Source organism: Takifugu flavidus, chromosome 19 (assembly GCF_003711565.1).
Source record: "Takifugu flavidus isolate HTHZ2018 chromosome 19, ASM371156v2, whole genome shotgun sequence".
NCBI lineage: Eukaryota > Metazoa > Chordata > Actinopteri > Tetraodontiformes > Tetraodontidae > Takifugu > Takifugu flavidus.
The window spans coordinates 5,034,936-5,105,649 of record NC_079538.1 but is presented as its reverse complement, the minus strand read 5'-3'; the positions used below and the strand labels follow the sequence as shown (position 1 = coordinate 5,105,649).

The 70,714-nt window shown below is 49.5% G+C and overlaps 2 protein-coding genes and 1 long non-coding RNA gene across 5 annotated transcripts; 2 read left to right on the top strand and 1 right to left on the bottom strand.

Moving 5' to 3' along the window:
* Positions 1 to 16,629: 16,629 nt before the first annotated feature.
* LOC130516103 (uncharacterized) lies at positions 16,630 to 18,815 on the top strand. Of its 2 annotated transcripts, XM_057016907.1 has the most exons (9): positions 16,630 to 16,833; positions 16,935 to 16,974; positions 17,054 to 17,087; positions 17,163 to 17,201; positions 17,334 to 17,357; positions 17,436 to 17,607; positions 17,685 to 17,791; positions 17,899 to 18,073; positions 18,474 to 18,815. In XM_057016907.1, exons 2-9 carry the CDS (start codon positions 16,963 to 16,965, stop codon positions 18,628 to 18,630), a joined length of 720 nt encoding a protein of 239 aa, XP_056872887.1. In that variant the 5' UTR covers positions 16,630 to 16,833; positions 16,935 to 16,962; the 3' UTR covers positions 18,631 to 18,815. The 2 variants fall into 2 exon arrangements, with proteins under 2 accessions (XP_056872887.1, XP_056872888.1); XM_057016908.1 differs by lacking the exon at positions 16,630 to 16,833 and having other exon boundaries at positions 16,910 to 16,974.
* A 3,477-nt stretch (positions 18,816 to 22,292) lies between these two features.
* Positions 22,293 to 26,957, bottom strand: LOC130515751 (uncharacterized). The gene is made up of 2 exons (XR_008947250.1): positions 26,818 to 26,957; positions 22,293 to 23,733 (listed from the first exon to the last, which is right to left on the bottom strand). It is a non-coding gene; the product is annotated as an uncharacterized LOC130515751 (long non-coding RNA).
* LOC130515749 (glutamate receptor ionotropic, kainate 2-like) lies at positions 26,850 to 70,363 on the top strand. 2 transcript variants are annotated; one of them, XM_057016217.1, is made up of 16 exons: positions 26,850 to 27,386; positions 40,586 to 40,753; positions 41,511 to 41,774; positions 43,779 to 43,960; positions 45,315 to 45,368; positions 46,540 to 46,713; positions 57,338 to 57,481; positions 58,109 to 58,216; positions 58,331 to 58,444; positions 58,551 to 58,757; positions 59,218 to 59,441; positions 62,495 to 62,613; positions 63,565 to 63,782; positions 64,546 to 64,771; positions 67,784 to 68,034; positions 69,592 to 70,363. In XM_057016217.1, the coding sequence occupies exons 1-16, from the start codon at positions 27,260 to 27,262 to the stop codon at positions 69,754 to 69,756; spliced, it is 2,745 nt and encodes a 914-aa protein (XP_056872197.1). In that variant the 5' UTR covers positions 26,850 to 27,259; the 3' UTR covers positions 69,757 to 70,363. The 2 variants fall into 2 exon arrangements, with proteins under 2 accessions (XP_056872197.1, XP_056872198.1); XM_057016218.1 differs by having other exon boundaries at positions 26,852 to 27,386; positions 41,511 to 41,768.
* The last annotated feature ends 351 nt before the right edge of the window (positions 70,364 to 70,714 follow it).

Sequence of the window (70,714 nt, the reverse complement as noted above, 5' to 3'; positions counted from 1 at the left end):
AACACGAGCTGGAGAGTTTAGAGAGACATAAAAGCAGCTCCTTTTAATGTAATATTGATTTACAAACGGCATGTTAAAACACCTCCCAGTCACGGATCATTACTTTCAACACCCTAACGAATTGCACTGGGCGCTAAACTGGAGCCAGCGCGCATGAGGCACCGGGCGAGTCGGGATCCCAGCGTGCAGGTTTAGAGTGTCCTGTCTAGACAGTAGCAGCAGAAGGTCGAAGCCCGACTGAAGCCGGGAAATCCAGGCAATCTTGATAAAAGTTGAATTAAAACTTCTCATATCAGGATGTTTTATTGTTTTATGTTAGGATTGCAGACCGGGCGAAGAATGTTGCATTGCGAAGTGTTTATTGGCGCCCTGCTAGGATTTAAATGTGCTGATATTAAGTTGCAATGAGCAAGTCAAAGAAATAAAACACAGAACAGCAGAATACTGATGTGATATGCGATAAATCAGCAACAGCGATATTTTCTAAAGCCTCTACATCCAACTCAATATAGCAAAAATATAGCATAAATTATAAATCATTATTCGTTCCTCCTCATAGAAAACCTGATTTGCTTCTGTTTTATATAAATTCAGTTATTTTTTGGTTGTTTTGTTGAAGCACCAGAAAGCCCGTATACTTGAGTAAATATATAAAAATCCAAGCTCGGGGCTAAAATAGAGAAATTTTTTACACTACCTACTTTACAAGAAGATTCAGTTGTTGTTCAATCTATACATTTTTTTATGTGTGTTTAGCTGATTTATGTGTTACCGCCAGCAGCATTAGATTTAGAAAAGAGAAAACCAGGCAAATCACACAGCCTGCACAACCTACAAGGTGCCACAGAAAATATGGCTCCCATTTCCATTTGAACTCACCTACTGATAAACGCTTCCACATGCGCCTTTACTTCCAGAGCAAAGTTGGTCTTAAGGTTAAATTCATGATTTGTTTTGCGGCTTGTGCTTTCACGGCATATATTATGTGTGTTTTTTTCCCTTTCTTTTTTTTTTCCACATAAATTACTGGCGGTAACGCCATCATTTATGCTTTGTTTTCCTGTGGAAACACAACATTTACATTTCATGAGCCCATTAACCTTTTTTTTTTTGTTGTTGGCCGCTGCTGTTGCGCCGCGGCGTGGACTTGTCACTGGGCTGATTTACTGGACCAGTCATTTCCATGCAGGCTGGTGGCTGAAATTCTGTCCCTGTTCCAATGAATATTTACATGGCAGTTAACAGGTGGCGAGAAGTTTAATGGTGGTAATTGCTGTGAGGCGCGTGTTGCAGGAGAGGAGGTGTAAGACATGTGTTTGTAGGGGCTGTCCCACTTGTGTGATGATGCATCCCAGGGGATGCATGAATACTGGTGTGGTGTGTGTGTGTGTTCTGGCACATGCTATATAGTGAGGACCAGAGTACATGTTTCACTTATGAAAGAAGGACCTTTTGGAAAGTGAGGACATTTTGGCTGGTCCGATTTTTAATGCACCGTTTGAAGGTTCAGGCTTGGTGTGAAGGTTAGAAGAGGATTTAGGTTAGGGTGAGGTTTTTAGTTTTGATGGTTAGGCCTGGGATTAGGGGCTCGGGAACTCATTCTTTTTATGAGAGGAAGGCTGAGTACCCGGGAAAACTTGAGGAGAACATTTACACTTCAAATAGGAAGGTTGGAGGATGACTACACCCTGAAACCAACGGCGTTAACCACTGGACCCAGCAGACCACCCTGATTTTAATACATGAATTTGTTCATTTCCTGTTGTCTTAAGGTCACATCTAAGATCATTTAAAATGTCTCAAGTTGAAGAATCATTAACATCTTTGGAGGTGGCAAAAACAAGATAGAAATATAAAGCCCCTGACTTCGCACCAGGTTCATGCTCCTTTTTTCTGCGGAGGGTTTATTGTCTGTCTGACAACCATGCAAATGCCGAAGCACTGGAATGTTCCACAAACCCAAACAGATGGAAACGGCAGGCCCCTCCCATTCACTCTCAAGGAACATGACATCACCACATATGGTCCCTGTGATTGATCAGTCATTAGAGAGTGATGACCGAGGAGGGGGGGGTGAATGGGGGGAGCACAGGCTCTGGGCTGTAATATTTTCCACAGGAGAACTGCAACGTGTTAGCCTTGTTCTCAGTGTTGTCGCTCGTCTGTGCTGAAATGAGACTTATTAATCACAGATTAATTTTGTCTTCATGCAGATCTGATAGTTCAGCCAGCATTTTTGATTTAATGCATGCGTTCCAGCTCTGTGTGCACGAGTTAAGCTCAGCGCTGTGGTGGCGCATGCAAGCTAACTCTGTGATCCCACCCCTATCCAGCATAGCTAAGGTCACCCGCTTCCTTCCTGCTGCTACCACAACAAAGTTCCTCCAATCTTGATGATTAAGTTTCCACATTAAAAGCAGAGTCGCCCTTGAATCTATGTATAATGACCCAGAGAGGATTCTGCCAATAAAACCACCGTACCTCTAGGTTATTTGCTAATAAGGACAGATGGAAACTCTCACTGGTCAATAATTTGATAAATCAGCATTCAGAGAGTCAAACTCCATCCAACGAGAAGCTAAAAGTGAGTTCAGAGAGTGTGCGAGCAGGAGAGACGTAGAGGCGACGGGAGCGTAGCAGCGGGATGGATACGTCATTCCAGACTCAGAACAGAAGCTGGGAGCTTGTCTTCTCCCGCTGTGAGTCTGGCAGATTGCTATGGAGCTTGTCATTGCAGCCTGCGGGGTGCCCGGCGACTACATGGCATTCAGCAGGGGAGGCGAATAAATCACTGGAACACACACGAGCCCGACCGGCCTCCAGGAGCAACCGACGGAACCGACATCCACGCCGCAGCTAAAGTGGCAACATATCTTTGACTGAAAGAACGATTATTTATGCCATAGAGGCTAACTGTCAGCTTAAAGAGTTGAGAGAGTGGGCCGTTGATGGCACCGGTATAAATGGAATATTCAGCGCTCGGTCGTTGTTGCACATTTATACGGGAGCTGCTTATGCGTGTTCATGTTTGGCTGAGCCACGCCGCTCAACAGGCCTCAGCTTGGGGCATAATTTGGGGCGCTGAAGGAAAAGCCCAGTTAAAACCCACCTCCGGCCCGCTTTCGATCCATTTTTATAGAAATTACCTTGAAGACTTGACAAAGCCGGACTTGTGCCGCGCAAACGGGGAGTGAACTCGGGTTTTCCGTGAGCGGGGAAGTGTTTTCCTTCAGCCAAGAAACACTTTTGGACACGTACAAGCCTCACCAAAGTTTAATGACATATTTGATTTTCCCATTTTTAAGCCACCGAAGGTCAAAGAAACCCCCTTTTATCTTTTCGCCACGTTATCGGTGCGTCCAAATGATTGACCTGTGGAACGGCTTCGTTCCGCCTCATAAATTATCCACTGTCCCGTGGATCAAGTTTCACAAATGTCCCTCAGTGCCCGGCGGCCACCCATAAGGAGGCAGAAACAGGAAGGTTCTCTATGCCCCAGCTGCCGAGGGGCCCAGAGACTAACCGAGACCTCTTTACAAAGACTTTTATGGCTAAAACAGAGCGGACGATGGTTTTTTTTTAAAGCTAAACAGGGCTGGAGTGTCAGCACACCAAGTCTGATTCCATCCGCAGAGCTGACACCCTGGGACAGAGTTATTCTCAGTGTTTTACACCAAAGTGACTTTAAGTGCCTCCAAACTCTGATTCTTGAAAATCAACATTTTTGACATAAACCAAGTGTGAGATGACGGTAATGATGGAAAGGAAGAGGCAACTGGAAGAAGACTTGCATCTAAATGATGTTGTAATCATTTGCTGTGCTCAGGAAGCTGATCCCACTCCGACTGAAGAGGATTGTTCAGGCGACACTACACTCGAACAGGTCATTAGTTTTGATCATTTACACTCATTTTAAGCCAGATTTCCTGGAAAATCCATTATCGTTCCTTTCTGTCCCGCTTATTTGCAATTCCCGGCGTGACTTCTGTTTGTCCCTAGTTTAGTTTCCTCTTGACTCTGTGGCCAAGTGCAATTGTTTTCGTTCATATCTGGAGTTTTGGAATCCTTGTGCACAAGAGGGCACGTTCACCAAGACGCCGTCAACAACTGTGCAAATGGAGATGTGGACGAGAGGACAAACGCAAACTCGAGAATTGTTTATCGTTTCAATCCCAAATCGCAGCCTGTGCAAAAATGAAAATGAGCGCCATTCTCAGGAAATGGGGACATTTGCTGATGTCCAGAGGAACCGAGACATCGGTTGATTGGAGACTCTAAATGCCCCCCCCCCCCCCCCCCATACCTTCAATAGTGATCAACTTTAATGAAGAGAAGCCGTCTTAATCGCAGATGTAATGACGAGTTTGGAGGCCGGCAACAACAAACCCACCATTCGGTCACGACCTGGGGAACACGGGATTATGGGATGTGTGGAGATGAGATGACCTGTCACAAACACTTTATACAGAAGGAGTTCAAGGACCGGACCTGCAGCAGCCTCTTCACATTTCTTTTCCTACACATCTCAACCAGCTGATGCAGTAAGGACATATTATTTTGACCAGGATGCACAGGTAGACAACTCCCCCCCCCCCCCCCCCCCCCCGCCCCCCCCCCACACACACACACACTCCGTGAAAGGGTCATATTTTCCATTTGCATTCTACAGATGTTGGAATATTACAGCAGGCCTTGTCCAAATCCTGTCCAAAACATCAATGCAAACTAAAAATCACAATATTTTGTTCAGTCCTAAAAGCCCACCCGCAATCGTCTCCAGTATTCCCGACAACAGCGACGCTCCTGCTTCCAGGTCCAGACGCAGCGCCAGGAAAGGTGCCTCCGTGCCAGCTGTGTAAATTGTTAATTTTGAATCAGTAAACACAAACCTGAATCATCCGCTGAGGCAAATATGATAATTGTTTGTGGATTATGGAGATCTGTCTGGCGTCTCGGCAGAGGCTGTGAGTAAATGGGAAGAAAGCTCAGCTCAAACAAATGCACTCGGCCGGCCTGTCGGGCAGGAGAAGGCTCGCGGCGCGGGTTGGCACCATCCCCAGGGACGAATCCAGTATGGGCTCAGGAGAGCTTCTGCTGGGGACACTGGTTCAATCATGAAGACACGTAACTGGAAGCAACTGGAGTCTGACTAGAGCCTGACAGCTAAAAACCAATTTTGAAGCGTATGGTCACACACCAGCCAGCCGGGCCGATTAAGAGCTGAAGAAGTGTTTTATTTTCTGATATACGAATGTAGATTTTGCAAAGATAGAAACTGAAAATGTCTTATCACCATCATCCTGTGTGAGCATCCTGGTGTTTGTCCTCTGGAACGTGTCAACTGTCCTGTTAGCTCCCACACCAGGATGGCTAATGCTAAGACTGCAGGCGCTACCATGTCCAGCATGGCAAGACCACACACTGGAAGTTTGCATCTCACGTCACTATTTACATACGTACCTCCAAATGAAATCCAATAACTGGACTGAAACATGTAATCCTGGGTTGATCCAGTCAGATCAGCTTACTGTGATAATCTAATCAGATCTTTATGCTCATGTAAATGGACTCATTGTCCCAATCAGTCCTCAAGGACTGACCAGGCTTATTTAACTAAACTACAACTCCATTTTTTTAAACCAATGTCATTAAAACAATGCTTCTCAACCAAGTCTCCTTTATAAATCCATTTTTTTAAAATAAGAATTGTTCCTTTTTACTACATGGAATTTTAGATTTGAGTAGCAGCCAAAGGTGGGATGAGATGCTAACATCAGTGTATTCATATCAAAATACTCATATTTCACAATTTCTCTCTGTTTCTCTCTGTTTCTCTTATGGATGAGACATTTCAGCTGCCTAGATCACAACAAGCGTGGTTGCCGTTGGATACCAACCTGCCCTACAGTCACACCGCTCTGGGGCGCACCTGTGTGTGACTGGCTGCCTGATGCTAACGTGTCATTTTAAGCCTGCTAACATTTCCCAGCTCAGCATCTCCTGACCTTTAACTGTGGGCTTTAAGCCCGATTCCTTATCAGAAAGAAAACGAAAAGCCGGGTTGTTGTTTACCGGTATTCCCGGTATTCCAGACACTGGGCTCCACCAACACAAAAAGCCCCCAAAGAGAGTGTGAACTGACCGTTTTGTGAACGGTTTGTGCGTCTGGAAACGTGTGAGTTGAGCTTCTTTTGCTATGGATGCGAGGCTGCGTCTCCCTGTGTGAGGCTGTGGTCTTCAAGGATGGGTGGTCCGTCTGCGGTGGAAATCAGACGTGTGTGTGTGAGCTGCTTTGTGTCAGGGGAGAGGCTCCTTTGTTCTCTTAATCAGGGAGGTGGGACCGACAGATTAAGCCTTTAGAAGTGCGGCCGACCACCATGAGGGCACACCACAAGGGAGAATGTCCTTGGAAGGTGGGGATACGTGTGTGTATGTGTGTAGCAGTAGTTTTGGTGCATGTGTGTGAGATAATTTAAAAAAAAAAGAGAGAAAAAGTGATACGGTGAGAGCAGGGGGAAGCCAGCGTGGGTATTTGTAGCGATTTGCATGCAAATTAAGCCGAGTTAGTGAGAATCTGATGCAGGTCAGCAGGTCAATAGTTCTTATCCATCTGTCCTTCTGATGGCATGCCTCCCAGGTCAGGCTGATTCTCTGTGAGGGAGCTAATCTCAGCCCATGTTCACTGAGCCGCTACACCCTCCTCTGATCTGCTCCTTAAAAGCCCCTTTACACACACACACACACACACACACACATTCAAAACAGGCCTGAGCAGACCCAGGAACAGACAGATGGACATGAAAAGCATCAGAGTCCAGATCAATCACACAATTCAAAGCCCAAATGTTTCTATTTGTCAAAGTTTGATTCAGGGCACGAAGGGGGGTGGGTTTGGGGGTGGGGGGGGAACGCACACACTGACTTGAACACTTGAAACTCTCCCAAAGTTGGTGATGAAGGAACTCCAACTGGCGTCTCCGTTCGCTCTCTCTCTCTCTCTTTTCCTCGGTTACGCTGTGCAATTTGCAGAGCTGTTGGGAGAAGGACAAGTGCACCATCTGCGATGTGGTCCTTCATCACCGACCTCCTCCTCCTCTCACGGGGGACGCAGGGATGCCGCTAATATTGAATATTGATGCCGACACATTTGCCGCATTGTGTCTGTTCGCTGGAATATTAATTCTCGACATATGCTGCCGAAGCAATCCAGAAATATTTGCATTGGCACTTTTTTTAAAAAGGCGGTTTTATTTATTCACCAGCGTCGCCGAAAACATTGGCGTCGATTACCCAAATCTCTCCCTTCTCACCGCTCCTCCATCTGTCATGGCGACTGTTTGAGCAAACAAACACACACGAGGGTCCGCGGCGCGCCAGACAGCGCGACGTGCGATTGTTTGCTTTGCTTGCTCCCGTGCGGGAGAAAGTTTTCTTAAGCGCCACACAAAGGTCCGGAGCTCAATGCGGAGCCCGTAAAACAAATATTTAGCCTCCCTCCTCCGGGGCCTTCCTGCTCCTTCTTGAGCACAGAAGAGGATGGACTCGCTTTTATTTATAAGTGTCGGGTGACTTACGTGCACACAGTCAGCTCCAGCCAGCGGCGCCGCCTCTGCTGAACGCACATCGGTGGTAACGCCACTTTCTCCAATGAAATTTACAGTCAGTTGAACAAATGTGTAAATTAAGAAGCTAAATGAGTTAAAGGGATCTTTATCGAACATATTTGTTTTGTTCTGCTATAAATACAGTAGCTTTAGCGTAATTAGCAGTTAACTTCTAATGACCCTAATGTGAGGGATCAGCTGATCCAGGGTCCCCCCCCCCCCACACACACACACACACACAACTGTAATCAAACATGCAGCTTATCAACGGCATGACAGTGACCTGCTATGGGTCCTGGAATATAGTGGCTGATCCCAGCTAGGATGCTTGAGGGACCCCGAGCTTGAGTCATTCTTTCGGCATCGGTTTCATCTTTAAGGGCTGTAATCAGCAGGCAGGACACAAGCAAATGTGTATCCACCAAACCGCCACACGGCCGCAGTCTCCACTTGTCTCCTTGGCTTCCCAGACACACAAATACACAAATAGGCAGATATCAGCATCTTCCCATGCAGGCCTTCGACTCAGCCTCTCCCAAATTCATAGTGTCCCCCTCTGTCGCTCCCCCCACCTGCAATATGCACATGTTTAACTGCAGGGTCAGAGAGACAGGAACTGGGCAGAAATGCCTCCTTCCTGGAGGAGACGGGCACAGCAGGGGGGCTCTGCCAATCATGCTCTGGGACAGAGACGTTTTCGGATACACGCCGTCACACATCAGAGATGGACAATAAAGCTGGAGGGCCGAGCGAGGGGGCGCTCACAGGAAGTGGCCGAGGTGTGAGGAGTGGGATGGAGAGATACGCGCCGTTAATTGGGGAAAGGAAATAGCTGCACGGTTTAGCGACCTCCGTTGAAAGCCGAGCCTGGCCACGGAATTCTAAACGCTCCAGGAAGACCAGACAACAAGCAGAAGCTAATGTTTAACAGGCAATGAGCACGGAGAAGGAAGACGTGTGGCTCTGACGCAGCGCTCCTTTGTCTTAGTTCCGCACCGAGGCGGTCACCAGTGGGGCTCTAGCGCCCTCTGCTGCTCCGGGTATGACAGTTCGGAAATTTTCAGCATTTATTTGTAGAGTTAATTTTCATCGATGATAAAAATAAATAGTCCCAGTAAGTCTGTTTAAAACTCACTTAAATGGTAGAAAAATCCACCTCACCTGTTCTGACCTGCGTGTGTTTGTGAGATGAATGCTGCATTTAACCTTCGATTGCAATGAACAAGGTTGATTATCTGGTTTAAATAGAACTTGTGGGTCAGTAACCTGCATCTGTAGCTATCAGCAGAGTTTGTAATGTTCCTTCTGTTGCTGCATCAGAAAAAAAAAACAGGCTCAGCTGGATTCCAGAGGCGACGGGGTGTGTTTATGGGATGCGCCCTTCAACCTAAGGTGTCCCAGTGGTGCAGAGAAATTGTCCTTCGGTGTTCTTTTTACTTCCTAGCAGGTGGCTTCACGATGAATCTTGAGCCCTGAGAAAGACAGAAAGAGAGGACGCTTCCTGCTGGGCTCCTGAGCTCTCCGCAGGGTCGTGCTGGGAAAGAGCGAGTGGCTCCCTTCGCCACTAGGTGTCAGCTCATCGATGCTGGAGAAGAGCTCGGCTCAGATTTACTGCTTCAGCCTTGACGGACGTGTGGCGACGCTCTCTGGCATCGTCATCAAGCTCCGGTCACCTATCCGAGCTTCTACTGCTCGCTGTTCACTTCAGGTGTGGGTTTAGAAGTGTTTCAGTCCTGTACTGAACAAGACGGTAATTTAATACTATTGCGTGATGAGAACAGCAGCTTATTCCTCCAAAGGTCCAAAGATTTGGAGACGGACACGCAGGAAAAGACCCGGCAAACCTGTTAATTCAAAACAAAAAAACAGATCTGTAGCTTTTCTCATATTTGACCAACTGATAGAATCATTATTAACTCGCAAATCAAAGAACCGAATAAAAGCTTATCGCTTCCCCCTTTCTAACAAGCCTAATCACCGTTTCACAGAAAAACTTACAAACGTGCGGACAGCGATCGATGCTCAAGCAGCACGTGCATTTACGCGCACACGTGCAAACATGTGCATGCAAACATGTACATCATAAAAAAGGATCAGGGAGAAGGAAAGAACCAACGCTGCCATTGTGTGTGTGACCCAGTCACATTCTTGTTCTTCAAATACAGCACGTGCTAAACTACCACAGCCCCGCTCTCATTCATAATTAAAAGAACAAAACATGCTTTCATCTCTTCAGTGTTTCCTGTTGTTGGGTACAAGACATCTGGGTGTTCTCTGGCATACTTCCTCCTTTTCCCCGGGAGCCAGTGCCCGTCAGAGCGCTTTTAGGCGAAGAGGCCGCTAAGGAAGAGCTGTCAGCGGATGCGGCTGTTTCCAGCGCTCATTAAAGGCCTGTCTGCCGCGTGCCAGGCTCAGGGAGACAGAGCCGGAGAGGGAAAGGAGCATCAGAAAGGAATTCCATCCATCATGTTCTTCCATGACATTAATATCTGTCACACATCTCTGACAGAGCTGTACTAGAGCCCCGGAGTGAGACGTCCTCGTATCACCGAGCGGCTGCACAATCCGAGAGGGCGCGTGCGTGCGTGCGTGTGCGTGCGTGCGTGCGTGTCCCCCCTTCCCCACCACCACCAGCTGAATAAATGCAGCATTTTCAGCAGACACGCCTCCCCAGGCTGCGGGGCCGGTGGTGGGTGATCCCCGACGGCCCGTTCAGGTAGCGGCCCCTCACTCAGCATATTATGGGATTAAAGGTGAAGCTCCGTGCTCACCCGGAACACTCCCGTAACGAGCCTGCTCATTTTCTCTGCACGTCCACAGAGGGGGGAGTTGGGGGGGGGGGGATTATCGCTACTGCGTGACTGTGCAGCTCCCCCTCCCCTCCCGTTCCCCATCCCTTGCCTCGTGGGCGTTGTGCGTCTTGCCCAAGGACACATCAGCAGTGGGAAACTTGGATAAAAGACTTGTTTGTTTTAGCACTAGTGCTGCAGTCAAGCAAGGGGGGGGGGGGGGGGGGGGGTAAAGGAGTTCTTTATTTAGCACCTCCATTAGAGGCATTTATTTATCGTGAGTGTAAAGAAATAAAGTGAGAACACTTGAAGCAGGTTTCGGGTTTCTGCCTGATGATTCTGGAACAATCAAGCGCGTCCCACATTTGCTCTCAAGAACCTGGAGACTCTTCTCTTTAAAAGTAAAACTCCATTTAGGTGAGTTTTGTTTGTTAAAACTGGGACGACGGACGTTTTTCTACCTCCAGGTCGATAAATGAGGCACCCTTTTACACTCCCGGTAATTCTCACCTGATTGAAATCAGGCATTCAGGAACGCAATTCCCGTTGACATTAGGGGGTTATTACAAGCCTTATTCTCTCTGTGCCCCCCCCCCCCCCGCAATTTGCGTCTCAGCTCTTTGTGTCTCTCCCCGTGAACCAAAACGCAGACTCAGCTGTTCTGACCTGAATGAGCCACTAAAACTGTGCGGGCGGAGACCCGTTCGACTGGACGGAGTGTGAGGTACCATGAGGAGTTCTGGATATTCCTGGAGTTCTCTGCACCCCCCCACCCCCACCCCCACCCCATCTCCAAAGCAACGCAACGCAACAGCGCTCTGACAGGCCTCTCCTTGGACTTCTCCTGCAAGCCATTTGTCAGCAGGCGAGCACCCAACCATCAACCCCCCCCCCCCCCCGGCGCAAGGATTCAGATTTGCACTTGGCCGGAGAAGGAACGAGCCGAGACGCCGCGAGGATGTTGGGAAATGAGAAATAATACACGGGCGAGCTGCGCAAACATGATCCCCCATCACAGCGAAACAGTCGGGCGCGCTCTGACAGCAGATTGCTTCTGGGTATAAATGAAAACACACGCAGGAACATCCTTCCTGCCCGGCGCTGTATCAATTACATCCGCGCAGAACGCCGCAAAGTGATGAAGCAGCACCAATTTGATCGGTCGCCATATGCTGCTCCATATTTCTTGTTCAGCTTGTGTGAGATTAGTGCGCCGCGCAGCTTGTTTTCCATAAGTCTCGTCTTCCAAGGTGATTAATCATCATTGCAGATGCAACGCGAGTGGAGGAAACGGCCCTCCTGGATCCTCCCGAGTGTGCCGGTGTTTGCTTGTTTGCCTTAAAACTCCTGCGGCAACGCGGCTTCGCGCCCGTCCTGCCGCAGGGCGCTGAAGTCTGCCGCTGCTCCCGGAGGTGAGGAGCGTTTTTATAGATGAGATAGGAGATACGGGTTCTAATTAGACCACTGGCTCTCTCCACGGGCCTCCTGTCACTTGCGAGCGCCTGGACCTTCTCTTTAATTACTCGCTGAGAAAAGAGGACGCCAAGTGAAAATAGCAGGCGCGCGTCCGCGTGAGACGCGCCGGCTGAGTTCTGCTGTGGGGCCGCGAGGGTTCGGACCACAGCACTGGGACACGCCATCCATCAGACCCTTTGGGGAATAATGAGCAGATTATGCAGGGATGCTAAGATTAGGACTCATCCCAAAATAATTATCCATCAGATTGTGCTGCTTTTGCCCCCCCCCCCTTAACGTCTACGCTGCCCTTGAGACAAAGTCATCATCGATTCAAGAAGCCATTTGTGCTGCACTCCGACTGGTTGTTTGCCAGGGAAGCTAAACACAATCACATTAGCCTCAGTTGTATTTGTTGCTAATTAGCGACATTAAGGAGGTCGCACGTGGAGATTTAGCAGTCAGCGGCTTGCAGAGGTGCTAGCATACGACGAGAGGACGATAGGCTAACAGCAACTTGGTGGTTTTAGACCAAGAGCAACCAGACAACAGTGAAGTCTTTGGCTTGTTGGTGGGTTGCAACCCTCCACGGTAACCATGGAAACAGAAGCCCCTGTGGTGGGCTCTCCTTGAATCCCGGCGGCCAGTTTTTGATTGAATGGCTGTCAGGGTGTAAGACAGATGGTGATGTATACAGGCTGTACAGTAAGTGGCAGACGGAGCAGACGAGGAGCAGTCAACCTACTTCTGAGTAGGAGCAACGTGAATTAAAATCCAGAAGGGTTTTTCCTTTACTTCATGAATTCATGCGTTAGCGGCGGTATAAATAGGACAACACGGCAGATGTTTCAATCAATCAATCTTTATTTATATAGCGTCTTATACAATCAAAATTGTTTCAAGGCGCTTTGCAGAATCCCAGGGCCTGACCCCAGACAAGCAACAGTGGCAAGGAAAAACTCCCCTTTAACAGGAAGAAACCTTGAGCAGGACCAGGCTCATGTAGGGGGACCCTCCTGCTGATGGCCGGTGGGTAGAGAGGAGAGGGGAGAAGGGGGAGGACAGGTAGAGGATAGGATAGGTAGGAGAGGAGAGGAGAGGGGTAGAGGAGAGGAGAAGGAGAAGGAGGAGGAGGGGAAAGAGGAGAGGAAAGGAGAGGAGGAGGGAGAGGAAAAGGAGAAGGAGAAGGAGGGGGAGAGGAGAGGAGAGGAGAGGGAGGAGAGGAGAGGAGAGGAGAGGAGAGGAGAGGAGGGAGGAAACCATGACCCAGTGGAGTGACAGAGGCCTGTCAGGTGATCATGTTTCTGGACCCCGGCAGCCTTGGCCTATAACAGCATAACTAAGATGTGACCTAATGATTAGACGACCCCCTAAGTGTGATAATCTGTCTGTCTATGATAGTAATTGGAACTACTGAATTAGTAACAATACGCTTTTTCAAAGAGGTAGGTTTTAAGTCTGATCTTAAAAGTAGCGATGGAGTCAGCCTCCCGTACCTGGACAGGGAGCTGGTTCCATAGCAGGGGGGCCTGGTAGCTAAATGCTCGGGAGTTTGGGACTGCGTGTGCGGCAGAGGTGGACATAAAGATAGCAGTTTATATTCACCGTTGTCTTACCTGTCATACTTGCTCTCACACTGGGTGGCGCTGCAGCGGGAGGCCGCTGACGCTAACGCTAATCGCCGCCGCCGAAAGAAGAAAGCGACCAAACTTTTGTCCTCCAGGCAATTAGCCATCGCACTGTCTGTGAAATAACAGGCGCTGTGGCATTTAGCTTCCATAGGGTCGAATCCAAGAGTCCTGTCAGATGAACTTTTTAAATTGAACCGGTGGTGACCCTGGGGAGGGGAGCCCCCCCCCCAGCCCCACCATGATCTCAGATCGGTACTGTTAAAAACGAACGGTGGGAACGGCACTAGCCAATCGCATAAGTGGCTCGTAAACGCCGGGTTTATTTTTACGACCCGATCGGGGGTGACAGGTCACGGATGAGATGAGGCCATCTGTGAGTAATGAAGAAAAACGCACGTATTTAAGGACTTTGTTAACTTACACAATGAAAGCAGACTGATGAGTGAGCTGGGCTGGAACACAACGCTCCAGATCAGGTCAGGATTGTTTTCCGCCTTTGTTCCGTGGAAGTCACACAGCCTTTGAACACCAATGAGCCTATTACATTAGATTGGGAAGTCATTATGTCCCCATTCTTTCGCGGCAATCATGTGAGCGACGCCGTGCGCGCCTTTGATCAATATCTAAGATTGCCCCACGCCCTCGTAATGGTGGAAGCCGCTACGCCTTGCTGGGCACCACACCCACCACGCAGGTGTGTGTGAACCTTCAAGGAACACACCTAAGTCTACATTTCTCTTCTGTTGTTCTTCTTACCCACCTTCCGATCGTGAAGATGAAGTCTGTGCACTTACAGCGTGCGCATTGATTGCCCCCCCCTTGGGAACCATCACTCTGCCTCTTTTATTGAGCGCTTCTCCGACTCATCGATGAACATTAACAGCTAATTCTGATTAGTTGGAAGGTGAAAAATAATCCGAGGAAGAAGCAGGAAGTGTGCCTTCTTGAGTCAGGGGTACTAAGCAGGAGGTCCTCCTAGATGTAGCTAAACAAGAACATGTGCGTGCTCGACACACACACACACACACACACACACCACACACACACACAACACACACACACCACACAAAAAGAGTGCTTTCTGTTGGGGCTCCATCTGTGAAAATGGGCTTGATGGTAAACAGAGAGTCTGCAGTCAGCTCCTTCACAGCGGGAGGATGCAGACGCCAGCCATCTCCATGGAGACCAAGGAGAGAGTGAGAGTGTTTCGGGGCAAAGGGACGGCGGGTTTGGCGGGGAGGGGTTGTTTGGGTGGGATGATAAATGAGTCTACACCCTGCTGTCATTTGTACTTTGGCATCCAGTCCAAAGCACAATTTAGTGTAAAATATTACATCGGCCTCTCCAGACGACAAAGTTTAATGCTGATGTATGAATAGACAGAAAGTGTCCCCAGCTGCTATCGAACAGAGGGAGGTAACTATTCTGCTCAAAGGCCACTTAATACACGTGCACACCATCACCGCGGCGGGCCCACGTCGGGTACAAGGTGGCAAGGCTCCTGTTCTAACGTCAGATCTGTCTGATCGGGCGTATGGGAGAAAGTGTCAAGGCCCAAAACATATAGGGAGAGAGAGAGAGAGGAGAGAGAGAGAGAGAGAGAGAGAGAGCAAAAGAGAGAGAGAGAGAGAGGAGAGCATCAGCTGCCATCGACTGGCTCGCAGGACATCAGCAGCAATTGAAGCTTCCTTATTTTGATCAAGGACACACGGAATCGGCACAGTCGCCTGGTTATTGTGGCAGGGCGGCGTTGCTGTTATTTGATGTGCAACACTGAGAAAAAAAAGACGTAAATATGCAGAGAAAACAGAGTTCTCCGGAGATGGAACAGACGCCGCAACATTCAGAGGGGAGCGATGTACAGAATCAATTTCTTTTTCAGCAGCTGTTAGTGTGATTCTGTGAGTCACTTACAGCACTCCAGTTTTATTACACCCACCCACACACACACACACCACACACACCACACACACACCACACAAAAAGGAGTGCTTTCTGTTGGGGCTCCATCTGTGAAAATGGGCTTGATGGTAAACAGAGAGTCTGCAGTCAGCTCCTTCACAGCGGGAGGATGCAGACGCCAGCCATCTCCATGGAGACCAAGGAGAGAGTGAGAGTGTTTCGGGGCAAAGGGACGGCGGGTTTGGCGGGGAGGGGTTGTTTGGGTGGGATGATAAATGAGTCTACACCCTGCTGTCATTTGTACTTTGGCATCCAGTCCAAAGCACAATTTAGTGTAAAATATTACATCGGCCTCTCCAGACGACAAAGTTTAATGCTGATGTATGAATAGACAGAAAGTGTCCCCAGCTGCTATCGAACAGAGGGAGGTAACTATTCTGCTCAAAGGCCACTTAATACACGTGCACACCATCACCGCGGCGGGCCCACGTCGGGTACAAGGTGGCAAGGCTCCTGTTCTAACGTCAGATCTGTCTGATCGGGCGTACGGGAGAAAGTGTCAAGGCCCAAAACATATAGGGAGAGAGAGAGAGAGAGAGAGAGAGAGAGCAAAAGAGAGAGAGAGAGAGAGAGCATCAGCTGCCATCGACTGGCTTGCAGGACATCAGCAGCAATTGAAGCTTCCTTATTTTGATCAAGGACACACGGAATCGGCGCAGTCGCCTGGTTATTGTGGCAGGGTGGCGTTGCTGTTATTTGATGTGCAACACTGAGAAAAAAAAGACGTAAATATGCAGAGAAAACAGAGTTCTCCGGAGATGGAACAGACGCCGCAACATTCAGAGGGGAGCGATGTACAGAATCAATTTCTTTTTCAGCAGCTGTTAGTGTGATTCTGTGAGTCACTTACAGCACTCCAGTTTTATTACACCCACCCACACACACACACCACACACACACACACACCACACACACACACCACACACACACACACACACACACACACAGAGCGATGTGTACATTACTAAAGGAGCTATAGTGGACTGGGTAATGAGTCTTTCTCTTGTTTGCTTTGTTGCTGATGTGGTGATTTCTTCATCATGAACATTAGCCTGTGCTGCTAATTTAGCCTAAACCTTTACTTTGTCACTCTAATTGGACCAACTAGCTGCGCTACATTATGACACCTCAGTGCTTCATCTTAAAATGAAACCTCGGTGGCTCTTTGTTGCCTGTTTTAATGGCTCCCAACAGGTACAGTCGTGCTTTGTCGGCCTCTTTTTATTTATTTTTTGAATCCCACCCTTTGTAATTCACATGGTTTGCATATTTCCTGCTCTCAGATTGCACAATTAGCACCGTTTAGTTGTAATTGCAGCAGTTGGGTTTGTATTTAAGGGGCAGATAGACACATGCAGTACACATCAAGGGCTCAGTACCTCTGAACTGTGGGTGAGTCTCCTACCGATCAGCCGCTGGTGCCGACACATTTAAAGGTATTTTCACCATTTCTGTACCAGACTGTATTCATACGCTCACTATTGCCTCTGCAGGCTTGAGAGTTCTTCCTCATCTGCCATCATGATCCAACTGGTATGTCCAGAGTGCCACTTGTGTCTCTTATTTGCTCTCTGCCGTCTTCTCTAAACCTCCGTTTCTTTTCCTCGTGCAGTTGAGTCTCGTCGTTCTTGCCGGCTTCGTTTCAGGTAAGCGAAGGTCACCGACGGCCACTGTCGCCGTCCCGCGGTGATATTCACCTCTGTTCGCTTTCCTTTTACCAGCACACGACGGCCAGGAGCACGGAATCGTAGATCCAAAAGGTATGAGCGGAAGGTTCTCATGAGTTTGAGGGCTCTGCTGTGGCCGCAGCTCATTTCTGAACTGCAGATTATTGATTGTGAAGTGTGACGGAGCTTCAGCTAAACCGTCTCTGTCTGTTTTCGCCCCCTCAGTGTGCTCCTACCACGACATCACTCGTAAGCAGATGCTAGCCGCACACACGCAGCCGACTCGTTGCTCTCCGAGACGCTAACTGTGTCGATGCTCCTCTCCAGGCTGCTGGACCAGCTGGTTTGACGTCGACAATGAATTCAGGTCTGGAGACTATGAGACCCTCAGCAACATCATTTCCAGGTACCCGTCGAAAATCTGCAGAGACCCGGTGGACATCGAGGCCAGGACCCTGTCCGGGCTGACGCCCTGTGAGGCGGGAGACAACATCTACAGGTGAGCAGGCGCCGTTTGACTGGGTTCTACCGTGCCGGTGATCTCTGCGGGAGTTTCACGCGTTCACTGCGTTTCAGAAACGACGTCAGCGTGGGCTTCATCTGCAGGAACGAAGACCAGGCGGACGGAAGCTGCAGCAACTACCGCGTCCGCTTCAGCTGCTACGCCCCCTACTGCACCGAGAGTAAGGTCCTCACCTGATGCCGGCCTCCAGATTCAAACTGGGGTCTTGTTCTCTTGGCGTGCTTTGTTGCAGCCGTCACTCCACCTGTCCGTCGTTGCCCCCTACAGCCTGCTGGACCAGCTGGTTCAGCCGCGATGATCCCACCGGGACAGGAGACTGGGAGCTTCTGAACTTGCTGAAGTCATCATACCCAGGCCGGATCTGCGACAGCCCTCGGTACATCGAAGCCGTCACCGTCGACTCGCTGACTTCGGCCGCCATCACGGGGGAGATCTACGATGTGTAAGTTCCTTGCGTTGCGATTGGAAGCCGAGTCGCCAATCATCCCGTTCTGCAAATATTAACTCCACGTTCCCGGAGAGCGCCGCTCCGCCGGGGCCCCACTGCAGTGACGACGGAACCTTAGTGGGTGCACATTCCCCTCAGATGATAGGAACTTTTTAACGAGCCCCGTGAGGAGCGCGTGTAGGCGCGCACCGTCTGAAGGTTCCAAACCTGGCTCAGGCTGAGAAAACACACAGCAGGAACCCCCCCAGATTCCAGTTTAAGTGATTTCCCCGCAAAATAGTCTCGTGAGCAGAGCGGGAACGTGAGCGCGTCGCTAATGATCCTAAAGAGCCGCGCTTCCTTCTCCTCTCGCTGTCGCCTGCCGGTAAACGAAGCGCTCTGAATTGTTTTCCAGCTTCAACCCCACCGAGGGATTTCATTGTGACAACTCCAAGCAGAGCGACGGGGTGTGCCGCGACTACAAGGTTCGCTTTGGATGCCCGTGCGTGTACGGGTACAGCGGCGTCGGCGTCGAGCCGGACCGGAGCAAAACCAGCAACTTGACTAAATAACATTCATCAAAGTAAAGTTACAGGCAAATATGGCGCCTATGTAACGACTCTAGTTGGTGTCATTCAGGCATAATGGATTTCCTCTTATATCCAGGTTTTGGGAATGCTGTCTGCTTTTGTGGTTTTGTGGAATTTCCTCACTTTTAACTGCAGAAAATAAATCATGGACATTAAACACTGACAAACACGCTCATCCCTTTTTGTCGTTCGCTTCGCTCATAACTCCTCACACCTCATTAGATCCATATTAGTGAGCTGGAGTTAAGCTCGGCTCCGCCGGATGTGTCGCCGCGGAGGGTGGGAGCTGTGGCGGCGTGAAGGCAGCGGGAGGTGCAGCAGGGGAGCGTGGGAGAATGGGGGGGTTGGGAATGGGCCAATTTATGACCAGCAGGTGAACCCCGCCGATTATTCCGGTTCCTCCCTTTAGCTGGAATACCCCCCCCCTCCCCCTGAATGTTTGCCCACGTGTGCAAATGTGCAGCAAGTTCTGTTGCGTTGACACCTTCAGTGAGTGCACGTGATGGGTGCTGAGATGCTCTGCAGTGCGTGGTTCCAGCCTTCCAGACATCCCGCCTTCCCACTCCACGGCTGGGGGGGGGGGGGGGGGGGGGGGACCTGGTCTCCTCCAGGAAATTTCCTTACATGCAGCAACTGCTCATACATGTTCAGAATGCCAGGACGCCGCGATGGGATTTCGGATGGGGGTGAAATTCTGCCGTCGCTGCCGAGGTGAAATGAAATGCAGGACTGGAGTAGCACAGAAGTGTTGGGGCTTTGGAGCATTATGGCGTTCCATTCTCTCCCATTAATCTCCCGATATTCCATGGCTATGGAGGCCTATTTATAGACCGGTGGATGATTAAGTGGAGAAGCACAGAGGGAGCGAGCTCATTTTCTTTTTCTCCCCGTCCTTTCTCTTCTCTCATTTCTTCCTCTGTCTCCTGGTCCTCCCTCCTTCGGCGTCTTCATCTTCTCCGTTTCTTGGCGTCCTCATCTTTTCAGTAAACAGAATATTATACCGGGAGCTTCCGAGGAGCTTCCGAAACTCTGGGGGAGGGATAAGTCCTTCAATTCAATTTCTATTAAGTATCTGACAAAAGGATTTATGAGAATGTTAATTGTTCTGGTGTGAAATAAGGAAGAGTGACAGTTCTCACAAGTGAAGCTCAGTCAGGGAATCGGCGCTAAAAGGTGTCCATTAGTCGGGCGAGGCGGGGGGGGAAACGGCCGCGGCGAGCTCTGCCCTCACACCTGCAATCGCTGAGATGTCCTTGAGTGGAAGTGGAGCGCGCGGGAGATGGTTTCGCTCATTTCCACGTGTGGCGGCGTGATTAATGGGGCGGCGGCGAGAGGACCGGAGGAGAGAGGCCTGACCTCGCCCAGCTCACAGCCGGCCTCCTTTCATCACCCCCCAGCAGCGAAGCCGCCCAACATCCCAACCCTTCCCCGACGTCCGGGTGTTTTCCCCCCGTGAAGGCGTCAGCGTTATCCCGTGGGGGGGGGGGGGGATTCTGAGCAAAGCTTACTGTACATGCAGAGGCCGCAGTAACGAGAATTTCTCCTTTAAAACGGCCCCGGGGATTTGTGCGGGATGTCTGGAAGATTCCAGGCTTTAAATGTGTAAAAAAGCTGCGTCCATCCCAGGAAAAAAGGCTTAAAGTTCTTCAGCTAATTGCCCATGGGGGGGTAGTTAACTACCCACCTCTAACCACGTATTGCAGCGTGGGATTTAACGTATGTTAGCCACAACTTCTGCAGCTGCATCTCAGATATATTTAAACCTCGAGCAAAATGGCGCTTGGCATACTTTTCACAGCGTTTAGCGTTTCTTTTTATCTCTTCAATATAATTATGTGCTGTGCCGCAGCCTTGGCATCCTATGAAACGCCACAGCTTACACAGGACACAATCCCTGTACCTTGAGTTATATTTGATAAATCCGTAGGCAATTTCATAATTATAAAACCCATGCGCCAGATGCTATTTATTCTAAAGACGCGGATTTATTGCACTCATGATGCTATAAATTAGGTTCACGCTGAATTATGCTTAAATGAGTGAGCTCATCCCCTGCGAGTCCATGTGTCGCCTCGTAAAACAGCAACATAATTCCCTCTTTTCCGATCTGCAACGCTGTTAGAACATGACTCCTGATAGATGGAAGAGACAAAGGCCTGACGTGCACCTTTCTGGAGGGCGGGAGCCGCCACCTGACAAGCCATATTAGTCGTGCCAGCTTTTCCATGTCGACAAACTCCCACGCTGTCGCCTCTTGGGACTTTTTTTTGTTTCCAGTCACAGTAACCGGTTCTTTGATTGAAAACGCTGAATCCTGAAAGGGTGTTATCCTGGTTTGGATCTTCTGATCCGTGGCTGCCGATCCCGCACGTCCCGCCTCGCCTGAGCGGTTGATCCCTGGAATCTTTGCGGAGAGGGAGCATTACGGAGGAGATAAACTTAACTCCTCCCCCTCCCTCTTTTGTTGTTTCAAAATTGCCAGCTCTGAATATAAACAACCGTTATTCCCTTTTCCCTCCCCTCGACATTGCTGGAACGTCTCAGAGCGGTCTGGCGTTGTTTGTGTGGGATGTCGGCGGCATTATTTTCTCAGTGGTCTATAAAATGGTGCAAATTAGTTCAGACCCTAATTACTTACTAACGAGCACCCGGAGAGCCCATTAACAAAGCCCCACGAGCAGGCCAACCCTTCGTGTGTCCATCTTTTATTTACGTTTCCTCGTACCACGTGCGCGCCAAAGACTTTGCAAAAACAAAAGTTTATTCTCAAGAAGATTCTCAACCTCGGGCTGCAGAGTCTCGAGTCTGTGTGTTTTTTCTTTTTTCTTCAGGCAAACCCCTGGCCCACTATCCCAGAGGGGGATAGTCAAGCATTGCCAAGATTTCCTGTTTGATGGCAAAAATGCAGCGTAGGCAGATGAACTCCAGTATTCCGTCTATTCCTTATGGTCTAGGTCTGTTTGTCTCTCTCTCACACACACACACACACACACACACACACACACACACACACACACACACACACAAGCTTCTAACCATCACGGGTAACGTTCTAACCCTAACCCTAACCTAAACCCAATCCTAACCCCAAACTTAAAGCCATGTCACTCAAACAATCCTATAGAGACCAACCAAAGTGTCCACACGTCCCACCAATGTCCTCACTTTGCTAGTAGAAAGAGGAAATTGGATGTAGCATGTACAAGAACACAAGGAACCCCCCGCCCACACACACACACACACACACACAACACACACACACACACACACACACACACACACACACTCACACACTCACACACTCACACACACACACACACACACGGGCGAGGAGCTGCTTCCTCATCATTCACGCTGACTAATGTCCCTGTAAGGACGTCCTTATCCTGCAAACCAGACCGTGCTGGATGCTCAGTAATAGAAACTCCAGCCGTCCACCAGCTAAGCAGGCTCGTGGCTGCACACGTGCACGTGCACGTGCAGCGTGTGCATGCGATTTCCTTTGCTTTTCCAAAGCGCTGAATGTGTTTACTCTCCACGAGGCCAAAGGAAAAGCATTTTTGAGCAGAGGCAAAGATTTTCTTTGTTTTTGGGATAGTGTTTGGAGGTTATTACTGAAACCCGACTGAATAAAACATCAAGGGAACAGTGAAAAAGAGACTTTAATAAAAGCGAGTGCGGCTGTATTATAAATGCAGATGGACGGGAGCAGCCGTGCTGCAGTATGAGTTTCCAGGGGTGCTCTGAACTTCCCTCGCCGGAAAACTGGGTCACAATCACTATCCAGTGGAAAAGTTCCCATCCTCCCCTAAAACTCTTCCACCCGTCTCATAACCGTGTTTAATATGCAGAATGAAGCATTTTCGTGATGTTTGCACAGACCCCATAACCCCTGTATTCAGCACAGCAGCCGTATTATAATGAGCTTGCGGTTAATGATAGGTTTAAATAATAAAAGCAATCATTATTTTGTTTCATCGGAACGGTTCCAGCGAGCCGCCCAGACCAGCAGCATCTCAGACCTGATTAGTAAAGTGCTTCCATTAGTGTCAGCGCTAACTGCTGCAATTGCTACTGTCATTCGAATTGAGTTTGGCTGGTAATTACCACACTTTTTCCAATAGATTCCACATAACCACTGCACACAAAGTCAAATATAGAGCGCAGCTAGCACACGAGCAAGCCTTCGTTAGGTTGAACTCTTTCTTTAGCTGCAATTTCCGAGGCTGCTGTGGTGCTTCTGTGTGTTTTTGTGCGTCTACAAAATTCTTTTTACTTGCTGGCATATTTGGCATGAATTTTGTTTCCTGTTAGAAACATTCCGGCTTCATAAAAGCGACATTACCCAAGTGCTGAGATAACTCTCAAGGCTCTCCTGTGTTTTTCTGTATCTGAAGAAGGAAACTCTTATTGTGTTGCCATAGAAGCACGCTTATGTGTGATTATGGTTAATTAGCATACAGATATTATTGTCGTCGTGCTAATTATCGTGCCACTGACCACATTTCCATGCCATTTTCCAGATTTCCAGATGGCTGTCACAACAGAGGCCGAGCGCAGCTCCAGGAGCAGACCCGAGTCTGTTGACGGCCGGCGCCGCAGCAGAGATTCGCAGGCATCCGTCACGTCTAACAGGAAATGACAGTATGCAGAGAGGTCCTAATTACTGTCTCACTTGACTAATTGTCGCCTCAAAAGGATATATTCCCACTGAGATCCCCGGAATCACGTTGACAGCTGGGCCGAAGACACGCAGGCCGCCTCCAGCTCCAACCATTTGATGTTCAAGTGAGGCTCTTTCTTCAGCGAGAAGGTCGCCCCGAACCTCCATCCTTGTCTTGCCGGAACATTAAGATGTCCTTGAGTCGCCATCATCTCCCCATAATGGGTTGATGAAGAGAGACCTTTGTTAGCTACTGGAGCCAATCCAGTTAAAATACACGTAGCATTTAGCATAATGCAGCAGAGGAGCCCTCGGTAAAAGGTGAACAAAAGTCTTCTCTTTCAGGGTCTTACCATTCAGAGAGCATCAGCTTCTCGTTTCCATGGTTCCCTTCTCTATGCCAGTGCAATCTTTCTACCGTTCTGTGTGTGTGTGAGACAGACAGAGAGAGAGAGAGATTGGGGGGCAGAGAGGGGCAGAGAATGACAGAAGGCTTTTAGCAGTGGTTATCTCTCCTTTGCATAAAGTCCCCTTTGCATTACCCCGCGCCTGAATGGCATCTGAATAAACACCAGCGAGCTGGTGTGGAAGCCTCTGTGGGCTACAAGTGAGTGGGCGTGTGTGAAGTAATCTCATTTACGGTCTCCTTCAAAAGCCACGTGCTTTTGATCGTGGACTTTCTTTTCCTTTTAAAATAAAGGATACGTCTCAAATGTTTTCACAAGCTAAAGGAGAAGAGCCCACTACAAGTCCATTTCCTTTTGTGTCCACCGGGATGACTCCGTGCCCTCTTACACAACTTGCACCCTACAGCGGCATTTTGTAACGCCAGGTGAGCTCCTCATACACATTTAGGATGGTTCTGGAGCGCCGAGCACCTGTGGACTCGTCAGGACAGTGCCCACATGTGCGGCTAGGGGGCGCCGCGTCCTGAACAGGAACGGCGCTGGCGTCTTCTCCCAGAGCTCACGAGCTCATTCCTTTCATGCTGTGAGGAACTCTGCTGACTTACATGGAAACCCTGAAACCCTCCATAATTATGCAAATGGTCCAGATGGTAGCATGATGAGTGGCTTTCTCTTTGATATTTTCACTCTGCGGAGCGCTTGTTGTGGAGGCCCATGCTAACCAACGCTCGCTTAAAGTCGGCGCTGGCAGCGGCGCTCTTGATCCCGCGTAATTACCCCGTGTTTCCTTTAGCCGATGTGAGTGCCCTCTCATCTATTAAATGCATTTACTTTTATTTGCAGAGAGGGATTGGAGAGTGATGTGCGGCGCGGTGGAGAGGCTCTCATAGCGCCGCTGTGCTAGCGGTAGATGTGCACTTTGACTCTTTGATTCCGTGCAAACTAACAAACCACTCTTGTCATCATATACCCAAAAATACGAATACAAAATGCGGCGATAGCGTCGTTATTCGGAAATATTCTATTCTACACACACGAGTTCCCATGAAGATGGTGCTGGTTTGGGTTTCCGGGCTAATCAAAGACCTCCTTCCACACAGCACCTACAGACCCAGATGGTGTTGAGGCCCTGACACCGATAAGGTAAATCAATAGCACGCATAGCTGATAATCATCTCGCCTCGTATGGGAGAGCAAACTTGTGTGGAGTCGACAATCAGATGCTCTGGATCTGGAGATAGTGGCCTAACGCGCTCGCGCTTTCGCACCTTTATGAGTTGCTGGAAACATTTCAGCGCAGCAGCACAGCTATAGTTCCACGTGAAAAGCCTGCAGCACAGCTAATCTGCCCTGCTAATCTTTATCCCCTTCAGCCCAATCCTCCCACATCCACGGAAGCTATAGACAGGTTACGACTGGGAAAGAAGTGGGAAATGGTGGAGACAAAGTGGGAAATGGCCTCCTACTGGTGCGTGCATGAGAATAGAAGCGATTCACCGCGCTGTCCTCCAGGCACGCGGATACGGAGACGCCGTCTCTGTAATCTGGAGCCGGTTATTGTGCGCGGCTCGGTGGGCACGCCGCCGCCGCCGCCTCTTTATTCGCCAATCGCGGAAAAACAATCATTCCTGCGCGTTAAACTGATTCCCGATCTGTGTGTTTCTGCTCTTTTCGAGAGGAAAAAAAACACAATTTTCTGTGCGAGCGGCACAACAAACGCACTGTTACTACTTTATGTTCTTCTGTCGCCAGGCGCGCTGTGATTTGGGGGGGGGGGGGGGGGGGGGGGGGGGGGGGTCATTGGTTCAGGAGTCAAAGGAAATGAAGTTTGTTACTGGTCTGGTGTTTCCCCCCTCCTCACTTTCTCCCCCCGTTTTATCTCTCAGCACATCCATCACTGCTCTCTCTCTCTCTCTCCCTACCTCTCTCTCCCTCTCACTTCCTCTTCTTCCCTCTCTGTCGCTCACTTTCTTCCTCCATCTCTTTCACTCCCCCCTCTCTCTCCCTCCCTCTCACTCTCTCTACCCCCTCTCTCCCCATCTTCCTCTCTCTCTTCCTCCCTCTCACTCTCCCATCACTCAATCTCTTTCTCCCTCCCTCTCCCCCTCTCTCCCTCCTTTACCTCCTCTCCCCCTTTCTCCCTCCCTCCCTCTCCCCCTCTCACTCTCTCTATCGCTTTTGCCCCTCTCTCCATCTACCCCTCTCTCCCTCTCACTTCCTCTTCTTCCCTCTCTGTCACTCACTTTCTTCCTCTCTCTCCATCTTTCTCCCTCCATCTCTTTCACTCAGAGAGGGGGGCTCTCTCTCTCTCCCTCTCTTTACCCTCTCTCTCCCCATCTTCCTCTCTTTCTCCCCCCTCTCACTCTCTCTATCTCTCTCACCCCCTCTCATCTCCATCCCTTCATCTACCTCTCACCTCTCTCACCTCTCTCACCCTCCCTCTCTCTTCCTCCTGCCCCGTCTCTCCCTCTATCTCTCGCTCTCTCCCTCCCCCTCCCTCACTCCATCTCTCTCCATCTCCCTCCCTGTCCCCCTCTCACTTTCTCTATCGCTTTTGCCCCTCTCTCCATCTTTCTCCCTCCATCTCTTTCACTCCCCCCTCCCTCTCCCCTCTCTATTGCTTTTGCCCTTCTCTTCATCTACCCCTCTCTCTCTCTCACTTCCTCTTCTTCCTTCTCTGTCACTCACTTTCTTCCTCTCTCTCCATCTTTCTCCCTCCATCTCTTTCACTCCCCCCTCTCTCTCCCTCTCCCTCTCTCTACCCTCTCTCCCCACCTTCCTCTCTTTCTCCCTCCCTCTCCCCCTCTCACTCTCTCTATCTTTCACCCCTCTCCATCTACCTCTCTCGCCCTCCCTCCCTCTTACTCTGTCTCTATCTCTCTCACCCCCTCTCATCTCCATCCCTTCATCTACCTCTCACCTCTCTCTCTCCCCCTCCATCTCCCTCCCCCTCTCCCTGTCCCTCCCTCCCTCCATCCGTCTCTCTCCATCTCCCTCCCCCTCTCCCTGTCCCTCCCTCCGTCCGTCTCTCTCCATCTCCCTCCCCCTCTCTCTGTCCCTCCCTCTCTCCGTCTCTCTCTGGCGCGCGTGCACACTAACCTTGGCTCGACGTCAGCGCCTGTGCAGCAGTGCAGTATAATGGGAGCGCAGGCATCCTAGAGCGCCTCATTGGGGGCTGTGTGTCGCTGATGACTCCTCTGCCTGTCGCTCTCTAGCTCCTCTCCAGCACCTCACCTACGTTCCACGTTCCGTGTCCCCCCGCAACCCTCCTCAGTGGATCCGTACCGCTCGTCATGGATGTCCCACCGTCTCTCGACCCGAAGGATTCTGGTTTCTTAGCACACTGAAGTCGGGAAAAGAGGGAGGAATCATGCCGGGACTGCTAATGGATTTAGGAAAAGCGCAAATGACCATGCCGTGATCTTGCGCATCCAGGGCCGCCGTCACCCTGCCTTGGCAACCGACCAGAAGATTTACGGGGGAGTAGAACCCGCGCACGGGGCGGATTGGACCAGTGTCCATTTACAAAAAAGACAACAACATGAAGATTACCTCCCACCATCTGCCGATAACCAGTCTCGTTTCCAGGTCGAACCTCAGGCTGATCCCGCTGTTGCTCCTGCTGCTCCTCGGTTCCTCTCACGGGATGCCACACGTTTTGAGATTTGGTAAGAATCTGTTTACGGCTCCATCTGCAACAATGTCTGCGTGCTCTCCCACATAACTGTCGTGAGCGAACCGAATCGTCCCGATTCTTTGTTTTACCGGCTTTACGCCGGCACCAAAATAAACCGCGAACCAGTTTTCTCATTTATGCTACTTTTGCACGTTAGCCATAACGTTTTACGTAACTCTTTTGGAGGGTAGCAGATAGCTCTACTTTGGCGGAGTTTTCCGATGCAACAGTTCAGCAGGATGAAAGTAAGTACCACCGGGGCTCGTACCTCCTGACCTCTTCCCCAATCACAAAAAAAGCGACCCCCCCCTCCAAATATACACACTCTACGCGGAGATCAGACTGGTTTTATTGGTCTCAAGAGTCGGTCAATACACAAGAGTGAACACGGGACTACTTCTTAACTGTATCCCACCGCGAGTTGTCTATTAATGCAGCCTGAAGTGACGTTCCCGGTCCTCGCTGATTGGCTGAGTCACGGCGAGAAGAGGCACAAACGCGATCAACAAATCCAGCAACGGAGAAAAGAAATCATCTTTCACATCGACTCATTCAAGCAGACAATCGCATTAACCCTTTACATTGATTCGCCACTTCACTTCGACGGTCAATCATTCTGAACTTTTAGATGAAGCCCTGGACATAACCGGACCGCGGTCTCTTATTGGCAATAGTTTGGGAATGTTGCTCGCGCGCAGGCGCGCACCCAAATGAGCGAGCGGATGTCATCCAGTGACGGAGCGTCGACACCCATCCTCGATTCCCACAAGGGTCATTTTTTAAGAGTCAGGCCGCGTCCGCAGGAGGCGCCGCTATGGCAACGGGCTGCGCTTGTCTTCGTGCTGCATCCGCGGCAAATGTGCGAATCCGCCTCTCACGCGCTCCCTTCACACTCGCGAGTCCCCGCAGCATCGCTGTTAGACCTTAGAAGTTCCCAAATCCCATCTTTGAAGTGGGTCAAAGTCCTTAACTGCTGTGTTGGTTAGTGCCCGTGTGTGCGCCTCCCTCTTTCTCCTCAAACATCCCCGGATGTCTGTGAAGATCACATTTGGAATCACCATGTCGTACCGAATGTGTCGGTTGCGCTGCAACGCGCCGCTGGTATCAGCGGGCAGGACGTGCAAGATAAGATGTGCATCGTGTCGCTGAGATTTTCTCCTCTTTCCCGGCGGGCACCTGAACGCAGCAGCCGTGTTGTCTCTGTCCGTGGTCCTGAATCCGCCGCCAGTTCAGCACCAAGGACAGAGACCGAGCAGGAACGGCCGCGCCGCGCCTGTTGCGCATCTCAGACCCCGGCGACGGTCTGCGCCGTCTGTGTCGCCGGCTTAGGAAGGAAATATACAGACATATAGAATCATCTCGGAGCCCATTGGCCGGTGTCTGTGCGCTTCCTGTGCTGCAGGATGTGCTTGCGCAGCAGTCAAGCCCCGCTGCTCCTGCAGGAGGTGGACTAAACGAGGAGGTCAGCTCTCCCGGGGCCGCCTGTTCCTTCCCTGCCTTCAGCACAGCTCTGCCCTGACAGACGGCCTACAATGTACAACCCCTGTTCTCCTGTTACACTGAGACCTTTACACGAAACACACGCGCACACCATTGAATTGGCGTGCACGCGCGCACACACACACACAGATCTATCTATCTATCTATCTATCTATCTATCTATCTATCTATCTATCTATCTATCTATCTATCTATCTATCTATCTATCTATCTATCCATCCATCCATCCACCCCCCACCCACCCACCCACCCACCCACCCACCCACCCACCCACCCACCATCCATCCATCCATCATCCATCCATCCATCCATCCATCCATCCATCCATCCATCCACCCATCCATCCATCCATCCATCCACCCATCCATCCATCCATCCATCCATCCATCCATCCATGACCTTGTTACCTGATCACTCTGTGCACTCAGTGTGTGTTTGTGCTCCGCTGGGAGAAAAAGAAGTGAGGAAGAAACAATAAGCAAAATAATTCTGTTTCCGTCTAGGACATGTTGAAGATACACATTCTATTTTAGGTGTTCCCACAACACCTGTTTACTCAAGCAAGCAATGACTCATCATTATTTGTCAATTCAATCTTTCTGGGGGGGGACAACCTAAAATAACCTGCAAATAATGAATAATTGGATTTGAATGAATGTTGGTTTGGATCCGTGAGGCCAGATGTGTCGTTGCTTGTCCATGCAAAGTTGCTGATTATGTTTGTTTCCTGTTTATGTTTCTATTTCCCTCATTGCAGTTGAAAAATGAAAACAAACCTCTGGCTAAAGACCCAAATTACCTCCAGTGAAATTTTTGTTTATCTCATTTCTTTCAGAATTGAATATAGGGAAACAACCTTTATCACTTTATTGCCGTTCCATCATTGGAATGTGAAGGAGAGTAGAGTTTACAAATTCAGAGAGAGTCTGCAGCTAACTGACTTCCGCTGCTTTCTTTTTCTTCCCGAGGCTGAATTATCAGCGCTCTGGGGTTCAGTTTGGAATTGCAGAATCGGGGATAACACCCCGCGCCGTGGCCCGCCGCCAGGCGCGTTGATGGCAAACACATTTAAACAGCCGCAAAGCCGCTTAAAACATTCATGTGTCGCTTGGCTCCGCTCTAGATTACAGAAATATGAAACTCTCTCTCCTTCGCTAACAAATCATTTCCACGGTTTAAAAATACCCGGCGCGTGTTTCAAGAACAAAGAAGGAAATCTGTCACAGATGGGCTTCGAGCACTCGACTATCTAGATGGGTTTCCTTTAAAGATGTTTACGGTCCCGAGTCTTTGAAGGTCTCGCCGCCGTGCCTCGGCTAAAAGCCGCGGAGGTGATTAATCCGCGGCGCGCTTTTCTTGCCAGTTTGAAATGGAAAATATCCGTGAGGTATGAAAGTCATTTTCCCGTTGTGCCGAGGCAATTTTCAGGATTTGCCTGAATATTTGGAGAGAGTGTTTACATGGAGATGATTGACCTTGTTTACAGGTTCTGCTCTAGCTGGATCTTTTATCATAGTGTCTGGTGTTCGGAACGGACCGGAATCCATTTGAATCTCATTCTCTCCCCCGACGTCATTGGAGCGCCGCCATTGTTCACAGCGCGTCAGTCTCTGTAACAGTCACTAAAGGACGGCCCCCGGTGTCAGCAGAGGTCAGGGGTCATACGTGCGATCGTTCACCGAAGCCGTCCCTGGGGGCCGTCCCAGCAGCAGGTCCGCCTCCCCGTCAGACGTCTGTGCTCGGAGCAGCGAGCTCCAGGAGAAAAGACACCGAGAGTTGTAAGAAAAACAAGCTTTTGTTAAAGAATCTAAAAGGGAAGAGAGGGAGTGTTTATAGAGTGCGAGTGGGGAGAAAAACAGCGCCGAGGCCGGCGGATAGAGTAAAGATAGATTAGTTTGCCTCTGAGCAGTCCACTCAGCCCACTCTCAGTTGTGCTTTATTGCAGGTTTCTGATGGTTTCTGTGAAAAGAGGAGACTGAAAGGACAGCAGAGTGTTCTGTGGAAATATAGCAGGAGGTCAGGAGTCAAACACGGCGGGCTTCTGTATTAGCGGGCAGAAAATTGGCCTTGGATTAAATGCGTGAAATAGCTTTCAGAGGTTTGAAAGATGAAAATCGGTGGCGGTACAAATGTCACTGCAGTGGATGTGGATGTCAGAAATCCTTATCTCCCTTCTCTGGCGGCATATTTAGCCGTCTTCACCTCCAGTGGAGGGGGGGGGGGGGGTTGGAGTCGATCACTTGAAATATGGCGAGTGTTGAAAATGAAAAGTGAAAAGCAGGAATAATCTAATAATGTGCATTAGTGTGAATGATTAAGGACACGAAGCTGCCTCCTGTGGACCGTCTCCTCGTGACCACGAAGCCCCCCGAACGCTGCCCTGACTCTCAGAGTGGCGCCTGTTCCGGCTGTGCTTTGATCGGTGGGACAATAACAGACTAATCTTCCACCTGCCGCAATAGCGCACCTCTGTTTGCGTCACGCGTGGGAGGGAGGGGAAATAATACCCACAAAGGCCTTTTGACTGCACGGCTGATTTGAAAGAGACACAAAGAGGCTTCGGTGATGATTTACTGGGCGGATTTGTTGCCGGCGATGCTGTTAATTGAGAGGCAGAGTGAATGTTTATTCGCTCCAGGAGCCAGAGGGTCATCGATTATCCCATGTTGGATTTAAAGCACGATAAAAGCATTGCTCGGTAGAGCGCGGGGAGCCCTGGCGACGGCGCCAGGCACCAATCAGGTTAGGATGTGGTGATTCAGCTCCTCTGCAGCCTTTTGAGTAAAGTGGGAGAAATGTCAGAGGCAAAGGCCCCCATTGACGACACAGCCGGTCGGATGTGTGAACATTCCTTTGTGCGAGCCGAGGACAGAAAGAGAAATGATCTCTGTGGGGGGACTTATAGAAGCCCGCTTGCTTAAATTCCTGTTCTTTGAATCAGCATGACGCGCCATTGTCCACGGTCCATCAGGGTTATGCAGAACGTCCCCTACTATGTTCAATTTCATTTCCTATTCCTTCCTCTGCTTTTCTAAGTCTCGCCGCTGCAGGAGAACGTATTGATGATTGGAGACCTGGTGGCAGAAGAGGTGGAAGATAAAAATACACACAGGGGACAAAAGGCAATCTATTTGTATCAGCTTTAGCTAATATCAACAGACAAGAGAAGAAGAGAAGGCCGCTTGAAGGGGATTTCAAACAGTCCAGGTCTGGATGTTTTTAGGTACCTGCCTGGGCTGCGGTCGCTTCTGTCCTGATTTTTGACGCCCACGCTTGAAAACACACAGTTCTCCACCTAATATTGCTTTTATAGCCACACATTAGGCTCGATGGCGGATTCTGACAGACCCGGTTTGATTTCCCATCTGTTTTCGCTGCTGTTCCCCGCCGAGACGGTGACACACACCCACATCCAGCTACATCCAGCTAGCGCCTTCTAAACATGACAAAAGATGCCGAATTTCCTACCCAGCGGGGCGCGCACCGCGGCACAGCGGATTAGCCAAGAGATCCTAGCTCAGAAGAAGGAGGGGTTATCTTCAGGACTCTCGCGCACTTATTGAAAAGAAATGAGCGCACACATTTCAGAACTTCATTATTCAGTCATTTCCTTTTCATCAGGTCGCCTCTGGCAGTATCCATTCCTAAAGTCGGGGGGGGGGCTTTGATTGCCTTTCCTCCCTCTGCTCTGTGCGCCCGTTGGTGTCTGTTTGTGCAACAGAGTGACGCACCTCTGTAGCAACGAGGGCGGCTCGTACTCCTGTGCATGGCGGCGGCGGCGGCGGCTGATTGGATTCTGATGAACCTGAACCGAGATCCGACATTTGGCTGCCCCGCTGACAGGCGAGGGCTTCGGGTGTCGGTTCAGGTCTAGCGGTCCCTTCTTTCACTCATTTCATTGCGCCTCTCTCAGCTGCCTCCCGTGACCTCTTTTATCCCCCATTCCTCCCTCATCAGGTCCTTCGTTTGCCATTCATTTTGCACCCCCCTCCCACACTTCCTGGCTATCCCGGCAGGTCGCCTGTACGCCAGCTGTGTGTGTTCTACACCTGACTCCGTCACCTGTTGTGTTCCAGGCCTGTGCTGAGGTTGTTGAGGGCAAACTTCACGACACTGTTGGCTGCTTTCAGGGACAAATTGAATATCCATATTTTTTGGCCTCTTCTATTGCTTCTCCTCTGCCCTTCACTGTCCTCCCCGGATCCTTTTTGTCTCTGCTCACTGATGATCCGCTGGTCCGTCTCCTCCACTTTGTTCTCTCACACTAATATCATCCTATCTTGCTGCGCCCTTGAAGACAAAGGAGCAGCTCAGTAATAATGATGGTTCTACATTCAAAGGGCGGGGACGGCACCAAAATAGCTCAACCGTTTCCACTTCCTGACATCTGTAAGCTGCATTTGCATCCATCGTCAGAAGACTATCAGCTCCCTGTGACCGTTTCCATGTTATTTGTTTTCATAATTGCCGAATAACGTCAGGAAGCAGCGCATGGACTCATCCTTTTCTCATGTTCTCCCTGATCTGTGGATTTATTGATGGTCTCCCTCAGGGTGTTGAACACCAAACCTGGCTGCGCTGGAGCAGGAGTGACCGCAGCAGAGCTTTTAATTAGGCCTTCTAACTGGTTCATCTCAAACTCAGGGCTCCGCAATACGTCTTCCCGCCATTTTGTCCCTTTGAGGGAGCCGTAGCTGCAGCCGAGGCCTGCAATCAGCTTCCAGTGCTGCGCATGTGGTGAAGAATGTTTAAAAAAAATGGAAAAGTTTGATGTGCTCTTACGAAAACCTGTCCTAAAAGAACACTGAAGAAAATGTTTGAGCCACGGCTCATGTGCAAAACTCTCCAGCCAAGTGTGAAGTGCTGCAGAGAGAGCGAAATAGAAACCCGAGCGCAGCGGTTTCACACGGAGGTGAACAGCTTATTTAGACACATAATCCTCAACTGCAGGCTGCACCTTTTCAAGCATCGGTTTGATTTCTTATCAAGGTGCTGCGGTTCAAAAACACATTATTATGTACTTTGTATTTCTAGAAGTATTTATATATATTTCAGTGGCTGCTGCGGTCGGTCTGAAGAGGGAGAGCTGGATAAATCACTGAGCCCCAAAGTTCAGGCGACAGGCAGGGAAAAAAGGCAACGAGACAGCAGCAGAGAGCAACTGGAAGTTAAAATCAAAGCCCAAGAGGCCGACGTGAGCGACCCTGCTTTGATCCCACATCCTTTATAACCTGAGAGCACGCGGGACGCATCCCCAAATACAGCTCTGGGCCGGGACGCCGGAAAAACCTGTGGCACCACAGCTGCGGTCAGAAAACCCGGAAGTTCGCGAAGTACAAAATCACACGCCTGCGTATGGGGGGGGGGGCGTTTATCACCCAAACCACTCATACAGCTGCACACAGCAGCAAGCTGCACGAGTATGACACCCTCGAGTACAGCCTTGCTCCCGCCTTTTGAGTGGAAGAGTCTCCGAATTAAAGGTCAAACAGCTCAAACTCCCGTAAATGTGAGGATTAACGCTGCAGTTTGCCGCTCCTCTTCTGAGCGACTGACCGCCTGAGAGGCAACAGCAGCAAAATAATAATATAAAAAGACCCCAGATTCAATCAGTTGGAATAATCTAATCCATTTTAAGGCATGTAGGCATCAAAGGGCAACAGGCATCAAAAGGCACCAAATTTTTAATTGTAATTTCATAGATTTCCAAGCACTTTATCTCAGTAAGTTAATTAGCTTTTATTAATGGATGAGACAGACTCTTCTTATTAATGCAACGATTAATATTTATGATTTCATCAATGATATTTTTGGCACATTAACGGCTTCGGAGTCGTGGATCTGGAGTATATTCATCAACCCACACCTCGAGATGTCTGAAAATGTAAAATTATAATCAGATGATCAAAATCCTGTAAAACAGCCCACCGCCCTTCAGAAATCCAACGCTAAAGAGCCGCCCCCTGAATTAATTCTTGACCTTTGGCTCGGACGTGAGACGACATCTGCCCGTTCACGAGCAAGCGCTGTAATTTCACAGCCATTTGGTTGGAAATGACAATGGAGCGAGTGCAATTCACAGCCATTTTGACGACAGAAGAACAGCGTGATTGAGAATGAGGCAACGGGAGCGGAGAGAAAGATTGCCCTATAATTTTCTGTGACCTAATCACGTCATTAATTGAAGTTCTATTTTTCGTTTCGGCATCGGGGACGGTCGGCTGCACGTAGACAGGCGGCGAATCCGCGCTCCAGCCGCTGTAGTTCATATCTCTCCCTCCATCCCAACTGTCAGATAAGAGTGTGAAACTGTAATCTGAGTCTTCACAAATGGAATAAGTGAGCCAATGAGCCCAAAGCGTTAGCATTTATATGCCCTCATCTCTATTTATGGCAGCAAGCGTCGTGGACACACCTGTCCAGGCTCAAACGTCACTGCTGCTCAGCTATAAAAGGACCACGAGACCCTGACAGTTAATCAAAAAGCGCCGTGTGATTAAACACCCCGACGCAAACATGCACAGACGCGCTGGAGTCCCGCGCCTCCTATAGCCCGCGGCGGATAATTAGCATCTCTCACATAATCTCAGGCTTGATTAAAACTCGGGTTACAGGGAACGGCGCCACGAGGTCGCCATCTGTCACCTGCCGAGGCCACTGCGCGATGGCCGCTAGTTAGAGGAAGCGAGCAACATGGCGTATTCATGTGGGATCGTTTCCTAAAGCTCAGACAGACGATACAGGGAGGGTGATGTATGAACGTTCTTTGTTCAATAATTGCTCGCTCTCATACTCTGGCTTCCGCACAACAGCCACAGATTTCTGTCTGTTGGGGAGGGGGGTGACAGCACTGTTGGGATTTGTATTATTTATCGATTGCGATTGTTGTCAAGGACTCTGTTTATATTTAGAAGTCAGAGCTGCGGCGTGGGGGCCCGTTCCAAAGCGAACGCCACTCTATTCTCCTCCAAAGAGGCAACATCAATCACATTTGTACCTCAGACGCGGCGCTTTCATGCTTCAGCTGCAGTCGTGATTGATACGTATCCATTAAGCCGATATCAAAGTCTTATTCCGCTTTTAATGAATACCATTAGCTGCTGCTGCTGAGCTGCTATTGTGGCAGCATTGCATGCTAATGCCTGTTTTTTTTTTAAATAAAAGATTTGTTATCCCCCCCTCCGCCCTCCCCATGGTGTTTTAAATACAGAGGAATGCTCTCCCCGGTAGGACGGGCGCAGCGGAAACGTCAACGTGTGAGTGAAAATATTTGTCGAGGGCTGGAAGAATCCGGGCAAAAGAGCTTAGATACGCACCTTCGTGCACCTTCCTGCGAGCCATTTGACAGCCAAGACTGTTTGCCTTTTCACCGCTGCGGTTGATTTGCAAGAATCCAAAGCCTGAAAAGCTTTACAGCGGCCTCGCAGTTCGGCTTTGCAGGTAACTGCCCAATGTCTCTGCATATTTCGGACGGGCTGGTGGCAGTTGGGCTGTTTGTTTTGAGGCGTTTGTGACACGCTCTTATTCCAGTGACATGTGTCCTTTTGTGCTTCTGCAGCATTTGCCTCTTGCTCCATTCTTGAAAAAGAGCCTCCGGAGCGTGTATATATTTCTGTGAAATATGTTTCAGCGCCTCTGTGTGCAAATGTGTGTGCTTTGAACCCCTTATTTTCACAGCGGTTCCTCTTTAACAGCTTTCACACTGTGAGAGCAGAGGAGAGGCTGGAACGAGCGGGCAGACAGAAATCATCGGGGACCGCAGTAATTCGAGGCCCGTGGAAGTGTACTCACAGTTTGGCACAATTAGCACCAAAAGGGGTCCCTTCTCGACAAATTAGCACGCAAAATGTCAGCCGGTGGTTTAGCGCGCGCACAATGAGCCCTTGCAAATTAGCACGTATTTTGTGGAAGGAGCTGGCACATTGTGATGAATAGAGAGGACCTGGCAAATTAGCACATCTGTTGTCAGTGCTCAGATTTAATACATGTTACAAGATTAGCGGTTTCCCACTTGGAAGTGGGTCGGGTGTGTGTGTGGGGGGGTGGGAGGGGGGTATAAGAGGCTGTCAGGACTGAACATTTGGTGCTCAAGCAGCTGATTGTAACTGAACTGGGCTCATGGAAATGGGATTGAATGTCTAACGGTCATACCCCCCCCCCCCCCCCCCTACCAGACTCAGTTTCTCACCTGACAAACAGGTTTAGGGTCAGTCTCTAAATCTCGCCTAATCGCACGTCTTTGCACGTGCGTGTTGAAATGAAAGAAGCGGCCAGCGGCTCAGCGGCCAGCGGTGGCAGGTGACAGCGCCAGAAGCCTTCGGCTCACTCGGCTTCTGCAGAGAAGCAGCACAAACTGTTGGATAACAGCTCACATGTTGCCTTCGCCCATCATAGCTTGATCTGCGCTCCCTGGCGGGGGTCTATTATGGAAGCCTACGTTACAGTTGCTTCTCTATGCCTCTGTTGACAGCTGAGATAGTTTCCCCTTCGAAAACCTGCCTGGATTAAACTGCATTTTGAATTGTGTCTCACAAGAGTGAGGCTCTTTTTAGACTACGTCACAGTTTCAACTGGGCATATTCATGCAGTGGTGTTAAAACAGCGATAGCCCGACACCTGATTTCAGCGGAGCTTTCTAGGCCACCTCTGAGGGCCGCAGCGCCAGCATCCCTGTCTGCATCTCCGAGGGAACTTCATGGACGCAGAGAATTGGTCCTTGTGCAGCAGAGGAAGGTCAATCTTCCACACGGGGGTCTTCAGATGAATGACCAGGGGCAGCCGTGCTCTATAGGCATTCATGCATCACACCTATTTCCCTGACAAACATGTCTCCAAGTGCTATTTCGGGAATATTTGCGGGGCATTCCTTCTCTTTTGCCTCAGACCTCCGACGCGGATTCCCGCCAGCTCAAAGACAGAGACAAACACTCAGCAACTTCATACCTGGGCCCCTTCGAGCGACAGGGTCGTGCGCCAGTTGCCATAGCACCCACCTCGCAGTCACGCCACCATCCCACAGCTGTGCTGGTCATTAGTCACAGGCAGAAGCTTCATGCACCATAATGTCACAATACCCTTCCTGCACCAATTAGCCCAGATTCTAAAACTACAGATGGCTCTCAACTATAGCATAAATATGTGAGTCACCATGGCAACGGGCCTGACTCTCCTCACCTGGAGCATTCTTGAGAGCAGATCTACAGTGCAGTTCCATTCATAGTTTAATAAGTAAGACATTTATTTTACCATTAAGCACTCGGCACCTGCTAGTGCCTCTGCTGTAATGAAGTGACAGAAGCATTATTCCTGGGAGGACTCACGGTGTTTTATTGCCATAGCAACATTACTGTAATTGTCTTAATAGTCTCGCTTATATAAAAAAAAAGGAAAAGAAAAGGTTCCGCTTGGGAAAAAAAAGCCATTGGAATTTGCAAAACGCGCGGGATGCAGGGATTTAATCACCACCCCACTCGAAGGGCTTGATTAAACTTGATTTAAAGATATTAAACGGAGTGAAACTCAAAGAGAGAAGATGCCCTCCAACGCCGCCCTTTCATCCGCGCTCTCAGCCGAGGACGTGTCTCTCACGCTGTCGTGCAAAGACAATCAGATCGGGGGCCGCTTTACTGTCAGGGTGATTATCCAGCGCATAATTCACTCCGAGCTTACGTGCGCACCATATATCACACCGCTGCCCGTGACAGCAGCGCCATAACTCTCTCTCTCACACACACACACACACACACACACACTGATTATTTCAGCAGGATCTTACACACCTGCAATCAGGCAGACTGACCCCCCGAGTAGGAGGGGGTGATTGGTATTAAACTCTTTTTTTCCCCAGACTGAATGTTGGCAGAAGAAATCAGATACAGAGGCAGCGTTTTGAGCAGCATCTAATCAAACAGTATCCATTTTATCTGTGCGCTCTCGTTCCGCAGCATCAGAAGATGCTTGACTTCTCCGTGGAAATTAAATTTGTGGACTTCATTGGGCGTCTCCGCGCTGCCTTCAGGAATACAAAGGGAAATGGAAGAGCTCTGTCAGGGCGCAGCAGGAGGAATTACCTCCGGGGTCGGGGCGCCCGACCTGCCGCATTTGTCCTCATCAGATCAGCTTTGAGTGAAGTTTGACAAATATTTAAGGCATATTTGATTCACGGCGCCTCAAACATCGTTAGTTGGGAAACTTCCTTCACCAAACCGCGTTTCAAACTCCCGTGGCGTTCATTTCAGGCCCTTCCGCCCGCGCTGTGCTTTTAAAGAAAGTGCCCAGCTGTGGCTGTACAGTGCCCAGTGGTGACAGTGACAAAGTGCGCTTCCCAAAGTTAATGACATCCACTTTGGCCTCCCGCGCTCCTTTCCAGCGCTCGCCGCCGCGCTCAGATGCTATTTATAGTCGCCTTCTCTTTTAATGCACAGCCCTCTGTCTCTGCCTCCCTGTGCTCATTCAAAAATGCCTGCCTCAATCTGTCCTTCCTGCCTCCCAGTCTCACTTTTCTCTCGCTCTTCTTGCATCGCTGGACCGGCTTTAAACTTATTTTCTCCCTCCCCAGTTTGTGGCGTTTCTTCAGACAGGCTCGCCGTCCTCAGAGAGAACGGAAGCTATGGATTGACTACACAACCCGGTGTTATCTCAGGCCTGCTTTCACAGCTCCTGTTTAACACCCCCCCCCCCCCCCCCCCCCCCACACACACACACACCACACACACACACACACACACACACACACGCACGCACACACCACCCTAATCCATTTACTTTCAAGTCTGACTCCTTTAAAGCTCTTTCATCGTTCATGTTCTCAGAGGTGCGCAGGCTTTTTTGTCGATTATGTTTGCAGTTTAAGTCACAGGGGGCTCCCCCCCCCCTCCCCGCCACCACCAGAAATCCTTTTTATGAAACACTTGGACGTGCATACGGCATCATGCGACCTCATTCTAATGATGGATGTCTTTTACCGGGCCCACTGACATTGAGCACGTCCCGGTTCACTGGGCTGCAGGTTAATACGTTCCGTAAACGTTCCGGGAAGGAGCAGAACAATCGGGCTGAGCCCGTGACAAGGATGAAACATAGTTTTAGTCAATTTATTTGGAACTGACCAATGATGAGCAGTTAGGAAGGGGGAGAAGGAGGGGGGGGGGGGTTCAGGGCGAAGGGACTGACCGTGGGACTAAAATTCATCCAACTCTGTGGATGTTTATTTTAGCTTTCAGGATGTTTTACCACCTTTCTTCTTTCCGCACCATTTGAGGCATTTCTGGAGTCCTCTGACACCCCCCCCCCCTTCCCCCCTCTTCCTGGCTTAAATCAACAGTGGGAAAAGGGAAGAATGAACCTTCTGTCGAGGCTGAGTGAAGGTGTTAAAGCAGGGCACCCACCCTTGAACTCACCCCCCTGCGTAACTAATTGCCTGTAATTACACCAGCGACTTCCGCGGAGTTTCTCCACATTTACACCGAAGATCAGTTTCCTGTCGCTCTCTGACTGAACTCCGCATCGTGAACACGGCACCATCAATAAAATGTGTTAAAGTGTTAAGAACAGCCGCACTGATTTGGATGTAATTGCCTGCAGCTCATCAATTATTTACTCGATTTTCAGCCCTGTTACACTTTCTGCTGCTGCCACAGAAGCTGTTACGGCACGTTTGAAGCTCTTCTTATTGTTTCCTTCTGTCTTTAGGAGGAATATTCGAGTCCATCGAGAGCGGCCCCTCGGGAGCAGAGGAGCTAGCCTTTAAATTTGCCTTGAACACAATCAATAGGAACCGCACCTTGCTGCCCAACACTACGCTGACCTACGACATCCAGAGAATAAACATCTTCGACAGCTTCGAGGCCTCCAGGAAAGGTGAGTCGGGAGGTGCTGGAACATTTCGGCTTCTCCATTAAATGGTCCTTTCAAGGCTGTTCACAGCTCATGAAGTTTTTAGCTTCTTTTGTTTCTTCAGAATGCAAAATCAGTTATATATAAATGTGGCATTTCTGTCTGGAGGGAGTTAAACTAGTTACCTTTCAACCTGCTGCATATGCAGGCTGCTACTTAACGCAGGACCCAGTTTTGGGGACCAGTTATCAAATTAAATGGCTTAACTGGATTCAGAAAATCGGGAAGTGGCTTTTGCAGCCATATGTGAAGCATGTGTGACCTTTAAGTGTCGTGGCTCTTGTAGACAAGCTACCGGTGCTTCCTGGAGGCCCCCCCACCCCCAGTGATCGCTCTGATCTTGTAAACAGGAAGCAATTTATTGATGGAATTATGTGTGTAACTGCTGTGATTGACCCAGTTCCAGTTGCTTCAGCTGCACCACAAATGCAAAAAGGAAATTAAGCAAAAGTTACATGAGTCGGTCACATGAGCCAGTTAGCCGCCACTTTTAACTTAAAAGGGGAGCCGCCAACTTTTATAAACAGGATCTTCTTTTGGCCTAAAACTGGGCTCAGTTTCTCACACTTGCCTGACAGAAAAACTTTAATAATTTAATAATGCAGACTGTCAGTCAATGTCTGTACTGGCCACCCTTCCACAAAACAACATAGAACCTGGCATTAAAAGCCAACAGCAAGATTAAACTGACGTGGTTATTCTCACATTTCCATCCTCACAGCGTGCGATCAGCTCTCCCTTGGGGTCGCAGCCATTTTTGGCCCCTCGCACAGCTCGTCGGCCAACGCCGTCCAGTCCATCTGCAATGCTCTGGGGGTTCCCCACATCCAGACCAAGTGGAAACACCAGGTGTCCGACAACAGGGACTCGTACTACGTCAGCCTCTACCCCGACTTCTCCTCCCTCAGCAGAGCCATCTTGGACCTGGTGCACTTCTTCAAGTGGAGAACGGTCACTGTGGTGTATGACGACAGCACAGGTACAGGTACAGTGGGTGTCTGTCTTCCTCGTCTGGCGCCGTTCCTGTTTGGCACGCACGTTAAAGCCTCCGCGCCTCAAAAGTCAGGGCGAGTAAGAGGATCCAGGTCGACTACAGAGTGCACCGGGGGCCTTTGTTACCGATCATGTTAATTAAAAAATCAATTGCTCACCGTTCCGCCTGAGTCCGGCAGGTGCTGTCAGACTTCCAGAAGAGTGAGCAGCAGGGCAACAGAACCCAGAGCCTCATAAACCAGAGTAACCCGACCTCAGTCTGTTAATACAACAACAAAGAGGTACTCAGGCTCTGTGGGCGAGGGGCAAATGCGTCCGTTCCCCATCTCTTTGATGTTTTGAAGTCGTGGAGCGAGCCGTTATATTTCCGGATGATCTGATTGTAAATTCACTTTAAAATTTCCTCTGGCAAGGTCAGCGTTTGATATTCCGGGTGAATTTCCGAACAAGAATTGGATTTTCTGCTACATCACTGCCGCTTTCAGAATCGCTGCCGCCACCTTGGCGGCGCCACAGCGGCGTTTGTCTCGTCCCTCTCGCTGCATTATTCCAACTCATCCCCTTGACCTCGTGTCACTTCCTGCCTCTGAGCTCGGTCTGTTCACACCCTCGCTCTCCGTCCGCCACCCCGGTGCGATGCCAAAAGGTGACCTCTCGCTCCAGTCCCTGTCAGCCACGGCCGTTTGCACCTCTCTCTCTTCGCCGTGGCCCACCTGACTCCCCGAGAAGTGACAGCTGCATAAGCCGTGTTGCTTCCCTCCGCTACTTCCACCTGGTCCCAGGCTGTAATCACACGGCTTCATGCTCCAGGGCCCGGCGCTGCTGATTGGAGTCTATCTGACGGCTGGCAGGAAAAACTATCGGAGGAGATAAAATATTCACACACAGCCTTTAGAAGATCCAGAGGGGGAGTCCGGAGGCATTAGCCACAACCCACAAATGTCCAAACTGACAGTGATTCACAAACATTGAGCTCCCTTGACAGGTTCTTTTTTTATTTTGTATTTTTTTTTAGTCTAACACCTCCCCAAGTGTCAGTCTGAACAAAACAGGGGGTGGCGCAGACGTGCACCAGAGCAGGGATCTATCGGGATTACCCCGAGGAACGCTCTAGTACTGGACCCCCATCTTTCAATAGGCTTGAGGGAGACCCGGCCCCACTCACGGGCAGACCATTAGACTGCTCACCCAGCACTTCATTTCCAAATTTTAAAAAAAGATCCGAGAAAGTAGCCCCACACAAAAGAGAATTCCATCTTTCTCCAGTTCCCTTTCAAACCGTCCGCGCTGTTCTATCCATTTTTATAACAGTGGCAAGTAATCATCTCTCCCATCAATCCGGCCCCTTTCATCCCTGCATTCTGAAGTTCTTTTCCCAGGCAGAAGCTCATTGTAATCTCATCACAGCGTCTCCCAGAGAGCTTTCCACCTGAGCGTGAGGTCGAGAAATGAAAGGTGAAGATTGGAGCTCAATATGTGGCAGCGGCGGTCTTCGGGGGCAAGTGCGAGCCGAGCAAACACGGGCTCCCTCATCAGCGCACATCAGACCCGCACGTGAGAGACGGGAGCGAGGGGATTGACTGTGACTTTCCATCAGGCCGGAATTGAACCTGTTGTGCCGTATCGCACAAGACGAGAGTGGCTCGACATTCAGGAGGCTTCTGCAGGGTCGGAATTTTCTGTAGGCGGATGCAGATCGAATTTCTTTCTATTTTGTGCTTCTGCTATGAAAGCGCAACGTGCTGTTTGGTGTTAAATTCTCCTGATGGGTCTGTAGTCCGTTTGCCTGCCAAAGGAGCGTGGGCGAATCAATAGACTGGATTAGGAAGGGAAGCAAGAGTCTTATTTTGTTGGGGGGGGGGCTTTTTTGCAGAGAAAAACTGAATCCCGGAGGTTTTTGTGGTGAGATGTATCTTAAAATGGCAGCGGATCAAACATTTAATGCAGCTCCGTCCTCACAATTCCTCTTCCGTGTCCTCTTCCTCTTTGTCTGCAGGTCTCATTCGACTGCAGGAGCTGATCAAGGCTCCGTCACGATACAACATTCGTTTGAAGATCCGCCAGCTACCCACAGAGACCAAGGATGCCAAGCCACTTCTGAAGGAGATGAAGAAGGCAAAGGAGTTCCATGTCATCTTTGATTGTGGACATGAGATGGCTGCCTGGATCCTCAAGCAGGTATGAGCCGGGATTCTTTATTGGAATCCAACCTAAACCTGCGCGGGTGCACGACCCCCGTTCGCTACAATCCGATGCAGTCCAACAGTCAGATGATGAGATTTGAGGCGCCGCTTCGCGTGCTGCATGCTAACATTACAGTAAATCTGAAAACAGCGTTCAGGCCTCTTCTTTTGAAGTCCTGATTTAATCAGACAGATTCCTGTGATGTGATGCAACTGTAGAACGTGATGGTTCCACTGGCCTCAATTAGCAAGAACACACCAGCGGGTAACGGTGATCTCGGACAGGGCAGTTAGTCCGTGAACGCAACACAACACACGTCCACAGCGGGGTCAGAGCGACTCCTTCCTTGTCATGTGACCTCTCATCCTCTGGTTCTGCCTGATATTCCGACCTTTTAGACTGTTATGCTTTGATCACGATGACGTCCTGCTTTGATCTTTGCCCTCGCTCGGTCCGTTTGTGTGCTTCCTTTATTATCTCTAATTTCCCGTTTTTTCCCGACCTTCCTAATTTCCACATGTAGGAAGACGGACCCAAGCCCTCAACAACCCAGTTCATCAATTTGTCTAAAATAACGAGTTCACGTGTGCTGCGTTCTACCAGTAATGAAAACGATTCCGCTACCTGCTCCATCCGCCTCTAATCTGGTCGTGGAATATGAGCTCTTCGTCTGACCCATCGTATCGGATGCTCTCTATTGAACAATAAAGCGTTTAAATTAGGATTCCTAACTGCTCACAGGCGCGTTAAATTCATTTCACAGCGGCGCGTTATTTAGCAGAAGTGGGCGAGTTTTTTATTTGGCCTGTCAGAAGTGAAGAAGAAGAAGTGAAGTCGTCTTAGAGGCACAAAGAGCCAGCTGAAACCTGAATTGTCAGATCTTCCTTCCGGGTCTGTCAATTCCTGAAATCTATCTGCTTTTATTTTTGTTTCTCTCCAACAAGAGCTCGATTATTTCCTCCTCACATTGAGAGGGAGGTGTGAAACAAACAAAATCACATTAGCACAAACAACACATGTCGTGTGAAAACAGCTAATTAAAAGTCTTTATTAAAAAAAATACTCAGGGTGGTTTTGGATCTGTATTAGGAAAAGGAGCTGGTGGACTTTAAATCTTTTTTCAAATGAACATCCTTCGCTGTTGGCTTGTTCTGCCGGGAGGAAGATTATATTATTGCTTTTGTTCTTTCTTTTTTTGTTTCATAACCCCAAAGGGGTTATTTTAATGTCAAGCGTTATTTGTGCTGACAGACGCACGAGTGACTGAAAGGCTGACTGGAACAAACACAGCTTTTATTGTGGAGCTCTAGAGCTTGGTGCTTTGCTTACAGCTCTCTCCTCCCCACAGGCCCTGTCCATGGGTATGATGACGGAGTACTACCACTACATATTCACGACCCTGGTGAGTATATGGACCCTCGTTTTATGTTAATGGAGCGGAGATACCACAGGAGGATCATCCGCTGGTGTTCCGAGTTGGAATGGTTTTCCATTTTGATCACTTTTTGATCAGCAGTGGCGCAAAAAAAACCTGCTTTAATGACTCCAGCGGCTTTTTTTTTCATGGGATAAAATGAAACATCCCTCAACCTGAAGGAGCGCTTCGTTGGCTAAAAATACCCTCTGAGTGATAACGTAGTGAGTTATGGAAGGTGTTGCAGCTTATTTCCTCTCGCACGCCGACCGTTTCTCACCACCTCGCTGTCCACGTCTCTCCGTGTGCCAGGAAAACAAAAGCGGTTGGAGAATATTTTTTTTCTCCCCTTCTGACTCTGGCAGCATTTGAACTTCTCAAAAGTGCTTTGATGTTTCCCGCTAACTGCTAGCTGCACTCCCGATGACGGAAGCACATCTAATGGTGAGTGCAGAAAATGAGGGCCCCCAGAGCTTCGAAAACAGCCCCGAGTTAATGAGACTTGCGGCTCTTTGGTCCATTATGGAACAACCAAAGGTAAGTTCAGGGATAGAACAGAGGGCGAGGTTGGCGAAAGCCGACCTTTGGAAGACACTTCTGGGGAGTGAGCGGCAGCAGCTGGTGCCGGGAACGGTAATTACTAAGCCTGCTTCTTGTCGGCGTGGAGACATGCCTGCTTTAACATCAGCCGGTGTTTGGCAGGCTGGACACGGCTCCGCTGGCCGGAGCTCGCTGTACGTTGGTCCGAAGCCATCCGCGCCGCTCTCCGAGCAGGACGGCGAACATTGACCGTGGCGTCCCCCATTCCGCCTCCGTCACCTGCTGCTGCTGCAGTGTCGACCGTGCTGTCGCCTCCCAGACACACCGGCCTGGTGAGGCGCCAGAAGTGCTGTGCGCAGGACAATTGGGTTGTCCTTTCACTTCCACATGATAGATGGCGGTCCACCAGAAACCTGCCCGTAACCTTGAGAGCCTCTGCTTTGATCTTGGCCTCAGGTTGAGATGAAAACTAATAGTCATAATGAAAAAACAAGCTCTGGAATACTTTGATTTTTGTTTTAAACCGCCATTAAAGTGACTCCACCTTCCCATTGAATTGTCTGATTGATGATCATTGACACGCGTGGGATCATAAACCCTTTGATCTTTTACTGTGCAGGACCTCTTCGCCCTCGACATGGAACCGTACCGCTACAGCGGCGTCAACATGACGGGATTCCGCATCCTCAACACAGAAAACTCTCAGGTGTCATCCATCATCGAGAAGTGGTCGATGGAACGGCTGCAGGCGCCGCCCAAACCCGACTCGGGCCTGTTGGACGGCTTCATGACGGTAGGAACGATTGCGCTTTAGTGCCATTGCTGCTAACGCTGGTCGTCTCATGTCCATCCAGAGTTCAGTAATGTCCTCTCTAGCGAAGACTTTTGGTTGGTTCTGCTGGGATTTAAACGGCCAGTAATGATCTGGTGTGAATGGTAATGGCCGTTTATTGCCCCCCCCCCTCCAAGCCTCGCAGCTCTCCTCTGGGAGCGCCGCCAAAATATGACAGTCTGTCAGTCCTCTCCTCGCAGAGAGAGCGAACAAATTGGATGGAAATGATGTCCTCTATTTTTTTTCGGACGCTTTCCAAAAAGCCTGGGATAAGGTGATTTGAAAGTGAAAGGCAGAACAAGCTTGTCACAGACATTCAAGGTCCCTCTCTGGGTTGGTGCCGGAAGTCTGGTTCATCCTGCCCGCATCGCAACACGTTGCTAGCAGGCGATGTTTTTCAGCCTGGCTTCTCTCTCTCTCTCTCTCTCTCTCTCTGTCTCTCGCTCTTTTTCTGCCTGCATTCACAACCCGGTGTCAGAAATCCTCATAACGACACCAGAGAGACTCAAGGACGGACCTTCTGAATTAGACATGGTGCGTGCCCAGACGCTATACCTGCAGCCGCCTCCATCTGCATTTACTTGTGATGAAAAACGAAAGCGCAGACCCGGTGGTGGGTATCCGAATCCTTCCTTCCCTGCATATATCCATGCAAATGTGCCTCTAAAGTTACCCAGCAACAGAAACCGCAGTAAATATAGAAGCACCACAGCTTGTTCCATTCAACAACACTGTGTTTATGCATATTTCCCCCGGAGCAGTGCAGCAAAGGATGAATACGGCTACAAAAAAGGTCAAGTTGCCCGACTTTTGATTTCCTCCATATTACTGAGGATGTGGACATGAAGAATGATGTCGTGTCAGAGCCTATAGTCCATACAGACAGATCGCCCTGGCTTAGAACCACCATTAAATAACAAATAATATGTCCGGAGGCTCTATCGAGCCGGACAGGGCGCTTCATTAGGAGGCTCTATTTACGAGCCCGGCCTCCACGCCTGGTTTTATCGAGTTCCACCCTTGAACTGTGGGAAGGAACGGAAGCGTCGATGTCCAGACTTGGCTACATCGGCGGTTTAAAGTTGCTGCCGGTGAGCCTCAACATGCATTATAAATGTGCAGGACGCGATCATGCTCTCCGCATCTCAAATGTGTTGAATTTATTAATAGATTTGTCCTGACATTTACGCTCCAGCACTCTGGGCCGAGGAGACGCACCGGAGCCACCTCGCCGGGCATCGTTAGATTTGAGTGAGGGATGGCTGACCCTTTTCAGGCCTTATTTTAGTTCTTGGGGGGGGGGGACTTCTCGCTGGGCTCCGAGATCGTTTGGTGCGCGGTGGCCAGGCAGCGGTTGTTTAGCAATAGTTACCACGGCAACGCCGCCCGTGTCACCTTGTGATTTCATAAAGGATTGATTGACTGAGACAGGAAGAGGAGGAGGGGAAGTGGAAGCGTGATGGGGGGGGGGGCTGAGAGAGAGCAGATCGGACAGTCAAACGTGCGTTTGGGTGTGCGCGATGTTCTGCCGTGCCACTAGGCTTGCATTAATGCGGGTGTAGTGTATAATCACAGTGACACTCGGCGCCTTGGGTGAGGCCGAGTGTTGCCGATGCATAATGAGAAGCTCCTCCTCGGTGAGGAGGCAGCCTGGCAGACACACACACACACACACACACACACACACACACACACACACACGGGCAGCCTGGCTCTCTGATTCTGTTTGTCAGAAGCATCCACAGCATGGAGCAACCCAGAGCTGCTGCTAATTAGCCCAGCAGACAGACAGACAGACAGACAGACAGACAGACAGACAGACAGACAGACAGACAGACAGACAGACAGACAGACAGACAGACAGACATATTTTTAATTGAGGGGAATGAAATGAGGCTTTAGGGGCAGATATCTTCTTCATTTGCACCATTTTCTTCTCCGTCTTTATTTTAGCGAGCTCTAATTACCCCAGAGGAGGGCTGGATGTTCTCCAGCGTCATCAGCGCTGTTGGAAATTGCGGTGTAATGGCTCATAATAATGATTCTTCGTTAATAGAGTGCTGTTGTTTGGGTAACGCACGTGGCATGACGGGGCAGCGCAAAAGCACATTAGCGGAACACAAGACGACGCCAGCGGAGACACAACACGTAGAGACACTTAGACGTAGCTAAGGACGTAGCTTTGAATGTGTAGCAGAGCCAGCTAACACTCCCAGGATCCTGTAAAGAATCTCTGATGACATTTATGGGAGAGGAACAACACAACATCCATCTGGATGCTAACCTGCCCTTTCTTACCCCATCAAACAGCACATCACTGCACACACTGTAGCTTAAACAGAAGCTAATGGAACAAGTAAGCTTGATGAACTAAGCAGGGGAAAAAATGAAAAGTTTTCCGGGGTAAAATTCTTTTTTATTGCTGCTAGTTTAACAGCAAATGAATGCGACAATAAATCAAACCTAGTGTGAAATGATGCCAGCATTTGCAATCTGGACCCATTAGTGCTCACACATTTAAAACCCTCATCCAGCGTGAGCTTTCCGACCGTCTTATCAAGGCCACAACCGGCTTTTTGCTGTTGCAATATTTAAAAATGTCCAAGAATTTCTGCATCGGCTAAGAATTCCGTCATGCAAAGGCCATAAATGTGCCATAAATTAGGCCTTGCCTGTTACTTCCCTACGAAAGGGGCGGGTTTGGCCGGGTGGGGGGGGCTCTGTGGTGAACGTGTTGTTGGGTAGAACATGGCCGCCGGTCAGGAGAGAATTCTGACTAATGAATCTCACCCACTGAGGTTTGTGTGCGTGTGTGTGTGTGTGTGTGTGTGTGTGTGTGTGTGTGTGTGCAGTCGCGTTTAGCCAAATTTGGTGGTTGCCAGTCCTAGTGATATTGGCTGCAGGACAGGGAAATTGGCTTTACTGGAAATTAGCTTATAAATCTGGGGATTGGTTGGTCCTAATGTGATTTCAGCGCTCACCTCGCAGCTTCATTAGGTGAAATTAAAAGTCAACACGGGAATTTTGTGTTGCGGATTCAAGCCGCGGCCGTGTGATGGATCTCATCAGCACAAACGCTAATATAGCGCACGACTATTACAATTATGCTAATCGGGAAGCCGTCATTAATATACCAATAAAGATATTTGTCACTCTGGGATGTACAATCCTGACATCAAGGCCTTCAACACACACCTGCACGCACGCGCACATCCACACACACATATCAAGCATTTTTGTATTTTGATGATGCCTTCAGGGTGGAAGCTAACAGAACCAGCTCCAGAGAGGTTCGCAGGTTGGCTGCAACCATTAAACACTGATCCCTCTCGCTCTGATCCCAGTTGGCAGAGGAGAGAGAGCCTTTTAAAGACGGCGACTGTGGAGAGCAGACACTCGATGCCCTGTGCAGGGCACCACCAGCTGGGCCTGGCACCACTTCAACATTATTAGCGCCAATGCTCCTGTGCTCTATAGAAGCCTTTTGTGAATGCAAACAGGCTGTGGAAGAGAGAGATATGGAAGTTGAGTATGGGAAAGAAAAAAAGCATCTTCTTCTTCCCCCCTGATTTCACTCCCAGCAAATTTCCCTTTAATGTCCAGCTCAATTTGTTGCCTTCGGAAGTCAGAAAGAGCAAAATGGAGCCCAGGACATCACAAACAGAAGCACCGATGAAAGCAGTTCTTAACATACAAATGCGTGCCCACAGGCACACGGCAGACATTCCAGCATGGCAAGTAGGCGTGGGTTTGGATGTTATATGGGACAATAAAGATCAGCGCGCAATCAAGGACCACAACCCTCAGCAGATCGTGATCATTCAATCCCGCCCTGGAGGCAGGAGAAGGCTGTTTCTATCATGGCCGCCCTGCTGTTCAGGGATATTGTTCAGCCTTGAGATCAGCGCGTTATCGTCCGTTGGGAGCTGCACTCACATGTGGACACAGAGGAGCATGTATGAACAAGATGTGCATTTTTAACCATATAGTCTCAGGTGACTTTTCCAGTAAGAGGAAAAACGTCCCCCTCCCCATTTAAACCTGGCCAAAGCTAATGATTCTATATGAGGGAATACCATCTTGCTAAGTGGCTACTTAATCGGATAGGCTGCGTGGTGCTAATTAGGGTGGACAATGGTGCACTCTCCAAGGATCTGGTGGGACTCGCAGCGTTCCCAACCTCTTTTTAAAGATTTTAATACCAAATATATATATATTAAAAATGAAATTTCAAAAGGGCGACGTGCCACTTTGGGTTAGATGAGAACAACAAATGTTGGGTCCCGACTTTATATGCTTATTTATGAGGCTCAGAGAAGGACTTTTGCTCATCTGGGGATTTGAGGGAAACTTAATCTACTGCTGTGAATTATAATGTGAGCGCTAATCACAAAGAAAAGCTCCATTAAGCACGGCCGCGCTTCCGAGAGATGAAATCAGAACGTGCGTACATGCTGAACTACCACTGACACTGTGCTCACAGTGCCGTCGTCCCTGCAGCTGTGCCGGCGATCGTGGCCCGACACTGTTTATATGCTAATTTAGTCAAACACGCTCGTTGTTATCCGCCATTTGGGCGGCGATCAGCTTTGTTTGGCACTGCGAAACACTAAATATCGTTCAGACTTAGCAAAGTATGCGGAGCTGCTCTTCAACTTGTCCAGGTTGGGATGGTATTTTAGTATCTTGCTGAGTATTTATACTGTACCTGACAGACAGCTTATTTCAGCGGATCACATTTCCCACAGGACCCGTTATTCATTATCACCATTTAAAGTGGTTTTAAGCCGAGACCAAAAAGGAAACTATGAATGTGCCTTCGCATAAATCCGCTTCCTCAATGCCTGTGTGACCCAAGGGTCCTCATCAGGAGCGGAGAGTTTAGCTTCTAAAAGGAAAAGGAAAAGGCTGTAACTGCTCCGTCGCCTCGGCGTGTGGAAATTCGATGCGAGAAGGGGATTAAACTGCCAACATGGCAGCCCCCCCCCCCCCCACCCCCCCCATCTCCCCGCCATCTGGGCAAATCTGAGCGTTTCACACGTTTCACTCAAACACTGTCAGAAAAGCAAAGCCCAAACTGGGAGGACGGCAGAACAGAGAGAATTCCCAAGTGACTGAATCGGGATGCATCATCAGCCGACGCGGCCGTGCCAAAACCACTAATGTGGACATTTATCGATGTCGTAAAAAAAGATTTGGACCCTTCGGAGTGAAATATGTTTACTTCCTGAAACTAAAGAGGAATGTAGTGCTGACACCTTCACATGCCTCCAGTCTCAAAGTGGAACAAGGCAATTAGCATAATAGCTTAGCATTAACGGCCAGGATTCACGTGGGTTGGATGGCTGCGTGACAACCCCATAACCGCTAGCCTAAGCTAAGCTAAACCTCTAAATATAATTATTCCCTAATCTAGCTGAGTCGGTGGAAGGCGTCAACCATTAAAACCACTAAGTGATTCTTTTTATGCAGCAAATTCTGCCAACGGTTGCTGTGGAAATGAATGTAAAATGGTATTTTGCATTCAACATGAATTAATAATGGACAAGGAATTCTGACCGGCATCCACGCGCCTCATGAAAATGCATCCTTCGCCCATGAAGCTGATAAATAAACCAGCATCTCCAAGACTGTGAAGCCGAGGGAAATTTAATTGAAAGTCTAATCCCCCTGTATTTCTCACTGAATGCTGCGTACTCAACTAGAGGAAATTTAATTGCTGAAAAATCACAGATATTAGAAATGCGGTTATTTATCTGACATTATGAGTCACCTCCTCCTCGCGCCGGCGGAGCGGCGCAAATCCGCGTAAACTATGGAATGAATAGTTTCCTCCCTCCTCTGTCAAATCAACCCCGGCGGGCCTCTCAGCCTGTGATCCGAGGGTAGAGCGACCCCGGCATCAGGAAAACAAGCGCCCCCCCCCCCCTTCCCGCTGATGCTGGATCTCTGATGCTAAAGGCAGCGGCGGCGCGGCGCGCGTGCCCGTTAGCTTGTGTTGTTGCCGTGCGCCTGGCAGCTGCAGCCCAGGGATGCCTGATGAATAACAGGTCAGAGCTGATCTCATTTGGACTAATCAGATGTATATGATATGGATAAACAGCTGAGTTCCAGCGTGCACAGGCAGCTCCATGCATCCATCGCTACTCCAGCAATGTGTGTGTGTGAGTGTGTGTGTGTGTGAGAGAGAGAGAGTAATTTGTGGTGGAGGACTGATTGAGAAGAGGTGAAGAGAAAAGGGGGGGTGCAGCATTATCAGAGGAATTATGGAGTTATGGTGGGGAGTCGGTGCTGAATACTGATGCAGAGGAGAGGAATATATTTACACACACACACACACACACACACACACACACACACACACACACACACACACACACACACACACACAGACATGCAGCTACAGGCAGCTCAGTGTGCAGATCACCTGCGCCATATGAGGAAACTTCTTTTCAACCCTCATTTGTTCCTCCTGAAAACTGAGATTTTTGGGGGGGTCATTTGGGGCACTTCGTTTGAAGCTCTGTCCCCTCGCCGTGTAAGCACCCCCCAGGGTCGAAGATTGGTTTCACTTAAACCACTTGAAACAACCATGACAGACCCACAGCGAGGCTCTGAAATAAATATCGCGATCGCACTTGGATTGCTTTTAAATTGAATGCAATCTGCCAGAGCCATCATCCCATCACCCCCCCCCTCCTCCCCATCCTTGATCTCTTCATCTTCCACTCGATGCCAGCTTCTTCTTCTTCTCCTTTTTTTTCTGTTTCATCACAAAAGGATTTTTTTTCAGAATCTGTCTGCTACAAAGGAATCAGAAAAATGGAAAAGAGGGAACTCTTTTCCGTATCTGTCATCTGAGCCAGATAATGTCTGATGCATCAACGATCGGAAGGTGAAAGCTGCCCGGGAATGCTTCTCTTTTCCGATGCTCTGAGTTAATATCGCCTAAATCGGTGGGATAAATCAGCACAGGCGGCAAACGCAGAAGATTGTTGGTAAAATGTCCTATTGTAAACTGGCCTTGCGTCGTAAAATCAATCTTTATGTCACAATAAACGCATTCTGCCGCGTAATGCCGCCCACATAAAATACGTGCTTACAGATTCAGACTGTAAAGTTTTCATTATGGGATGTCAGAGGTTTCGCTGTGGTTTAACAGGATGTTGTGTGTAATTCCTACACACAGACCGGATCTCATAACGCCTTATATTTCCAAATTCCCCCCTTTTTCCAGGCCTGGCTCCCGAGGTTTGGCAGGAAATGATGAACGTTCACTGTGGAAGAGTGACCCTCCCGCCATCACGGCTCCATATGGAATCACAAATCCATCATATTACACTTCTTTCGGAGGGCCGTAGGAAGCAAGGGCTGCCAGCAACAGGGGCTATATTTAGACGTGACGTCGTCAGAAGCAGAAAACTTTCTCAGATGTCTTTTTCCGAGTGTGTTTAAATGCATAATCGCTCAAAGGGCGACGCTGGCTTGATCTTTATGAATAATGGAAGACCAAAAGTGCTATTGATTGTTTTCAAAGGCAAAAGTCAGCGTTGCTGCAGCAAAGGTCAAAAGAGGAGCCGAGGTTACAAAGGTCAAAGGCGGATTTTATAGTTTTCCTGACCTCCAAACTCAAATCTGCTGAACGCCTCAACCCAGGCAGCCGAATCTACTGTTTTCACGTTGGACGGGAGGAAAACCTTCAGATCAGATTCAGCTGCCGTTTGGAAATATGTCGGGAAGAAAAGAGGGAATTTGATTCAATTGCACGTTCTGCGTAATCCAGTAATTGGATGAGAGAACATCGAGAACCTCCGCTTCAGCGGAGAGGATCCTATTTAGATGCTGACTGTGTCAAACCGCTCTGCTGTTTATGAAATAGATGAGCCAGATGGACTCTTCTCCTGAGCAGTGTTTGCCATTAGAACTATAACAAAAGGACACACACACACACACACACACACACACCACACACACACACACTCAGACATGCAGCTACAGGCAGCTCAGTGTGCAGATCACCTGCGCCATATGAGGAAACTTCTTTTCAACCCTCATTTGTTCCTCCTGAAAACTGAGATTTTTGGGGGGGTCATTTGGGGCACTTCGTTTGAAGCTCTGTCCCCTCGCCGTGTAAGCACCCCCCAGGGTCGAAGATTGGTTTCACTTAAACCACTTGAAACAACCATGACAGACCCACAGCGAGGCTCTGAAATAAATATCGCGATCGCACTTGGATTGCTTTTAAATTGAATGCAATCTGCCAGAGCCATCATCCCATCACCCCCCCCCCCCTCCTCCCCATCCTTGATCTCTTCATCTTCCACTCGATGCCAGCTTCTTCTTCTTCTCCTTTTTTTTTTGTTCCATCACAAAAGGATTTTTTTTCGGAATCTGTCTGCTACAAAGGAATCAGAAAAATGGAAAAGAGGGAACTCTTTTCCGTATCTGTCATCTGAGCCAGATAATGCATCAACGATCGGAAGGTGAAAGCTGCCCGGGAATGCTTCTCTTTTCCGATGCTCTGAGTTAATATCGCCTAAATCGGTGGGATAAATCAGCACAGGCGGCAAACACAGAAGATTGTTGGTAAAATGTCCTATTGTAAACTGGCCTTGCGTCGTAAAATCAATCTTTATGTCACAATAAAGGCATTCTGCCGCGTAATGCCGCCCACATAAAATACGTGCTTACAGATTCAGACTGTAAAGTTTTCATTATGGGATGTCAGAGGTTTCGCTGTGGTTTAACAGGATGTTGTGTGTAATTCCTACACACAGACCGGATCTCATAACGCCTTATATTTCCAAATTCCCCCCTTTTTCCAGGCCTGGCTCCCGAGGTTTGGCAGGAAATGATGAACGTTCACTGTGGAAGAGTGACCCTCCCGCCATCACGGCTCCATATGGAATCACAAATCCATCATATTACACTTCTTTCGGAGGGCCGTAGGAAGCAAGGGCTGCCAGCAACAGGGGCTATATTTAGACGTGACGTCGTCAGAAGCAGAAAACTTTCTCAGATGTATTTTTCCGAGTGTGTTTAAATGCATAATCGCTCAAAGGGCGACGCTGGCTTGATCTTTATGAATAATGGAAGACCAAAAGTGCTATTGATTGTTTTCAAAGGCAAAAGTCAGCGTTGCTGCAGCAAAGGTCAAAAGAGGAGCCGAGGTTACAAAGGTCAAAGGCGGATTTTATAGTTTTCCTGACCTCCAAACTCAAATCTGCTGAACGCCTCAACCCAGGCAGCCGAATCTACTGTTTTCAAGTTGGACGGGAGGAAAACCTTCAGATCAGATTCAGCTGCCGTTTGGAAATATGTCGGGAAGAAAAGAGGGAATTTGATTCAATTGCACGTTCTGCGTAATCCAGTAATTGGATGAGAGAACATCGAGAACCTCCGCTTCAGCGGAGAGGATCCTATTTAGATGCTGACTGTGTCAAACCGCTCTGCTGTTTATGAAATAGATGAGCCAGATGGACTCTTCTCCTGAGCAGTGTTTGCCATTAGAACTATAACAAAAGGACACACACACACACACACCACACACACACACACACACACACACACAGCCCTGCAGATACGCTGGAGCTGTTGCACAGATGTATTTGCCATTCTAGAACCTTCTCCGTTTGACTCTACGTAAAGTTTTCCTATCTGTAATTGAACTGTCACCATAGATACGCTTTGGATCAACGACACAGGTGGTCTCGTCCCCTCCCCCACCCCGATACTCCCAAACGTTTCATGCTTTTCTGGTGTGGATGCACCATTTCACCCACGGAGACAACGGAGGATTGGCTCCAGTTCAGTGCCCCCCCACTGTGCCACCGGAGCCCTGCCGGTCCGCTCCGGCATCCCAGGGAGCGAAGGGCTCCAGATACGCTGAGGTCTCGCACTCATTTTTCATCCTCGGCTGCAGGTTGGTCACCCAGGACTCATCAAATGAGATCAGCACAGTGTGTTTCAGCCACTGAGGGAGCGTGGAAATGGGATCAGAGCTGAGCTGTGACGTGTTGACCTGAGTAAATGTGGAGTGCGAACCGCGGGGAGGCTCTCACAGTAGCGCGTGTGCCCGTCAGAGCCACGAAGACGAATCTCAGCATGTCAGTGTGAAAATGTTCAGTCTGAGCTCTCAGTCCCTCTGGAGGCTCCCGTGTGATGTCATGAGCCGCGCCTGTTTAGCATGCTAGGCCGGGTCGGACGCTGCTCCTCCTGCCTCGGCGCCCGTTTGGGCTCCCGCTCTGCGGAGGAGAGGCGCGCCCATCAGAAAGCATTAGTCTTCACGCTGACAGGCCGGGCTTCCGCTGAGACTCTCTCCCTGGTGGAGCTTCTCAAATCGCTCCAGACAGCGGTGGGGTAGTTTTTCTAACAGGCGGAGACACCGTGCCATTTGTGCGGGGCATTTACTGCTGCCTCCTCTCCTAATTTATGTCCTCGTCTGCCGACCAACGAATAAAACAAGACACCGGAGACGTGACGTCGTTCCTTACGCTCCCCCGAAAGGTCGTGAGTATCGGCAGGTGTTATGAAGGCCTCCACTGATACCCCCCCCCCCCCCCCCCCCAACCTCCTGTGTCTGCAGACAGACGCGGCGCTGATGTACGACGCCGTGCACGTGGTGGCCGTGGCCGTGCAGCAGTCGCAGCAGATCACCGTCAGCTCTCTGCAGTGTAACCGCCACAAGCCCTGGCGCTTCGGGGGACGTTTCATCAACCTCATCAAAGAGGTACGGGGTCGCCGGGGCTTCACCCCTAACGTGGTCCGCTGCGTGTCGGAGGGGTGCGCCGACGCATCTGTACTTTAACCAACTTCTGTTCGATCGCTCTTTCACAATTTCACACCTCTAACAGGAAGACGACAGGGTTGTTGTTGTCTTCCTGTTTTGTTCCCCATCTTCTTTGCAGCGCTCATATCAAAGCCGCTGCATAATTCTGGCCGGGGTCGGCTACCCGCTTTGTTCTCCCCAGTTTGCTTTCGAAAATATCATCATTACGACTCTGGATAGTATAATTGCAGGTGCTTTTCAGAACAAGACACTGTCGCCCCCCCCCCCCATCTGCTCGTGCTTTCCACACCCGTCTGTTCCTCCAACCGCCTTTGATGTGAAACTTCAAGCACAATGAAGCACATGCATAATGAACTCTTACCTGTCAAACCTGCCTTCACTCTCGCCATCGCCCCCCCCCCCCCCTCGTTTTGTTACAGAGGTAGATGGCGAGGGCCAGAGACAGACAGAATTCCTAATTAGGCCAGAAAAAGAAAAGTTTTCCGCTTCAATTGGTGGGATTGATGTCGCTGAGAAAAGCAGCTACTCAGAATTCCAGTTGGTGACGCCATGAGCTTCTGTCTGCAGGCGCACTGGGACGGCCTGACTGGGCGCGTTCTCTTCAACAAAACCAACGGTCTGAGGACAGATTTCGACCTGGACGTCATCAGTTTGAAGGAGGAGGGCTTGGAAAAGGTATCCCCCATATTAGCGTAGATGAGATGTGAGCCGGGAATACGGAAGTATAGACCATTGTTTCCGGTAGACAAGACGAAGTGATGCAAACTAAAGAGTAAATTGTCTCGACAGATCGGAACGTGGGATCCTCCCAGCGGTCTGAATATGACAGAGGCTCACAATAGCAAGACATCCAACATCACTGACTCTCTGGCTAACAAATCCCTGCGTGTATCCACCATTCTGGTAGAGACAGAACAAATGAAAACGCAGACGCTCGACAAACACAGGTCAATATCAAACTGAAAATTGGCCTGGCCGGGCTCTAATGCCAATTTATTTTCCCGCGCAGGACGAGCCGTACGTGATGTTCAAGAAGTCGGACAAGCCTTTGTACGGGAACGACCGCTTCGAGGGCTACTGCATCGACCTGCTGAGGGAACTCTCGGGCATCCTCGGCTTTCGCTACGAGCTGCGATTAGTGGAAGATGGGAAGTACGGCGCGCTGGATGAGGGCACAGGTCAATGGAACGGCATGGTGCGCGAGCTGATGGATCACGTGAGTCGACCGAAACTCGGAACCCACCGATGATCGCCAAATGCGCTAATGCTAGCATTCTAGCATCACATTTTCCTAAAATATCACATGTTGTTAGCACTCAAATGTCTGATTAAATCCTTCCCAAGGGTCATCGTCATCCTCCTTCCCGGAGGAATGTTATTGACAGGTGTGCGGAACCATAACCTGACACAAAGAGCACACGGTCAATTAGACACGGATTAATCTCATTCCGAAAACAGCTACCGTATTTCCTTTTACCTGCAAATCCATGTGAACTAATGGCCCGAGCAATTTTCTGTCCTTTCTCATTCCGGGCGTACATATTGATCGGACCTGCTGTCGACAGAAATCAAATCCTAACACCATTGGTTGTCCTTCGTCAATGGAGTCAAACACCCAACCCCCCCTCCCCCCCTCCCAACCAATCCCACACGCCACCTCTATTATCTCGTTACAGAAAGCGGACCTGGCGGTAGCTCCCCTGGCCATCACCTACGTCAGGGAGAAGGTCATCGACTTCTCCAAGCCTTTCATGACACTGGGGATAAGTATCCTGTACCGCAAGCCCAACGGCACCAATCCCGGGGTGTTCTCCTTCCTCAACCCTCTCTCACCTGATATCTGGATGTATATTCTGCTGGCTTGCTTGGGTGTCAGTTGTGTGCTGTTTGTCATAGCCAGGTAACATGTCACCCCCCCCTCCCTTCCCTGCTGTCCTCATTTCCTTTTTGCTCCCCCCACTTCCTTCTTCCTCGATGTTTAGCTCACTGTCACTGACACGCAGCAGTTGCTCCCTCTGGACTTGAAAATGTTGAATTGGGTCTTTGAGAAGCTGTGCTAGGCAAAACCTCTGCAAACACTGGTGTTTACCTTTTAGTCTCTTGGATCCAAACTAAAATGTATAATCTAAGCGCATTTTGATGCACGTTACCCTGGTAACACCTTTACTTCAAGGTCACTTGCTAACATGAGATTAGCTAAAATCGGAGCGCACACTTGTGGGCTCTGTTTGCTGTCTTATTTCGGCGTCATCTACGAGAAAGGTAGAATATTTCAGCTTCTTCAGTCCTCTGACACAAGTTAATCCAAAAGTTTTAACGTTTAACACACAATTTCATCTAATGTTACCGGCCAAATGAATGCAAGTGAGACGAGCAGCAACTGTCACCTAAGTGAGGTCAGAATATGCATATTTGATACCCGTTGTTACCACTCTTGCTCAGGGTAAGTGGAAAGCATGCCGTTCTCCCTTTGATTGTCTTTTGCTTGCAGAGAAACGGCCTTGAATTGTTTCTCCATGCAACACCCACGTGTGCTCAGCTAAAGCCTAAACTACGCTGATCTCTGTTCGCTGTATGGGTTCCGTCCTAAGTCCGGTACTGAATGATTGCGTGGCCCCCAATTGACTGACCAATTCTCTAAATGCAGAGTATATTATTTTCTTTAATCCCAGCAACCGGAGTGAGTCGTGAGAGCTTATGAAGTCTTGGTTTTGCACAATAAAACATTAAACCCCTCAATCTCACTGGGGATTTGTGTCTTTGAAAGCTCCCCCTCCGTACACACACTCAGAAAGACACACACAAACGCGCATCCGCTTTTTCTCGCTGAATAAATAAGGCGTCTCATTTCAAGCTCCAGCGTAATGGATTCGCTCGATGCCTCCTCCAGCTCTGTTTGTGCTTCGATTGATTCCTCCCTTTATTAACAAATCAGAGATATTCTCTGACCACAAACTCTCTCGCCTTTCTTCGTACATAGCACACAAGAAAAGAGGATCCGTGCTACAGCCGGACACAAGACCACAGTGGTGCTAAGAACACCTCCACCCCCCCCCCCCCAGCCTCTTCAGCTGGCCTTGTAGAAGAAAGGCAGCAGATCTATAAGGCCATCCGGAGTAATTGAATCCAACAGACAGTTAATGGTGGGAGCCTGTCGTGTTATTGTGGTCAGGGACAGTTGTGGGAGGAGAGAGGTGGAGGCTCGAGCCCTTTTAGAATTCCACGCACAGTTCAGTGTTACCCTCTCGCGCGGTGAGGAGGTGACCTTACGTCTCCATGTTCCACATCACCTTCTTCCTGCTGATCAGTGTGCGGAACATGGCCCGCAGGAATATGGACCAGCTGCAGGCAAAGGTCATACAGACGAACCGGCGGACTGGATGCATACAAAAGATACTGACTGGGACCAACCAAATCCAATTAGAGCATGTACGTGTGTGTGTGTGTGTGTGTGTGTGTGTGTGTGTGTGTGTGTGTGTGTGTGTGTGTGTGTCTGAAAAGAGGCTGCTGTGCTGAAGGGTGCCTTGCTTTATTTGTCCTAGCGCATATTTAACCAGTATGGATTTATTTGATTGAGGCAGCGTGGATCTACAGATGCCGACAGGCGCACGCCCACACCGCGATGAAGGCACACGTGCAAGCACTCGGGCTGCGCGCACACGCACGCCACATTCCACACCACGAGGCCGTGGTGCCATTTCAGCTGTCTGCATTCTCAAGGAGACGGAGCTCATTGACATTCCAGTAAATCGGGCATCTTGATGCATTTGACAGGGAGAATTATGTGTGTGTCATCGCTGCCGCATCCACGTCGATGAAGCTCAAGGGAGACAGAGCTGGAAATGCATGACAACATAACAAAAAAGGAAAAGAAAAAATAGCAAAATACGCTATAATTGGCCCGCAGCACCAGTTGGAGAAAACATCACATGACAGGGTGTTTGTATAGAGCTGTACATCCGTCTCAGTCGAGCGGCGGTGAATTCCAGCAGCTATCGGGGAACATTTGGTTTGATCATTTGAAACGCGGAACGGCGCGTGTAAACACCGACATCTGCATATATACTGTACATCTCTACCGGTCTGGGAATGCTCGCTGACAAACGGCGTCTCGCGTTTTCGCTGCCAGATCTGTGATTCTAGTTCGCCGGCTTATCAGCATGCAGCATGTTGGAGGAAGAGCTAAACATCTAACCTGATGGGCCCTGAACCCTGAATAAGCAATGCTCCCTGTAGCGAGCGCTTCAGCACAAACCCCAGCAGATTCTGATGTTTAATGCTAACCCAATCCCCCCCCCAGTGCTAATGCCGTGCCACTTTTGCTTAGTATAATAAACGAGAAGCGTCCAAGAATCACCTGAAGACATTGACAATCAGCCCGGGCAGGCGGCCGGGGGTGAAAGTGGAGGGGAAGTGGGGTAATTAGGAGGGAAATGAGGTACGGGCTGTTGAGGTGTGGGTGAGGGGAGAAGAAAAGCAGATAAGGGGATGGAGAGGCATGGAGGCTGCTGGAAAGCAGTCCCGTGTTGGGGGGGGGGGGGGGGGGGGGAGGTGGAGGGTTCACTGCGTAGGCTGTTGCATCATCAGAGTAGCTGTGATTGCGGTTGCAGTCACGTATAGGCTCCTGAGTCAGTGAATCCAAATGAGCTCGAGCCAGCAGGCTGTGGGACATTATCACCGGTGACACTGTTATTCCAGCCTATTGATCCGTCCTCACTATAAGCTGACGGCATTTGAATATGCCAATATGTGGATCTCCGCAAAAGCCAAAATGATCGGTCCTCGTCTCTGCTCTCAGCCTGGGGGCTGCGACACTCAGTTCCTGCACGTTTACATGCTCTTTGTTCCCACTCGCACTGTTTTAAGATGTATCTTTTATGAGCCGTTTAATCTGCACCGGGGAGCCCGATGCTCTTTATGCTGACACACTCTTCTCCCTGTTCTCTCCTGTAGGTTCAGCCCTTACGAGTGGTACAACCCTCATCCCTGCAACCCAGACTCGGACGTGGTGGAAAACAATTTTACGCTGCTCAATAGTTTCTGGTTTGGAGTCGGGGCTCTCATGCAGCAAGGTAGTTGCCTCAGCCTGTGGCCGCTGTTGCTCCGCGCAGCTCTCGACACCCCCACTGTCTCTGAGGGTTGGGGGGGGTTTCATCCAAGCCAGTGGCAACAGGGAGAGACCTCCGAGGAAGCTAAGCTGTGTCACTGCACATCTGGAATATTTTAAATGCGGTCATCTTAACCCGTGGGCACTCATGGGTAATAAACCCACATGCACGTGTGAGACGTGCACACCAGGTTACGCAGAATTGTAGGTCAGTAAATGTATGCTAATGTTGCTAAATGCTAAAAGAAGTGAGCATAAACATGCGTTCCTCTCAGTGCTCTCTCCTCTTGCCCTTGGCTCAGCACCTCGAGGTCAGTGGGGTGTGGAGTCAGGATTTGAGGTTACCTTGGGTGCATGATTCTCTGGCCCAAACAGCCCCATTGTTATTTGGAAATCATTTATATTCGAACTGTGTAAACTGTCACTTGTGACTGTGGGGAGATCCTCTTAAAGGTCCAGGGTGCGCGAATTTTAAACACTGGCCATCAAAAATCACACAATGTATAAAAATCACATTTTCCTTATAGTGAAAAAGTACTTAGTTTAAGACATCAAGACAAATATGGACTTGAATGCAAATGTTATAGTACTCGTCAGCTGGAATCAATCACGTTTGCAAGTAGCAACAAGCCTCTGGTTTGGTAATATTTCATTCCTGTAGCTTCCTGCCACTCATGGGGTTGGGATTTCATTCCTGCAAGCTCTGGGGAAGCAGATCTCTCACACTGGGCCGTTAAGTGCTCTCTAGAGGCATCTTCAACAAGTGGCACATCAGCATTGATAAGGCTGTTTTGAAATGGTTCGGCTCGTTCAATACAAATATGCATTAGCATCCAGACCATGATGAGACTCATAATGACGACTTGCTGAGACTTTTGAGGCCTGATATTGATCCCTGCCAACTCCCTTACACCAGGCTCAGAGCTCATGCCCAAGGCCCTGTCAACTCGAATAGTGGGAGGCATCTGGTGGTTCTTCACCCTCATCATCATTTCCTCATACACGGCCAATTTGGCTGCCTTCCTCACTGTGGAGAGGATGGAGTCCCCCATAGACTCTGCTGACGACCTGGCCAAGCAAACCAAAATCCTGTATGGGGTGGTGGAGGACGGCGCCACCATGACCTTCTTCAAGGTATCAGACTCAAGGTTCTGCTTTCTGGCTAATGAAAGCGGAACAGGTGACATCACAAACCCAGCCTAGGATATTTACAGCCGTGCATCCTGCATGCCGTCCCCCGCCCTAACAACTTCTGCTGTCGTTATAAATGCAGCTGACTGTGATGTCTGGGAAAAGGTGGCTGCCACAAAAATGCCAAAGTCAAGTCATGCTAATGAAAATGGGTTAGAACAAGCGACAGCGCTACATCTAAAATCCTAAACAGCATGCACGATGCATAAAAAAACCCTATTAGGATACTTTCTGAAACGTCACAGATCATAAATGGAAAAACTAATTAGATCATAGCAGAATTAAACTTCAGGTCCAATGTTTAATGCTGCTGGAAAAGCTATCAGAAGTACAAAGAAATCAATTCCTTTGACCAAACATCCCATATTTACAGTGTTGTTTTTCCCGAGCAAGTAGAAATTTTGTATCTTTCGAGGCTGACAAATGGCCGTATTTACGAGCAAATACCATTATTTCATATTCAGGAAAGATGGCAAATAAAAAAACAGCATAATAATTAGTTCAGGGACAGTGATGCTTGACACTGGCAAATGTTTCTGTTCACTGAAGATAGCGGCAGGCTAGCACTAGACGTTCACTACAAGTATCTGAGCCAAGCTAATTATTAAAGAGGAACTATCAGATCAGAGATCGGATCAGAGATAGATGCAAAAGGTTGGACTTGTGTCACGGTGACTTTGAAAACGATTCCTCTTTAATTTCATAGAAAACCAAAATCTCCACCTATGACAAGATGTGGGAGTTCATGAACAGCAGGAGGCAGTCGGTGATGGTGAAGAACGTGGAGGAGGGCATCCAGCGCGTGCTGACCGCCGACTACGCCTTCCTCATGGAGTCCACCACCATTGAGTTTGTCACCCAGAGGAACTGCAACCTGACCCAGATCGGAGGCCTGATCGACTCCACGGCCTACGGAGTGGGAACACCAATGGGTAAATGATGGGACTCTGCCTCGGATCTCTAAATTATCTTGAATAAATCTGTAGACCAGCGCAGGATAATGCAGGTGCTGTTAAAATATACGGTGTGGGTGATATATACGGTCTTTGAACAGGAGGGTTGACCTTTATTGATGGGGCCGCCATTCTAACGGTTCACATGTGTGAGCCGTTAGAGCTTTAGCTTAATGAAAAGTGAATGGCTGAATTTATGGCTAAGGTTAAGAAGCGCCGGGGGCTCGAGGCGCGGCGCGGCGCAGTCCCAGCTCTGCATTAACAGTCATTAGGGTTCTTTCCCCTTTGCTGTAATTGTAAAGTGGGCAGTCAAAAACACACCTTTGTGGTGCGTTCAGGCCTTTGCGTCACCAAAGGTGAGACTGGAGGTGCAACACTGTGAAAGAATAACAAAAGGCAACCGCGAACGTCAGGCTAACGCAACCGCCTTGCGATTACCTGACATTAAATCATTTCTGAGCTTAAAACTAAGACACAAAGTCCTCTATAGACGACTAAAAAGGCACTTTTTCAACTCCCATTTGACCTACTTCCATTACTTTGTAACCGGCTTCAGCCCATTGGCTCGATTCTCTCTCAAAAAAGTTTTCCCACCTCTTTTTCATGATGCGCCGATGGCCTTCGTGCACCAGCCGCTGACGGCTTCAGCCGCAGTGTCACAGCGGCTCGAGCGGTCGTGACGAGGCCGCGGGGAGCATCGCGGGCATCTGTAATGGCCGCATCCATCATGGGTTAAACGAACGGCCATCAAACTGGGGAGCAGCGTCCACAGCTGGCTCCTGCTGATGAATATGGGCCAGTTATGGATCTGCGGGGATGTGATGGCGGCCTCGGCTGTAACGAAGCCGAGGTGATGCGGTGAAATATAGTCCCTCCGTGGCTACGTGACTCGCTCTGACACCATTCAGCTGCACACAAGGGTCCCAAAATGTGGACGACCTCTATGGCAACACAGAGGATCAAATGGGCCACTTCAGCCCTTTATCCCAGCCGGCTTCTTTCAGGGACAAGTGGCTCGGTGGCGTCAAGCATTAAAAAAAAGATTAAAAATGCTGAAAGTTATTACTGTGAACTAAATCAGCGTTCTCAATAAAGGCCCTCATCCTGCGCTGGGAAGATTTCTGCTGCGCTAGAAGAGGCCTTGAGATAGTTAATTGCCTCATTTATTCCGAATGAGTTGTGTTATTTGTGTGGCGTTTCTTTTGAGACAAACAGGAGGGCTCCATTTTGATGAGGACCGGCTCGGCGCCGCCACGAGGACCCCCGTTCTCTCCTGCATCCATTTAAATGGGGGTTGAAGTGCAGATGTGATTATAAAATATCTGCAGATGCCTTTTTTATTGAATGAGATGAGTTGATTTTATTTTATTTTTTTAAATCAGTCATTTATTAAGAGTTTGACAGAGTCGATTAATGACAGAGGCGATCAGCTCCGTCTCCATCCACCAATGAACCGAATCACCAGTTGTCAGCGCGCGTTATCGTTTAGATTGATCGCGATAATACCCAGATTAGTACGATAAAGCAAAGCCCTTGCTGCACTTTTACAGTTTTTTTCTCTCCCACCATTGATGATCTCCATGGCAACCTCGTGTCCCTAGCTTTCCCCAAAAGAGGCGCCAAGTCGCCCGAAATGATCCGCCCCAAACCGCGACGATTAATACTCCAAACCAGACAGCGTGGGAGTGGAGGGTGCCGAACATCTGTCAGGTAGTCGCGTATGCGCGCCGTGTCGGGCGCGGCTGTCTTTCCGTCCGCACGTTCCCCGCTCGCCGCCTCCGAGGACCCACATTAGCATTTATCCGAGGCCGGCTTTGTTAAGCCATCATTAATCATTGGAAATATGAGCCGAGCCCGAATCAGGGGAGTCGGGCGCTTGATAGATCTCTCATCTTCAGATGAAAGAAGCATATGCTTTTCTCTTACTCACACACACACACACACACACACACACACACACTTCAGGTTTATACAGCTGCTGCACATGAACAGCACTCAAAGCTAAAAATCAGAGGTTCACCAAACGCTGGGACCAGGCGTGTGAGGCGCTGTTACCACAATTACTCTTGTTTTTTGGGTTTCTTTTTTTCCCAAAGTAAATGTCCCCCTTTGTCAGAGCGAATACGTGGAGACGCGGGGATGAAAGGATGATGGAGGGTAATAGATGAATGATGGATGAGACAGAGAGGAGACACCAAAGGGGCCGACAGGTGAGACGAGCAGGCGGCGCGAAGACAGCCGAGGCACAAAATGTCCCCCCCCCCTCCCCCGCATGAGACGATTTGTCAACGCGACAAAGATTTCAGATCTTGTTCGAGTCACCGCGAGCCTGAAAAAACCAAAAGAAAAGAGGAAATGGTGCGGTGTCACGGCGGGCGCCCTCCGTCATCACATAAATGTTGGAACAAGCTTTTAAAGCGCTTTAGAAATGAAACACGGAGCCTCACAGGAAGCATTCATCTTCGCCGGCCCGGTTGGAGCGCCGAGGGCCCGCTGTGGCTCCATCGGACCCGTCTGGTGTCACACACGCTGTTTACGGTGTCACGGCCGAGGGACTCCAACATTTCCCCTCCTCTGATCACGCCAGGGCCCGCCGTGCCTTAATGACCCTCCGCTAATTCTGGCGCCTTCCCCCCGTCTGCAGGTCTGAGTCCTTCGGGACAGTAAACGCATCATAACCAGTTAGACACGCACCTGTCATTCCCGACACGACCCCCCCACTCCTAATCCGTCCAAATCACCGCAGCATGGAGACGAGTCTTTGTTGCCGACTCCCTGCGCATTAGAATTCACGCGCTGCGGAGGGAAGCGTGAAGTTTGGAGTCGCTCCGCGAATGTGCGGATTAGTGGGATTTGAAGGGGGACTCACGGACGTGGGGGGGGGGGCAACAATAACCCGACGGGTTGCGCCGCCACGCGCGAGCTAGGCTGCGTTCTATCTGATATGGGCGGCCCCTTTCAGGTTCCAGATGGTCTGCTCCTCCTCCGCAGGCTCCCCATACAGAGACAAGATCACCATCGCCATCCTGCAGCTGCAGGAGGAAGGGAAGCTGCACATGATGAAGGAGAAGTGGTGGCGAGGCAACGGGTGTCCCGAGGAGGAGAGCAAAGAGGCCAGCGCCCTGGGGGTGCAGAACATCGGCGGGATCTTCATCGTACTGGCTGCCGGACTGGTGCTGTCCGTGTTCGTGGCCGTTGGGGAGGTCCTCTACAAGTCCAAACAGAACGCCCAGCTGGAGAAGGTAAGCATGGCAACGCCCGTTTACGGCGCTCCAAGAAGCTAATGGGCGGGAGTGACCTTTATATAAAAGAGGATGAGGGGATCTTTCACCCAAAATATGGGCCTCTAAAAAGTTTCTGTGATTAGCAGCTTCTTCTTAAGGCCGCTGCGCCGCTCTGTTGCTAATCCAGCGGGAAACAGCGAGAGAACGCGACCGCGGCGTTCCTCAGCGTATCGCCATCTGCTTGCATGTCGCCCTTTACCGCCGCGTCGTCTCGTATCCAGAGTGTCGCCTCCACATATATGCAAATACAAACAGCATGAGCCACCTCCAGACGTACATCTCCAGCACCTACGCAAACAGCACAATAATGGCTTTCATACTTCGCCGCACACACTCTTGCTTTTGATATTGTCTCTTCAAATTTTAATGAGATTCTTCATAATCAGCGAGCGAATGTGCTGAAATCTGCACAAGCACGCCAGCGTTTTACAGGATTTCGTCCGGAACGCGGAGACAACGGCGGCTCATTTCACCAAGGTTACATAAATGTGTCACATTGTCTCTGGGGAGGTTGATATTTTAAAGGAAGCTACCAGTATTTTTGGATTTAATCTGCTTTAGTGGATATTTTCTCCCCTTATTTAATGCCTTTTACATTTCCTGCTGGCGAGACAATGTTACATATCTCTGGTTCTTGGCAGAGTTTGAAATATAAAATAGAGTAATAAAGCTGAAAGGGGGAAATCCGGGACACGTCGTAACTTTAAATGTCAACTCGTTTCCCACAAAACGATTGTGTAAGTATCACGATTGCGCCAGTCACTGAGAAGGACGCGGGTCGATACTCAAAAATGTGTTATTGATTCCTGCCGCGTCTATATTAGTTTCACCACCAACAGCATCAGATTATTGACCAGCGTTTACAGAGCTAATGCTAAAAGATTCCTCTGTAGCCACTAACAGCGTGAAACAGCCTCCATTTTACAGCTGGCCTTCACAGTCCTATAAAAAAAACAATGCTCACCTTTTCCAACCTAGAAATGTGCACCGCTAAAATTCCCCTTGATTTCTATGCTAACGCATGAACATATAGCGACAAATTTGAAATGAGCTGTTGCTCATATATTCAGATGATGACAGACAAGCAACATTTTTAAATGAAAAAGATTCAATTCAGTTTTAGTTGTGCGTCTAGAGTTGATTAGTTTTTTTCCAATTGTTATTAAGTTTAGAGGACGCGGCATTGCCCCTGGGAGATACAGGGCTGGGGGGGGGGGAGGGGGGGGTGTCAACAACAGTGATAAAAAGAATAAGAATGATTGTAGGCTGAAATCAGGAAAAAATATATTTTTGCACTTTTAAAGTAAAAGGAAGTCCAAATTTGGGGTTTAAAGAGCGCCGCTTCATCGGCTAAAACCTCAAATCACGTCGCCACATCTTGGTAATAGGCTGCATGTCGGGGGTAATGGATCGTTTCTAGGTGCATTTGCATATCTCACAAAAGCCAAAACAAACCGTCTCTGGCTCTGCCCCCCCCCCCCCCACCCCCCACCCCCCACCCCCGCCCCTCTGCAGCGATCGTTCTGCAGCGCCATGATGGATGAGCTACGCGTGTCTCTGAAGTGTCAGCGGCGCCTCAAACAGAAGCCCCAGCCGCCCGTCATCGTCAAGACCGAGGAGGTTATTAACATGCACACGTTCAACGACAGGAGACTCCCGGGGAAGGAGACCATGGCCTGAACCCCCCCCCCCCACTGAAACCGCGGAGGGGGTGACGAGGCCGGGGGTCGCGGCAGGTCAAACACCAGCTGACTCAGACCGAGGTTAGCGGTCGGAAACAGGATTCTTTTGGACCCGCGCGCTAACGCAGACAGATGTTTCCTGTGGAAATGTGGATGCCCCAGCGGTGCGGCCCCCGCCGCCACGTTCACGCGTCGAAGGGAGCGAACAGGGACTGAGAATCTGTCGACGGATCGATCATTAAAAAAAAGAGATTAAAATGAACAAAGACAAACAGGTGTGGGACAAAAACCCTGGTCCACACACACACACACACACAGACACACACACTTTTGCAGAACTGTGACAGTAGCTCTTTTTCTTTTGTTGTTGTTGGTGTCTTTTGTATCGCCTCCCTACGTGCGCGCCCCCCCCCCGGGCCCCTTCGGTCAAGGTTCTTTTCAAATGGTTTGAGAAATGAAAAGACATATTTAAAAAGAAGTGTTATATACGTGGAGATCGCCCTTGCTGACCTTGTCGAGTGCTTGTTCTTTTGGTTCCCTTTTCTCCTGTAAGCCTTCCTTGTGCCACACTTCTTCGGTTGTATAGAACCTCCCGCCATCCCAGTTATGTTCCGGGTCAATGCGACAGCCTCTGTCCGCGGTCCCATCGTCCCTGCCCCCGCCGCTGCCCTCGCCATTGACGTCGCCACTGCGCCCCGCCGCTGCCCCCGCCCTCGCCATTGACGTCCCGCTGCCCCGCCGCTGCCCCGCCGCTGCCCTCGCCATTGACGTCGCCACTGCCCCCGCCGCTCTGTACTAGCTGTTATTTAAAAACGCAGGATTTCTACATAAATGTTTGATTTTGTACAAGGACAAGAGGTTTTGTAGTACTTTGTATCACGCCCCCTCACCCCCAGGCCCCACCCCCAGGCCCCACCCCCACAGGACAGAAAATGTAGCAGATTCCATCCGAGCCC

Coding starts and splice junctions, on each gene's coding strand:
- LOC130516103 (XM_057016907.1), top strand. Junction 17,358..17,435: donor CTCCTACCACGACATCACTC/GTAAGCAGATGC, acceptor GCTCCTCTCCAG/GCTGCTGGACCAGCTGGTTT. Junction 17,608..17,684: donor GCGGGAGACAACATCTACAG/GTGAGCAGGCGC, acceptor ACTGCGTTTCAG/AAACGACGTCAGCGTGGGCT.
- LOC130515749 (XM_057016217.1), top strand. CDS start 27,260: ATGAAGATTACCTCCCACCATCTGCCGATAACCAGTCTCGTTTCCAGG. Junction 57,482..58,108: donor TCATCAACCTCATCAAAGAG/GTACGGGGTCGC, acceptor TTCTGTCTGCAG/GCGCACTGGGACGGCCTGAC. Junction 59,442..62,494: donor GTGCTGTTTGTCATAGCCAG/GTAACATGTCAC, acceptor TCTCTCCTGTAG/GTTCAGCCCTTACGAGTGGT.